Raw genomic sequence first — 72,089 nt, 5'->3', positions numbered from 1 at the left:
CTTTGTCCATTTGTCAATTGGCTTATTAATCTTTTCATTGTTGAGTTGTAAGAGTTCTTTATATAATCTGGGTACAAGTCTCTTATCAGATATGCGATTTGTAAATATTTCCCCACATTTTGTGGGTTGTCTTCACTTTCTTGCTCATGTTCTTTGAAGCACAAAAATATTTAATTTTGATGAAGTCCAATTCATCCATTTTTCTTCTGTTGTTTGTGCTTTTGGTGTCATATTTAAGAAGGCTTTGTCTAACCTAACATCATGAAGATTTACTCCTCTGTTTTCTTCTAAGGGTTTTATAGTTTTATCTTTCATAATTAGGTCCATGATCCCATTTAGTTAATTTTGTGCATGGCGTGAGGAAGGGGTCCAGCTTCATTCTTTTGCACGTGGATATCCAGTTGACCCAGCACCATTTATTGAAAAAAAAAACATTTCTTTCCCCCTACCTTGAATTGTCTTAGCACCCTTGTTGAAAATCAACAGACCATAAATGTAACAATTTATTTCTGGACTCTCCAATCTCTTCTACTGGTATGTCTATTCTTATGCCAGTACTGCATGTCTTGATTTCTGTAGCCACTTATTATTTTTAAATGAAGTTTTCATTATAAAGACCATATATTACCATTATAGAACATTAGAGGGAAAGAGGAAGAGGAAGGAAAAATTGCCCATGATTCCAATACCGCAAGAGAACCCTGCTAATGGGTTAGTATACTTTATCCCTTCTTTGTTTCCATGTTTTTGGATTTTATTTTTTAACCCATCTGAGGTTATAATGTATATACAATTAGTATTTTGCTCTTTTTACTTAACAGCGCAATAGAAGCATTTCCCCATGTTGCTAGAAACTTTACAAAACATCTTTTCTAATGGCTGAATTAATGTTCTGCTGTGGGAATATACTGAAACTTATTTAACCAATCTCTTCTCTTTTGACGTTTGTTTCCATTTTTTTCCCATTTTGAGTCTTCTAAATAACACTGCATCTTTGTGAGTAAATTTTTGTGTCTATTTTGAATGATTTTCTTGGGATAATTGAACGGGGACAGAATTGATACACATCACTAGGTGGTTCCTCTAAAAGTAGTATCAATCGATGCTACCACTAGCAGAGCATAGGAAGAGCCAACGCACTGCTTGCCAGCCAGCTCTAGATATTCTTCTTCTTCTTTTTCTTTTCTTTTTTTAACTTTGCAAGTTTGATAGATAAAAAATGGGTAACTGGTTTTTTAAATTTGCATTTCTTTTGTTATTAGTGAACTTGAACATTTTCCCACGTGTCTTTTAGCCCTGTATATTTCCTCTTTTGTGAACGGTTCAAGTTCATTTATTTTTCAGTGGGGTTCTTGACTGCTTCTGACTGATTACTCTGGATTCTGCTTTCCTATCAGTGACCAACTCTTAACACACCTGGGTCATTTGTTCAGAACAGCCAGAAAGGGGCTTTCTGAATAAAGAGGATATTAAAGAATATATAGATATCTGGAAAGAGGCTCTTCTTCAGAAAGTGGAAGGATGAAAAAATGGGATCAGAGTAAAAAATATCCCATTTCTGAAAGGGATATTAGCCTTCTCCGATCAGCTCTAATGGCCAGAAAAGTTGACAGATGTAGCCCTAAGCAAATCACTAAGGTCTTGAGAATTTTCATACTTGAAAATCTCCAAATTTAAGGGGTGCCTGGCTGGCTCAGCTGGTGGAGCATGCGGCTCTTGATCTCAGGGTTGTGAGTTCAAGCCCCACGTTGGGTGTAGAGATGGCTTAAATAAATAAACTTTAAAAAAATCTCCAGGTTTAGGTTCCCAGTGTGTTATACATACTCTGAGCTTAAGCTTCTCAGGGCGGTGATAAAGATCTAAGTGGTCTTAAATGTGAAAAAATCTTCAAGAGGATGAGGGAGGGACATTGCAAAAGTGATGGGAAGCCATTATCTATTTATGCCCAACCCAGGAAGACAAAGTCTAAACTTAAACTGCCTTAGGACGGCTGTGGGGTAGTATCAATAAGGACTAGCCAACTGTCAGAGGTGGGAGTCTGGGCAACAGATGATTATAAAAAATCTGTACATGCCTCTTTGGTTACTTTGTAGGAAGAACTTGATAATGCCCTGATAGCTCTTTGTCTGTAATAGGCGTGTCCCAAAAGAGAATGAGACGGGCTAAATGATGTGAATTCCAGCTGGTCCACGGAAGGTGACGTAAGGTGCAAATGTCTGCTCTCACGGGGCCTTGACATCATCACATCATCCAGCCATTTCTGAATTAGACAAGCCCATTAACATGCAGGGATTCTGGGTATGAGTGGGAATCCCATAAAAGTCACACTACAAGGCTGAAGGTAAGTGGGGGAATACCAGACCGGAACCTGACATTTCATATTGCATCCCTGGCAGGACCTTTTCAAAGAAACAAGAACCGAAATGTAGCTTGAACTGGCATGCAAAGCAGGCCGCTATTTCAGTCTGAATCATGAGCCGGGGCCATAGTGGACCATCTGAAACTGAGTGGCAAAAGAAAACTGAACACCAAGGCAAGAGGTGCATATAATAAAGAATTGAAACTGTCCAGGCAACTGCACAGTTCCAAGCATTAGTTAGCCTGGGAATTGGGCCAGGAAGCAGAATTTTATAGCATTTTCTTCCTGGCTAGAGCCATGAAACAGTGATATTCTACCCCTCCCACCCCACCCCTGTCCTGGGATTCCTGCAGTCCCCTGGCCTGTCGCAGGACTGCAGGACAATGGGTCTCCTAGTGCGGCTTTGCGGTATACTGCAGTATTTTCACGTCACCTGCTGCTCTGAGGGCCCCCCACCCCCAGCCCAGGGTCACAGCAGCCCGCAATGCTGCCAAGGAGCTAGCATTGCCCAGACCCAGAGGGCAGGACTGTGGCGGAGGTGGCCAGCCACGTCATCTGTAACCCAGAGTGTTTATGTTCTCTGCAGTCCCGCGATGCAAGGACCTGCCAATGATCCTCAAGTTTGTTCTGCTTTCTTTGGCCTTCCAGAAGTGAATAGCTGTCATGAAAACAAAGCAAAGAAAGCTCTGATGGGAAAATATTTTCAGGCTTCCTTCTCTCCTGCTTTTTTTTTTTTTCCCCCCTTCTAGGTCATCTTCCTCCCGTCCATCATACTCCTGTGTATCTTCCTTCTGGAAAGTCTTCCTGAACTCTAAGACCCACTCCTTCGGGCTCCGGCTCATCTCAGCTATGATCACCAAACAAGAATTTTCATTCAGGGCCCAACTTTCTCCTAACCAGGGAAGCTGAAGGAGTGTTTAGAGAAAGTAAATAGAATTTAATATTAGCTTAAGTCACACACAGCTCTTCTGTACATAGCAGGCACCAAATGTATTTAACTTAATTGAAATCACATGCAAAACACCACTGCACTTGAGAGCCAAGGCAACTTTAATTTTTAAATGTCTATGCACACATAATCATTAAAATCTCAGGATCTTGATTTAGACAGACCTAAGTGAAATCTAGGCTTTACCACTTACTAATTGTAACCATGGCCAACTCACCCACATTTCTTTGAACTGCCTCATTTTCTAAAATGAAGACATGAATAACAGGCCCCATAGGGCTTTCGAGAGGATTAAATGTGATGCTCTATGTAAATGAGCCCCTTGTTCATGCTCCTGAACAGTTAAGTGATAGCAGCATCATTCTGTGTGTGTGTATTCTTTCATGTGCTCACTCTCTCTGCACCTCTGCTTTTTGACCATGAGCTCTATGAGGGTGGGGCCAGGATGTAACACCTGAGGGAGTGTAGTTGTCCAGCTGACTGATCCTACATGTATAATCCCAAGAGAGCTCAGATACAGTCTTATGGTATTTGGGACAGACTTGGGAAAAGGGCCTGGATCGTTGAATTTGAGACAGAGGACGAGTATCTGTATAATGAACCAAGCATGCTACATCACGCCATGATGCCTAGTTGTGAAGTTTTAGGAAACTTGTTCATTTATTTGTTGATTTACCCTGACATTTATTGAACCTCTATTATGTCTGAGGCTACAGTGATGAAAGACGTGCAAGGTCTCTTACCACCTAAGCTTACAGCTTAATGATTTAACCTAAAAGAAAGAATGAGGCAATTTAATTAGTATTCATTGAAGAGCCATTCAATTCAACTATGTAAAGGAACACTGTTTTATTCAGCAGAACCAGAACCTCCAAAGCTTAGCTCTTGGAAGAGAAAATCTGGAGAGGGAGAACTGGCCCACCAGAGTCCTGCATCTGTCTCAGGACCCCTTCCCCTCAAGGTTCCTCTCTTTGTTGTTCTCTCGCTAATCCTCTAGGCCAAATGTAGATTTTAAAACTTTTGTTTGTGGATGAAATGGGTTGGAGTCCTCCACAAAAGATTTTACTACATAATAAGGGAGACCAAAAGGACATCACTGGAAGCAGTGTGAAGCAATGGTATGACTTGGGAAATTGACAGTACCTACTAGAGCTGATCACAATCATATGTATGTGTGATGACCCAGCGATGCAGTCCCAGGAACACGCCCAACGTGCAGTTTTCTGTGTATGTCTGCTCACTAAAACCATATGCTAGGGTGTTAATAACAGAACTATCTGTACTAGCCAAATATTAGAAACAACCTAAATGGCCACGTGTAATGAAATTGACAGATTAGGGTATCCTCACGCAATGGAACACTTAACACACAGCACAAAAATGGGCAAACCACAACTACATGCAACAAATGGGTGGACCTCAGCAAGACACTGTTAAGCCAGGAAAACCAGACACGGAAGGAGTTATACTGTGGGATTCTACTCATCAAAAGTTCCAAAACAGGCGACACTAATCTATGGTGTTTGAAGTCAAGATAATGATAACTGTCTTTGGGGCTAGTGGCTAGAAGGGGCTCAGAGACTCCTGGGGCACTGGTATAATATTCTATTTCTTTGCTTTGGATGCAGGTTACATTAATTCATCCAGGTATACACTTACGATTTGTGCATTTTTCTATATGTACACTATACTTCAACAAAATGGTTTTTTTTTTTAGAAAATAGTATAGAAAGCTCTGCCCTCCTGATTGTCCTATAGCTAACTCACTCAGGAGCTTGGTTTGAATCATCTATAGCCCATTCTCGGACTGGACAAATGCCCAAGCCCTTTGCATGCATTCCTGTTTTCCCAAGCCCTTGAACACATATTAGGAGCAGATGTGGTCTTATTTCCCACCACAGAAGAGCTAAAGTCTAGACAATTTTGTTCCCTTGGTGGCTTAGCTTACCATCTCCCTGGGCCTCCCAGCCAGTTCTTGAGTCCCAACTGAAAGATATTCCAGACCCCAGAAGATTGGTAGGACTATGGTAAATTATTCAGTGAACAGACACATCTTTTGTGTGAGATCCTAACCTCTACATCTAAAAGTGGCTATGCTCCCAATAATAAAATAATACTTTAACAAAACAGGGCACCTGGGTGGCTCAGTCGGTTAAGTGTCTGCCTTTGGCTCGGGTCATGATCCCAGGGTCCTGGGATCGAGTCCCACATCGGGCTCCCTGCTCAGCGGGGAGCCTGCTCCTCCCTCTCCCTCTGACCTTCCCACCTGCTCTTGCGTTCTCTCTCTCTCAAATAAATAAAGTCTTTAAAAAAAAGAAATATTAAAAGATGTTCTTCAGCTTTAAAAAAATAAATATTTTTAAAAGATTTTTTTATTTATTCATTTGAGACACAGAGATACAGAGAGATAGAGAGACAGAGAGAGAGAGAGAGAGAGAGCATGAGCAGGGAGAGAGGCAGAGGGAGAAGCAGGCTCCCTGCTGAGCCAGGAGCCTGAGGTGGGGCTCCATCCCAGGACCCTGGGATCATGACCTGAGCTGAAGGCAGACGCTTAACCATCTGAGCCACCCAGGCGCCCCATAAATAATATTTTAACAAAAGAATAATTATTGCATTCATTCCATAAGTCCCCCCCCCCTTAGGATATAAGCTCCACGAGAGCAGGGATTTAGTTTTATTCATTGCTTTATTTTATTTTACTCGTGGCTGCTGTAGTCCCAGCACCTAGAACAGTCCCTGGCTCATAATAGGCACTCAATAAATATTTCTTGAATGAAATAACTGTTTACCAAAAACAGCCACAGAGCACAGAGGATAAGGGTGTGTGCTCTAGAATGAGATTGCTTAGGTTCAAATCCCAGCTCCGCCACTTACTAGCTAGGAGATGTTGGACAAACTACTTAATCTCTCCATGCCTCAGTTTACTCATCTGTAAAATGTAAATAATGTTAGTATCTTCCTCTTAGGGTTACTGTGATGTTTAAAGAACACACGTAAAGGTAACGTATGGAATGGCTTGGGGAACATTATGCTGGAAGTGGGCCTATCCTATCTACACAGGAAAATTGAAGTCTTCTGACTATTTTTGGTGACATACGGTAGAATAAGTAATAAAAAAGAAACATTTTTTAAAAGATTTTATTTATTTATTTACTTATTTGAGAGAGAGAGAGAGAGAGAGACAGCAAAGAGAGTATGAGCAGGGGGAGGGGCAGACGGAGAGGACAGAAGCAGACTGCTTGCTGAGCAGAGAGCCCCCTGCGGGGCTTGACCCCGGGACCCTGGGATCATGACCTGAGCCAAAGGCAGACGCTTAACCGACTGAGCCACCCAGGCGCCCCATAAGAAGAAACATTAATAAAAACAAAATAAATTAAATGAAGAAAACCTTAACAATTATTTTTTTTAATATTTTGTTTTTAAGTAATCTCTACATCCAGTGTGAGGCTTGAACTCGTGACCCCAAGATCAAGACTCGTGTGCTCCATTAACTGAGCCAGCCAGGCACCCCGAAAACTTTTAAAATTATTAAAATTTAGGATCTCAGAAAGACGTTTTGTAGGTATAGACAAGCTTATTCTAAAATTATTTGAAAAGGCAAAGGAGTTAGAATACCTCAAAAAGATTTTGAAGAGGAAGAATCAAGTGGGAGGAATCACTCTATGTCATGTCAAAGCTTGGAGTATTGCTATGGCTTCACTTCAGAGCTACAAGAGTCAACACAGTGCGGGCTGACAGACACGGATCCGTGGAACAGACCAGGGTACCCAGGCGGAGACTCCCACAAATAAGCCCATCTGCATTTTCACAAAGAGACAAAAGCAATTTAAAAGAGGAATGGTGGTCTTTTCAACAAACGGCACTGGAGAAATTGGACATCCATATGCAAAAGAGGAAAACAAAACCTCGCATCGTATACAAAAGTTAACTCAAAATGGATCATGAATTTCTATGTAAAATGTGAGAAAAGTCAACCACTGAATGATGCCATTTGCATGACATTCTCAAAATGACAAAACTATAGAGACGGAGAAGTTATCAGTGGTGTTAGAGGACAGACACTGTGTGTGTGTGTGTGTGTGAGTGTGTGTGTGTGTGTGTGTGTGTGTGTTGCTCACAAACACAAAAGGATAGGGGGCACCTGGGTGGCTCAGTCCATTAAGTTTCTGACTTTTGATTTTGGGTCAAGTCATGCTCTCAGGGTCATGGGATTGAGCCCCACGTTGGGCTCCACGCTCGCGAGCGCAGAGTCTGCTTCAGAGATTCTCCCTCTCCCTTTCCCACTGCCCCTCTCCCTCTCATGCATGCTCTCTCACTCTTTCCGAAAATTAATTAATTAATTAAAATGTAAAGGGATAGCACAAGGAAGTTCTGTTGTGATAGCACAGTTCTTGATCCTGATTGTGGTAGTGGTTCCACAAATCTGTACACAATTTAAAATTGCATGGGACCTCGCACGTACAGATGAACGCATATAAAAAAATGGCAACACCTGAATACGGTCTGTAGTCTAGTTAACAATACTGTTCCAATCAACGTCCTCGCATTCATATTGCATTCAATTATATAAGATGTTACCATTAGGGGAGGTTGGGTGAAGGGCAAACCCGACTCTGTGTACTGTTGTTTCAGTTTTTTTGTGGTGTAACTCTTTCAAAATAAAAAGTTTTTAAAAACGTATAACATTTCTTACAGCACTTGATACATAGTAAGTGCTCAAGAAACATTAACCATTTTTCTCTTTTTAATTGTTGTCTTTACTTTCTTTTTGTAAAGATTTTATTTATTTATTCATGAAAGAGAGAGAGAGAGAGAGAGAGAGAGAGGCAGAGGGAGAAGCAGGCTCCCAAGGAGCAGGGAGCCCGATGCGGGACTCGATCCCAGGACCCTGGGATCATGACCTGAGCCGAAGGCAGACGCTCAACCATCTGAGCACTTTACAATTATTAAAACAGGAAAATGACTCATTTATACCCTGCCTGGAATAGAGTAAACAATTAATCAATATGTGTTGAATGGATGGGGGAATGATAGGTACAGGGAAAAGATGATGGAGTGATAGATTCAAAAACCGGTCACACAGAAAGCAGCCTTCGTGGGACTTCCATTCTAATGGAGGAAACGGGCACGTAAGCAACTAAATGTAAGGCCCCAGAGAAGCAGTGGCTTTGAGCTGAGGCTTTGAGGATAAGTAGGTGGAGAAGGATAAAGAATATCATGGGAAATGAGAATATAAAGATACAGTGAGGAGGGTTCTAGATGCGTTTAAAGAGTTTGGTCGCTTATTCTGTAGGTAATAGAATGTCATTAAAATTTTGTGTAAGATAATTTTGGTGACCAGTGAGAAGGACGGATGGTCACGGAGAAAAATATCCAGTCTGTGATGAGGAGATTAATAATTTAAATCTGAGTTGACAGAGATGTATTTGTATGAACATGTCAGCAGTAACGTCTCTGTGACCAACTTTCCTCTTATCTGGATAAACTTTTTAGAGGAGGTGAATCCTGACCTGTTACAAAAAGGAAATTAGAAAGATGAAGGGTGTTTCAAGCATTTCCACTTGGCGTTATATCTATTTTCCAGAATCTAAGACTGGGTAGAAATGAAGTCACAATACAGACCCCTTCCTTCAGAAATGGCTCTTAACGTGCCCAGACAAAAAGACACCTTGTGGGGGGGGGGGTGGGGGGATAAGATTCTTAACATTAAAATTAAAAACAAGTGATTTCTATAAAGCTAATTCAAAGAAACTCTGTAGCCAGCCCTCCGAAAGTCCAGTTAAGGATGCTATAATTTAGGGATTTGCACTTCCCATTATTTCTCCACCTGGCCTATTTCCTGTTTCTAAGGTACTTTGGTTACCATGGAGACATAAACAAATACAACTAGTTTCCTCTTGCTGGCCTGCTGAATTCACCCTGGGCCCTACCTCTCTGGTTTCTCTCACGGCCACTCCCCACTACACAGCCGTTAGCCATTGCCTTTTGCCACTCGCCTGCTCACTCCCCACACCTCCAACTTTCTCTCCCAATCTCTCTCTCTCCTGGTGTGGTAGCACACTTGAATGTGTGCATAACTGTGGGTACTGGCCTCCCAATTTATAAATTCTGTGTGCAAACTTACCTCTCACCGGTGGGAATCTTTGACTCCTGCAAAGACTCTTTTCTTATGGAGTTATATTGATTGGTCAGTATATTGATAGATGATAGATAGATATTGATATATATTGGTTGATGGAATTAGGAATACCTTGAGTATTGACATTTTGTTTTCTATTAAATAGCTGTATAAGGAAATGGTAATAAATTTTTATGAGTAGGAATATAAATGGCCCAGAGCATCAAGGAAATAGTAAGATGTATACAAGCTGGTACAAAATGATGATTCAGAACAATAATGATCCATAAAATTAAGAATTAGGTTACTCTGGGGGTGCCTGGGTGGCACAGTCGATTAAGCTCCAGCTCTTAGTTTCAGCTCAGGTAGTGATCTCGGGGTCGTGAGATCCAGCCCCGCCTTGAGCCCTGCATCGAGCCCCGTGTTGGGCTCCACACTCTGCAGAGTTTGCTTAAGACTCTCTTTCCCTCTCCCCCTGCCTGCTCCCTACCCCGCTCTAAAGTTAAATAAACCTTTGAAAAAAATAATTAGGTTACTCTGCAGCCCAAACACAAAGGGAATAGATTGAGGGGAACAGTCATAATCTGGAAAGCTCATAAACGAACTATGTATTAACCATTCCTTCTCTTTCCTTCTCCTCTCTCTTCAACCTAATACAGTCATAACCTGGGGCAATAGGTGATCACACACACTGCATGAAGTGTGACATTCCTATTAGGGTGCAATATAAGATCAGCTGGGGAGGAGATTTCCATCTCTGAATAGAAGCTCCTGGAATGTCCTGAAGCAACAGGTAGATCTAATATCAGAGCCATTTGTGAGATGGGAAAATGGGTAAAACATTTCATCAACTGTGATAAGCACTATCCGCATGAAAATCCATGTGTTAAGCACCTGCTTCTGCCTGGTGCTGCCAGGAGCAAGTTCCACCAACAGGTACCCTAATAATGATGAGACTAACAGAAAAGAACTCAAAAGATTAAGCACAGATCGGCAGTGAGAGGTGTTTACATCCTATATGTAGGTAGAGTGAGTATATTTTTAGGGTAGCAAGTTCTGGCCAAATGAGCTTAACATGAAAACACGAGTATTGCCCTACTTCAATAGACCCACCCAATTTAATATTCTGTCTTTGAGACTGGAACCAAAAACTTAATGATTATGTAGAGCTTTCATACAAATGACTAATTTAGTTCTCATTGTATACTGTGTTGTAATAAATCTACACCATCCTCCCTACTAGATTAACTTTCCACTAGGACAGAGTCCCTGTTAAGTCACCAGCCATCTGGGAACTTTGAGAAAAGTCATATTGGAAAGACAAGTTAAACACTTAGGCAAGCACTAATTTTTTTAAGTATATAGAATTTTTCTAAACTGGTAACATTGGGGTATAATGAAGTTTGTAAAACTATTTGTATGCTAAATGTCTCAGAATGCTGCACTTCTGAAGTTTTTATGTAAGATTTTTACAATTTTTCCTGTTACCTTCCCTCTTATCAGCTCCCACTTCTCTTTGCTCTTAGGGTAGAGTTTACTTAGCACAGAGCCTCTTTCCTTTTAATAGTTTCTAATTGGCTACGGGCAGATGATAAGTGTTACTTACACTGGCACCACTCTTCACCAATTATAAAGTGTTCATCGGACCTTTGCAGTTGACATCACGGTCTGTCAGTCATAGCCCAAGGCCTGGCCTGACCAACCAGAATATTCCATCTCCTTCCACCAATGACTGGTTTGGGGGAATGGGCACACGACCCAAGCTGGGCCTATCAGTACCTGTCCTGGGACTTTTGGCAAAGTGCTCAGGAAAGCAGTTCTTCTGAGGTTTAGCTTAATGCTATAAAAAAAAAAAAAAGATGAACCTGGAGCTGCCCAAGGCCATCTCACTGCCCCATGAAAAGGGTCTAACATGCAGGAAAACAGCTGAGAGATAAAGAGAGACAGATCTGAAGATGTCATTTGAATATCTGAAAACTGGATTAGACAGCTTGCATAGGCTCCCACACCCATCCCAGCACATACATCAATTCTTTGTTTATATTTTTGCTGTGTTTAAAGTAGTTTCAGGGGGCGCCTGGCTGGCTCAGTCGGTGGAGCGTGTGACTCTTGATCTTGGGGTTGTGAGTTTGAGCCCCACGTTGGGTGTAAACATTACTTAAAAAAAAAACAAAAACTAGTTTCAGTTGAATTTCTGTCATTATAACCAAAAGAGCTCTGACCAATATAAACTTCATATCAGCACTTTGAGATAATAGGAATATATCCTGGTTTTTCAGGTTGAGAAACTAATGACTTACTACATAAACAAATATACTTCATTGTATACAGGAAAAGAACTTCAACCCAGGTCTCATGTTTCTTAATCTCGAGCTTATTTGGCTATAATCCATTGCTTTTCAAATAACCAAAAGTGTTAAAATTGCATGTAGAGCAAGAGAAAGTGTGCTTTGAGAGAGGGCCCACAGGTAAAAACATCACAAAGTCTAAATATTTAGTGCTTCATGAGCACTTGGGGAACAGATTTGCTGAGGTCACACTCCACCCTCTGCACCCCACAGCATGCCAGAAACTTCCAACATTCAACAAAAGATTCTAGCCAGTAGGGGCCCCAGGACTGCTGGCGGGGGGGGGGACACAGATTTTCTAAAACAAAGTCCTTCAAAACAAGTATTCAAAGGAGTTTCAATTTGAACATTTTGTTCCCAGTGGGTAAAGATTTGTTCTTCTGGCCTTCTGTCCTTCCTTCCCTCTTTCCTTCCTTCCTTCTTTCTTTTTTTTTCTACAAAAACCAAAAATAGTAGTCTCTTGTTTCCTCCACCCCACTTTACTTCCTCATTTTGTACTCTTTTATTCGATTCCTTTCTATTTTCCAGCAGATCTTGAAAACACAGTTATACCACTACTTACTAACGTTTCTGTTTCAGATACCATCGATTGGCTTCTCCATTATGGAAGATGAACATGTATCTCTCCTTCCCACACATCACCACCACCACCACCACACATTTACCTGTCCCATCTCCCTTGCCTTAATTTTGGTTATTTAGTCTTATGAAGGTCATTAAGTCCTTAAGACTATGTAAATGCTTTTCCATTCTTGGAGAACTTTCAGCTTCCCCAAAGTTAATACTTACCCTTTTTGTTTGTTTGTTTGTTTGAATGCTTTGTTTTCTGTGTACTGATTAATTCAGCCCCAAACCCTCCTCCAGCCCTGAAATCCTCACTCAGTGCACTAGATGCTTTGGGTGTCCTCATGCTTTCATTCTGGAGGCGTCTCTCCAGGTGCCGCCCGTCCCACTCCGCTCTGGACCGGCAGCTCTGGCCCTGATGCACAGCGGTCTTCCCAGGACCTCCTTTCAACTTCTCGCCCAGATTCCCCCCCCCTTTCTCTGTATTGCACCCTTTCATCCTGTGTTCTCCTCCTGGGTCTACTTCTTCATCTCTGGTGAAGTATGTCCCTCAGCAGCTTCCTGACAAAATATAGTGGGGAAAGAAATTTTTGGAGAACTTACATGCTCGAAAATGTCTTTGCTTTCTTCTTCTTTTCTTTTAAGATTTCATTTTTAAGTAATCGCTACACCCAACGTAGGGCTCAAACTCACACCCCAAGATCAAGAGTCCTACGCTCCACCGACTGAGCCAGCCAGGTGCCCCGAAAATGTCTTTGCTTTCATACTTCATTGACAGCTTAGCTGTATTTGGGATTCTAGGTTGTAAATAAATCTCCATCTGAATCTTAAAGGTGTCCCTCATTGTCTTGTAGCTTCCAGTGTGGCTGAAGTCGTTTTGATTCTTAAATCTCTCTGTGTGGCCTATTTTATTTTATTTAAACTCAATTAATTAACATACAATGTATTAGTAGTTTCAGAGGTAGAATTCAGTGATTCATCAGTTGCATGTAACACCCAGTGCTCATTACATCACATGCCCTCCTCAATGCCCTTCACCCAGTTACCCCATCCCCCCACCCCCCCACTCCAGCCACCCTAACTTTGTTGCCTAGAGTTAAGAGTCTCATGGTTTGTCTCCCTCTCCAATTTTGTCTTATTTTATTTTTCCCTCCCTGCCCCTGTGCTCCTGTTTTGTTTCTTAAATTCCTATGTGGCCTATTTTATTTTATTTTAAAGATTTTATTTATTTATTTGAGAGAGAGAATGAGAGATAGAGAGCACGAGAGGGAAGAGGGTCAGAGGGAGAAGCAGACTCCCTGCTGAGCAGGGAGCCCGATGCGGGACTCGATCCCAGGACTCCAGGATCATGACCTGAGCCGAAGGCAGTCGCTTAACCAACTGAGCCACCCAGGCGCCCCTTATGTGGCCTATTTTAGATCAGTTTTGTTTTTTTTCCTTTCCAGACCTCTTCTCTTTACAAATTTTCTTCCTTGTTGATGCACCTTGTTGGGGGTCTGTTTTCATTCACTGTGTTGGCCCTAGGTGGGATGTTTCAATCCAGAAATTCACATCCTTTCATTCTAGGTAATGTTCTTTAAGTATTCCTTTGGTGATTTTCTCCCCTCTGATTTTTCTGTTCTCCTTTTCTTGAGTACCTTTTATTTACATGCTGGATCTCCTGGTCTAATCTAATTATCTTAGGCCTTATTTTGTTTTGTTTTGTTTTCCCCCCTCTGTTTTCTTTCTTTCTTTCTTTCTTTCTTTCTTTCTTTTTTTTTTTTTAAGATTTTATTTATTTGACAGAGAGAGACACAGTGAGAGAGGGAACACAAGCAGCGGAAGAGGGAGAGGGAGAAGCAGGCTTCCCTCCGAGCAGGGAGCCCGATGCGGGGCTCGATCCCAGGACCCTGGGACCATGACCTGAGCCGAAGGCAGACACTGAACGACTGAGCCACCCAGGTGCCCCTCCCCTCTATTTTCTATCTTTGTCTTCTCTGTAAGAGTTCCTCAATTTTATCTTGCAAACTTTCTCTTGAGTATTTTTTTTCCAAGGTCTTCCCCACTGGGAGAGAACCCTCCCTCCATATCCCTACTCAAGGCTCAGCCCCCAATGCCCCACAGCTTGGCCTCCTGCAGGCTCCTGGTGGGGCAGTGCGGGGGGCTGGAGATGTCTTCTAATCTACAGCAGCTTGGGCATCTCCAAAGGGCTTGGCCTCAGGAGCAGGTTGGGGGGTACGGGTGTCAGGAATGCCATTTCCTACTGGTGGCTGTCCCTCTCTTGCTGGTAACTCCTCTGCTCCCACATGGCTTGTTCTAACAGGTGTAGATTCATTCTTTCCACACAAGTCAGCCTTCACCACGGAGCCTCCGTCCTTCTGGTGCTCAAGCTCCCCAAGGACAAGGTACAGGAAGTCCCCCACCCCCTGCCCCCAGGCAAGATGGCTGCAGTCTCTTGAGTATTTTTTTGAAATCCCTATCATGTTTTTTTGTTCTTAGAGAGAAAGAGAGCATGGGGGGGAGGGGCAGAGAGAAAGGGAGAAAGAGAGGTTTTTTTAAAAAAAATATTTTATTTATTTGAGAGAGACAGAGATAGCGAGAGAGCACAAGTGGGAAGGAGAGAGAGAAGCAGACTCCCTGCTGAGCAAGGAGCCTGGTGCAGGACTCGATCCCAGGAGAGAGAGAGAGAGAGAGAGGAGAGAGAGAGAGAGAGAGTTCTTTCTTGTTTGTGAATATTTCTTTTTATAGTGCACTCTTCCTGTTTCACTCATTTGATAGCTTCTCTTATTTCTCTGGAGATATTAGTGATAGATTTTTCATTTAAGTTTTCTTTTTATTATGAAAGAAGTTTAAATTTCCAAAAGATTGCAAGGATAGTTTAAAGAAATTTTTTCCTGAATCATTTGAAAGTAAATTGCCAACATGATACCCATCATCTCCAGTACAAGTGTGTATTTTCTCAAACAAGGACATTCTTCTACCTAATAAAACCACTGAAATCGACAAATTAATATTGACACATGACCCCATCTAACCCACAGACCCCAATTATATTTCTCCAATTGTCCCAGTACTGTCCTTTATAATAACAGGATCCAATCCAAGACCATACTTTGCATTGATTGTCATGTCTCTTTAGTCTCTTTCACTCTGGAACAATTATTCCTGTGTTTCTTTGACCTTCATGACCTTGACAATGTTTTTTCAGGACAATTATTTTGTAGAATATCCCTTAGTTTGAGTTTCCTCATGATTGAATTCGAGGTTATGCATTTTGGGGGCAGGAATAGCATAGAAGTGATGCTGTGTGTTTTTTATTGCCTCCTATCAGATGGTAACTGATTTCAATTTGTCTCATTATTGAGTATGTTAACTTTAATTACTTGATTAAAGTGGTGCTTGCTAGGTTTCTCCATTGTGAAATTACTCTTTTGCCCTCTGTAATTAGTAAGAATTTTGCGGGGAGGTAATTTTGAGACTATGCATATATCCTGTTCCTCATCAAACTTTTACTCATTACTTGGAGTTTTTCGGCTGATGGTTGCCAAAAGGGTGACTTTCCACTTTCATTATTCCTTCTAAATGTATTAGTTGTCTTTCTATCATAAGGAAAAATTTGTCTCTTCTCCCCATTTATTTGCTTATTCATTTATTTATATCATTATGGACATATAAATTCCTGTTTTATTCCAGGACTATCATTTCTTTTGATGCTCAGATCTGATTGGTGGTTAACCCGTTTCACATCCTTTTGACATGTCTCGACCATTCTTTAAGCACGTCTTTACTTTCCTGCACAGAAAGATGGTCCAGATTTATGTTGTACTTTGCCCATACCAGCCCTGGAATCAATCATTTCTCCAAGGATCCCTCGTTTCTCTTGCAGAGAATGGAACTTAGAGACCAAGTTTTGGGCACTAGGGGTGTTCATCGCTGTTGGAGTATTGCTGTTTCCAAACCCTTTCAGTGGATAAAGCTAGGGAATATGTGTACATGTGCATAGTATACATAGAAGTGTGCACACACACTTCCATCTATGTTTATTTCTTTATCTACCCAACACCATGGTTTTTTGCCTTTCCATGTTGGCAAATTTCTTCTTATTCAGTGAAAAACCTACCTCCCATCATCCTTAACATATGTTTTTATTTGACTAACTCCCTATATATAATCAATCTCCTGCTTTTGTTGCTTCAGCCTGGCTCCAGAGTAATGACTGCCTCACTTCACTAAGTTCCAAAACCCCATTTGTGGACATTTGCCTCCCCTCCACCTCAGTCACTTTCCTCATTCTATTTAGGCACCCACAACCTGTTTTGGGCCAGTGCCACATATAGCCTACACACACACACACACACACACACACAGATGTCATCTTCCCTCCACTTGGGCTCCAACACACCATGTTAACAGTGGGGATGACTCCTCACTCTCCCAAAGCTGTATGGCTGCCTCGGCCTGCTCCCTGCTCTGCTCAAGCTCTGACATCAGGCCTGGGGCTATTGCCATCCACCCCTCAATGTTCGATGTCCTCTTTGACTCACGTGGCCCCTCATTCCCCGCCAGGCTGGCATCCCCATCCCCTCTGCATGTATTCTCTTTACCCCATTTACCTCAATACCTGTGCGGATTCCTTGGCACCCTCCTTATGCTGCAACACCTCACACCTGGGTCACACCGGAGTCACCACCCCCTATTCTCATCACACCAAAGTCCTGCTCACCCTGCTCTGATACCTGCCCCCCCATCAACCCCTACACAGATATCTACCTTGCTCATGGCTTTGGGACTAAATTAGTCAAGGGGAAGGGAAGGGAGGAAGGAAGACAGGAACTAGGTTTTCTACCCAGTCTGTTTTCTTTAAGTAATTTTTTCCTGTTTATTTTGGTCTCTCCTTCATGTAAGAGGAATTCCTCATTTACCTAATGATTCTTGGATGTTTATATGTGTGTGTGTGGGGGGGTGGAGGGAAGGTGTTGGCTTACCATTTGGGCACTTTACTGATCTGGCTAGGCTGTTTCACGGAGGAACACCCAAAGGTAGTATCTTCAGGTCTCGCCTGTTTTACCTGCTTTCTGCTTCTAGCTTCCTGCTGGGATGAGGGACAAGGGGTGAGCAGGTCCAGAGAGCAGGTCTGGGTACCTATCTGCATGTTAAGAGATTGAACCAATCTCTTATATGTAGTCCCTCTGCCCCACGACTGTGGGGTTCCTGTGCCCTCAGTTCCTGAGCCTTGGGGAGTTCTGTGGGGCAAATCGAGTTGCTTCTTTGTTTTTTTCTCCGATAGTTTGGGATACAGGTTCCCTGGTTCCACTAACACGTTACCATTCATTCCCTCTCCTGTTCTCTTTGTCCTTTTCCTGTCATTTCAGTGAAGTTTTGAAAGGGTGGGGAATTTTTAAATGAGTGCTTAATCTGGCATCTTACTGGAAACTCCAATGTGAACTTTCAGGCTTCCAATGGCCTCCATGACTCGGCATCCAGGGTCAGAGACCCAAATGCCATTCTTTTGAGTCACATATTCTTTTAATTCCTCATCCTTTCACTTCTTTGTGGTTCCTTCCATTTGGCTCTTCTCCCCATTGACCTCTGTGTCATCTCTTTCACTTGTGTCCTATAGAATCCTCATTGCAATAACAGCAGTAACGATCATAATAAAGGAATCTTGGCTTCTCCTTTAGCCTCACATCAAATTTATGCCCAAGGCCTATTGATTCTTCCTCCTGAACATCTCTAGAATCTTCCATTTCTTTCACTCCACATTGATCCTAGCTCACAGCTTCACTTCTCATCTGGATCACCTTCTGGTCTTCCTGCTTCTAATCTAGCTCCATTCCATGCACACCAGCTTCTTTTTCTAAAATACAAATGTGATTGGGACGCCTGGGTGGCTCAGTCCGTTAAGCGTCTGCCTTCAGCTCAGGTCATGATCCCAGGGTCCTGGGATCGAGCTCCACATCGGGCTCCTGGGTCAGCAGGGAGCCTGCTTCTCCCCCTGCTCCTGCTCTCTTTCTCTGTATCTGTCTCGAATGAATAAAAAAAAAAAATAATAATAATAATATACAAACATGATCATGACACTCTACTGCATAAAATCCTTTCCTAAGTTCACAGGTTTTAAAATGCTTTCAGGTGAGCTTGTGCTCTTGAAGTCTTTGCAGGCCCCACTACACCCTCCTGTGTCACAATCATTTAGGTCACCTGCCTTTTCCTGAAGGCATCTGAACTTTTGACCCCTGTTTTCGTGACTTCCACTGCTCTGGGGTAAAGTACAAACTCTTTAGTTGGCCTAGAAGACCCTTCACGATCTGGCCCCTGCTCACCTCTCTCCATCCTCTATTCTCCAGCCAACTGGAACTACTTTTACTTCAAATTTGCCAAACTCCACCTTGCCTCAGGGGTTTTTGTACATTGTGATCATTCTCTCCCTTCCATTCATCTGGCTAATTCTTTTCTTTTTTTTTTAAGATTTTATTTTTTTCCTTTTTTTTGTTTTAAATGTTTTATTTATTTATTCATGAGAGTTAGAGAGAGAGAGAGAGAGAGAGAGAGGCAGAGGGAGAAGCAGGCTCCCCGCCTAGCAGGGAGCCCGATGCGGGACTCGATCCCAGGACCCCGAGATCATGAGCTGAGCTGAAGGCAGATGCTAAACGACTGAGCCACCCAGGTGCCTCTCATCTGGCTAATTCTGACTACGGTCTCAATTTAGGCATAATTGCCTTTGGGAAGCCATGCCAGTTATGTGCCCCTCCTGCTGGCTTTCCTTGGGTACTCTGTCTACTTCCTCTGTAATAGCACTTATCATACAATATTATCATTACCTAGTTATTGTTTTATTATTGTATCCCCAGAATGTATCTCAGTGTTTGACACATACAGACCTTCAATCAAATATTCTTGAATTAATAAATGCATTTATTAGGTAGCTTAGGATGGGTCAGGCCCTGGGGTAAGTTTTTTGTTGTTGTTTTTTTTAAGATTTGTTTATTCATTTTAGAGTGGGGGAGGAGCAGAAGGAAAGGGAGAGACAGTCTCAAGCAGGCTTTGCGTTTGAGCACAGAGCCCAACGTGGGGCTTGATCTCACAACCCTGAGATCGTGACCTGAGTGGAAACTAAGAGTCAGACGCTTAACTGACTGTGCCACCAACGTGCCCCTCGGGTAAGTTTCTGTATATATATAATCTCTTTTTGTCTTCACAATAACTTTAGACATGGTACTATTATTCTAATACTAATTTTCTATGTGAGGAATCAAGTCTCAGAAATATAAAGCAGGGGCACCTGGCTGGCTCAGTCGATAGAGCATGCAACTCTTGATCTCAGGGTCATGAGTTCGAATGCCACATTGAGTGTGGAGCCTACATAAAAAGGATAAATAAATTTTAAAAAATTTTAAAGAAATATAAAGCAACTTGCCTCAAGTCATATAGCTATTAAATGATCCAGGTCAAAAACGGGTCTGTCTGACCCTAAAACCTGTGCTCCCCCCTAGGTAGGTTACTGCTACTTTAATCTAGTTCAGGGAGCAATGCATCCTGTCCTTCCGGACTGATACCTGGCCTGCCCCAGGCACTTGCTCTCTCATGGCGCCCATGCAAGACCACTCATTCTTTTTTTTTTTTTTTTTTTAATTTTAAGTAGGCTCCATGCCCACATGGGGCTTGAACTCATGAACCTGAGATTGAGTTGCATGCTCTACCAACTGAGCCAGACAGGTGTCTCCCAGACCATTCATTCTTTCATGCCCAGTTGTGCACAAGGTCCGGAGGCTGGGCAGCATTGTGGAACCCCACAGCTTCTCCCAGGTAGGATTGTCAGATTTAGCAAATAAAAATACAGGAAGCCAGTTAAATTTGAATTTCAGGTAAACAACAAATTATTTTTTGTACAAATATGTCTCAGTGCAATATTTGAGACATGTTTATACTAAAAAATTATTCTTGGGGCACCTGGGTGGCTCAGTCAGTTGAGCATCCGACTCTTGGTTTTGGCTTGGGTTGTGATCTCGGGGTCGTGGGATCAAGCCCTGTATCCGGCTCTGTGCTGGGCATGAAACCTGCTTGGGATTCTCTCGCCTTCTCCCTCTGCCCCTCCCCACCCTGCTTGCATGTGCCTAGTCTCTCTCTCGAATGAATGAATGAGTGAATGAATGAATGAATGAATGAATAAATAAATAAAATCTAAAAAAAATTATTCTTTGTTTATCTGAAATCCTAATTTAACTGTGCATCCTGTATTTTTATCTGGCAACGCTGCACCATGGCCATTCCACTTCCTCTGAGAGCCCCTCTACTTTCAAACCATCCTACTCACTGTCATCTGTTGATCCATTCATTCAACACACACTGAAGAGCCCGGTACTAAGTATGTGCTGCAGTACAACACATTCCCTACAGGAAAGGCAGAGAAATGACTTCCTTATGAGTTGTTAGTCCTCTTACTATTTTTTTTTTAAGATTTTATTTATTTATTTGACAGAGAGAGACACAGCGAGAGAGGGAACACAAGCAGGGCGAGTGGGAGAGGGAGAAGCAGGCTTCCCGCCCACCAGGGAGCCCGATGCGGGGCTCGATCCCAGGACCCTGGGATCATGACCTGAGCCGAAGGCAGACGCTTAACGGCTGAGCCACCCAGGCGCCCCCCTCTTACTATTTTTTAATACATAGTCTGAGCACATAAGCATGCTCTAGCTTTCCATGCCTTTAAAGTAATTGTCAACCCTGCGCTCCCTTCTCCAAATCACCCTATTTTTCTCCTCTTCTCAGCCAAGATTCTTAAAAGAGTATGTCTCCAGTCCCTCATTTTCCATTCATTTGAAAGATAGGATAAAGAATAGTGACTAAGAGTATAGATTTTGTTGTCAGAATACTTGGGTTTACAAACCAACTCTTGCCATTAGTAACCCAAAGTGTTTCCTTTCTTTAAGCATCAATTTCCTTGCCTGTGAGAAGAGAGAACTGCCTGCCTCACTTCAGAGGGTTGCTGTGAGCAGTAAATGAGCTCATTCACATAAAACATTTAGCACATGCCTGGCACATAAAAAGCGTTCAATAAACATTAGTCTTATGCCACTAAAATCTACATTCTGCCCAGTACACTGCCGAAAATGCTCTGGCCAAGGTGAGCAACGGTCTTGAAGTTGCCACACCCAAGGCTAGTATTCAGTCCTCCTCTCACGGGACTCTGTGACTCTTGACACTACTTCTTCCTTGGAGTTCCCTCTCTCCTTGGCTGCTGGATCCCCACTTTCTCCTTGCTGTCCTGAACCTGTCTCTTCTAGGCTTTCTCTGCCACATCCTCTTCCTCTGCCTGCCCCCCCCCCCACAATGTGCTCTTCCTTGAGTTTATCCTTTCTCCTCCTGCCTCAGTTCCAGTCACCTTTCCTGGGACGTCCACTCCTGTCATTTAACTGTCATCCTTGTGGAGAATACATCTTTCCTATCTCACTTTTGACCTCTCCCCCTGACCTCCAGTTCCATATCTCCAGGTGGATGCCTACAATATACTGAATGTTTGTGTCTCCCCAAAATTATATGTTGAAACTCTACTCCCAATGTGGTGGTCTTTGGAGGTGGAGTCTTTGGGAAATCTTTAGGTTATGAGGGTAGAGCCTCATGAGTAGGATTAGTGCCCTAAAGATGCCAGGGAGCTAGCTGGCTTTCTTTCCTGCCATGTGAGGATACAATGAGAAGTCAACTGTTGTCCCAGCCCAGAGGAGAGCTGTCACCAGAACCTGACTATGCTGGCACCCTGATCTCAGACTTCTGGTCTCTAGACTTGTGAGAATTAAATGTCTATTGTTGGTGAGTCACCCGGCCTATGGCATTTTGTATTATAGCAGCCTGAACTGATTAAGACAATGCCCAAGGGGCATCTCAAACTCGGCACTCAATTTACCATCTCTTGAAGTATTACTTACCATCTCCGCCTTGAAAACTGATCTGCCTTTTAGATTCTAACAGTGGGTGTTGCCTCCAACCTCATCAAGTCCAAAGACCTAGAAACCTAGACATCATTCTTTCTCCCTTCTTCACCCTTCTTTTCCAACTCCAACCCATCCTCATGTTTTGTCATTTAACTTACTATTGGTCTTTCAAATCTGCTTTCTCTTCCTCAGCACTCATGCTGGGTAGAGGATGGATCAGAGGGATCAAGGAGCCCAGTTAGAGGTGTTTTCAACAGTCTAAGTGAGAGATGATGAGAGCCCTCCTAACTGATCTCCTTGGCCCCTCTAAAATCCATCTCTATTCAGCTGCCAGAGTAATAGTCCTAATCTCCCATTAAGTCACCCCCATCTTCAAAATCTTCAGTGGTTCCCCTTCACCTATAGGATAATGTGCAAACTTTAATGCCTAACATATAGGTTGTTTATAGAGTGACTCCTGACTGGCTCTCCAGCCTCAGCTATTGCCACTTGTCTCCCGAACACACGTGTACCCACCTAAGCTACTCGGGCGGCCCCACTCCCCATCCTAGTCCACTTGTTATTGACTGTGCCAGTGACGCTCTTCCATCCTGGCCCCTCTGACCAATCCCTACTCAACCTTCAAAATCCTGCTCAGAATTTCATCTTGAAACCTTCCCTGAAACACCACACTCCTGCCCGCTCGCAGAATTAATTATTCCCTCCTCAGGAATCCTTCCAGCCTTAGTACATTCCTTCTCCTCCTGCTTCTCCTCCTCCTCCTCCTTCTCAGAAGCTTAGTACATATTTTCATTAGCATGCATCATTACGTTATTTTGTTCACATGTCTATCTTTGCTACTACTAGAGTGTGAACTCCTTGAGGTCAGCTCTCTGCTCTCATTCATATTCACTCCCCAGAATCAGGTATATCTCCTGGCACATGGTGGATGTCCAGCTAATGTTTATTAAACGGAGCTGCAGTTCTGCACAGGTGAGGCACAAAGGAGGAGGAAGAGAGGGTATTGAGAGAAGGAGCTAAGTTTGGAGAGGTTGGGAGAAGAAGGTACCTTGTATGCCAATCTATGAAGTTTGGATTTCACCCTATGAAAAACTGGAAGTAGTAGGGTCTTCAAGCTGGAGAGTGATTTGGACTAATTTGTCTTAAGAAGCAAGTTCTGGGGCACATGGGTGGCTCAGTCATTTGGGTGTCCAACTCTTTATTTTGGCTCAGGTCATGATCTCAGGGTTGTGGGATTAAGCCCCATGTGGGGCACCATGCTCAGCACGGAGCCTGCTTGTCCCTCTCCCTCTGCTTCTCTCCTGCGTATGTGCTCACTCCCTCTCTCTCTTTCACAAATAAATAAATAAAATCTTAAAAAAAGAAGAAGCCGGTTCTAAGAGCAGGATTTAGATGGGGAAAAGACTGGATCTGAGAGGACATTCTGAGGACTGTTGCAGTAATGTAGGCAATAGATAACAAACGTGCACATCAAGATAATGGTAGTGAGTATAGACCAAAGAGCTAAGTTGTAAACAGTATTTCTTTCTGCTTTTTTCTTTTAAGATTCCATATATATCTATTTGAGAGAGCGAGAGAGAGAATGAAGGAGAGCAGCAGAGGGAGAAAAAGACTTCCTGCTGAGCAGGGAGCCCGACTTGAGGCTCGATCCCTGGACCCTGGGATCATGACCTGAGCTGAAGGTAGACGCTTAACCCACTGAGCCATCCAGGTGCCCAACAGTATTTCTGAAATAAAGATGATCGATTTAATTCAGAGGAGTAAGATAATGGGAAGAATGAAGGATAAGACCTCTAAGTTTCTGGCTTAGATGGCTGGTGATACCATTAAACAAGACACACAAGACAACAGGGGCAGGACGGTTGCGGCGCTCAGACACGGTCAGAAGGAAGAGCTGGTGAGACAGCCAGAATAGTACAAAATCACTAGATGGGGACGCAAGGCTGGGGGCTATGTATCTGAGTGCTTGTCCACACACTAATGCCTGGTGACCTCATGATTATGGGTGAGATCATCTTAAAAGGAAGAAAGAGAATGAGGAAAAGTAGAGTCCTGCGAGCCAAGAAAGGAAAATATGGAGAAGCATTGGGTAACAATATCCAATGCTGGAGAGCAACATGTGCTAATGGGTGTTTCATGAAATCCCTCAGGAGGTCTGGTGGTATCCTGTGAGGAGCGAGAGAACAGAGAGAGCTATGGGCAATCCAGCCTGAAAAATCCTGTGCTAAACACATTTGAACATATTTCTTTCATTCAGGATTTTACATTTAATATATTAATCCACATTGTACATTTCCCAAAGGGAAACATATTCATTCATTCATTTCGGTAAAAATTAAACATCTTTTTTGTGCTGGAATTATGGGGCTAATGCAGTAACAGAACAGACAGGATTCCTGTCCTCAAGAACTTACATTCCCCAGGAAAGTCAGACATTAAAGAATTAAACAAATTAATTAACTGGCATTGTGCTAAGTGCTACAGACTAAGTGCAGCGTAGTACAAAAGTGTATAATAGGACTATGAGACACTTTTTCACCAGAGCAGTTCAAGGGACTAGTGTTTTGTGGAACAAAATTGAGGAAATGTGGCTGCGGAAGGGTCAAGTAGGCTGAGAACTAGAGCATATGTCCTTGGATTTAATGATAAAGGAGTCATTGAAGATACTAGTGAGAGCCATTTCATCGAGTGGGAGTTGATGAAGGCTAGACAGACAATCTACTCTTTGGCAGCCTAAGAGAAGAAACAGGGCAGCAGCTGCAGGGGGAAGACGAAGTCTAGGGTAGGCTGTCTTTAGTCTGGGGACTCTTACACTAATTTGCAAGTTGAAAGACAGGAATCGGAAGAACTAGACAGTTTGCAATTAAAGATAATGAGGGTACTCATTCGTGGATTCCCTTGCAAATTTTGCTTGTTGTATTCTCTGCTCTAGGGACTGTACTAGGCACTTGGTGTACAACGGGGAACAAAATATTACTTGGTCCCTGTGCTCCTGAAGCTTATACTCTAACAGGGAAGAAGACCAGTAAACAAGTCAGCCCATGAAGAAATAATAATCAGAGCTATGATAAGGATTGTGAAGAAAAGAAATCAGGCCCTGTGATGGAGGGTGGGGTGTGTGTAAGGGGGCGGAGGTCTTTAAGGAATGACATTTACTTGGAGATAGGAAGAATAAGAAGGAGCCAACTGTGTGAGGAGGTGCGGGGAGAGCTTTAGATAGAGAAAATGGTGGGTACAAACGTCTTGAGGTAGGAAAGAGGTTTAGGTGATCCAAGAACCCCCAAGGGCCACCGTGGCTGCAGCAGTATGGGCTGAAGTAGGAGGGGTAGGCGGGATTCAGATCATGTAAGTTCCTGCCAACCAGGGCTGGGAATGTGGAGCACACTCAGCTCACTGGGAAGCTATTGAAAATTGATGGTAGGGATGCTCTCACTTATATGAAAAAATGTATCTGTGTGGAAAACAGATTAGGATAAGGCAAGGGGAGGGTAAAGATGGGGCCCAGGTTAGGCACTGCAACAGTCAACGGGCCAATGAAAGGCAACTCTGCAGATGAGGATGGAGGCACTGGGGTAATAAGGAGGAGACTGAGGCAGGAAACATTTTAGAGGTTGAACCCAGAGGCCTTGGTGATGGATTGGAAATGGGAGATGAGGGGAAGATCTCGGATGAGGAAGCAGAGATTGAGATAATATGTCGGCCTTTTGGCCGGGTTACTTTTGAGGAGGAGACAAAAAGGGAAGGTGCCGCTGTGTCAAGCGCCCATTTAATAACCATTTACTGAGCGCCTCCCAAATGCCAGGCCGTGTGCTAGGTGTTGGGCACACGGAGGAGAATGAGGCACAGGTACATACCGTCCCTGTGAAAGGCAAATCTACAACCAAATTAATTCTGATATCGACTGATTTGCACAGTAATAGAAATTTGCACAGTGGTGGCACAGAGGTGGGAAAGCTTCATACCGTCTGGGGTACTGGAGGGAAAAGATATCAGGGTAGAAAGTAAGGTTAGGTTCTGTGGATGATGAGTCTAGAGGTGGGAAAGGGAAACTGAGGAACACTGAGCTCTATGACCTTGATTTTTTTTCCCATGAAGAATGAGGCAATCATTGGCTGTGCATAGGTAGCAGAGGACTTGAAGGAATGCTATATATTCTTGCTGTCCTGGCTCTAGTCACAGGACATTTTATCATCCAGAGATAATCATCCATGGCCTGGGCATATCCCTGCCTACCAAATCATTTTAAATTATATTTTATTTATTTATTTGAGAGAGAGTGAGAGTGTATGAGTGAGAGGGAGAGGGAGAGGGAATCTGAAGTGGACTCTGCACTAAGCATAGATCCCGATGTGGGGCTTGATCCCACAACCCTGAGATCATGACCTGAGCCAAAATCAAGAGTCGGATGCTTAACTGACTGAGCTACTCAGGCACCCCTCCGCCCCCCAAATCATAATTTCCCCAAAGTTACTTATTATTACTCTATTGTTGATTAAACAGCACTTAATAAGCATTTACTGTGTATCTGGAATAGAATAAACGAATGAATAATGAGTAAATCGACAAAAGAATAAATGGTTGAATGAATAGACAAGAATTATAGTTTGTCGTTGACATTAGAAACAAGGTTTAACTGAAAATTTGATAACGGTTATACTTTTAGCCACCCTACCTTTAGCATCAAAACAGACTAGACTGCGCACTATAAAAATAAATAGCATTTGCAATGAGTCAGGCGCTATGCTAAGCATTCTACATATGTTTCTTCTTTACTCTTCTTACAATCACCCCAGAGGCAGATGTATCATCCTGATTTTACAGATGAGAAAACAGGTTCCGGGAGGCTAAATGGCTTAGGAATTCAAACCCAGGTCTAATTATTCCAAAGCCAGATCTCAACACTATATATATTCATTCTTCCCCACTTCCAAAACACACTATGCTTTTGCATAAACATTACTTGATCATTTAAACCCATGCCCTTCTAATTACTGAAGATGTTAGGAATGGAGGAATCTGGAGCTCCTACTTTTGCTGGCTGGAAGAAGAGGCAAGCATCTACAAGTAGGGACAGTGATCTTTGATTCTAGGCCCACCGACTGTGGACACCCAAACTGATATTTTCTTCCATTGTTATTTCACTCTTTCCTGCAAATTAACGCACTGATAAGTACTGGGCATGTCAATATCAAGCAGTTTTACAGAAGAACTGGTTCTGCTATAAGACGTGATACTTGTCTTCAAAGAGCTTCCAATCTAGCAGAAAGAAATAAGACCTCAAAAAAAATCAAAGCAAACTAGCCAGAGTGTGCTTGGGGACTAAACTGCATGGCACAGTCTATAAACAAAGAGGTTGGAAGACATGACATTTGGCGTCATCTGGGGAAAGGAAAATAAGATCAATTGATTGAATCCTTTTTCCAACCTAACACACTATGTGTTAGATATTGTGCTAGACTCTTCACATACATGATCTCATTTTCAGGTATCATCCAATCCGTTTCAACAAACACTTCTGTGCTTCTACTATATTTATACAAAATGCCTCACTGAGTGTTATTGGTGAAAGAAATATGAACATGACTTTGTTCCTGTCCTCAACGAGTTTAGAAATTAGACACGTATACAAATGGCTATGATTCAGGGCTATAAATATAGTGGTTATATAACTTATTGTCCACATTGTGATACTTTTGAGAAGCAACAAGAGCACCATTAATAATTACTGAGGACAAACCCAGGCATAAACCCAAACTGTTCTGAACAAACCAGGTCATATCACCTTAGCAGTGAAAGAGCTTGAAGTGGTGGGAACACAAAGGAACAGTTGGGATGAATCAGGCAAACCCCGGGGTCGAAGTGGATTTGAGTTGGGCTTGCTGCAAGGGAGGGCACAGGCAATAAGCATGTAAACAAGATGATTTCAGGTAGCTTAGTGGGGTCAAGAGTGAAGGGGGGCGGGGGGACTACTTTAAAAAAGCATGGTCAGTGGAAGGCATCTTAAAGGAAGTAACATTACGCCGAAACTGGAATGATAAGAAGGACATCGAAATTCAAAGACAAAAGAAAAAAAATCACAAGAATAGTCTTACCCCAGCAGTGATCTGAAGGTCAGTAGGGCCAACCTCCCACTCATGGAGTTTGGGTTGAAGTAATAGTGGAGAAGCAGAAATGGAAGCAATACCTCAGAGCAGGAATGGATGCCACCCAGCATAATGCCTGTCTCGAGGAGGCCCTCAGTGAATGCTAACTAATTCCTCCCTCCTCTCCCACTCAGCAGGTAATGGGAGTTAGTGGAGATTGTTTTTGTTTGTTGTTTAGAATGGAGAAAAAGTTGGGCATGAATCCAGGTTAAGGGGAAGAACCAGCCAAGAGGGAGATATTAAAATGTAAGGGAAAAGTGGTAACCGATGGAACATTTTATTTAAAAAAGGATAGATGTCAGGGCCAGGTTAACTTGAGATAGGAGGTGTGGTACTTCATTCTCTAAGATGGGAATAATCAGAAGTCTGCACGAGGGAGGTGGAAAGTTAACGAAGCTTCTTTGGTAAGGCTTTGATTTGAAGGTGGGCTATGGATAGAAGAGATCTGGAATTTGCTGCTGTGGGGAAAAAAAATGTCCTTTAAGAACAGTGGTTCTCGTCGTTGGCTGCACATTAGGATCTTTTGGGGAGCCTTAGAACAAAAAATGATGCTCAATCCCCCGCCCCAAGGATTCTGATTTAATTCCTCTGGGATGGGGCCCCAGCACCAGTGTTTTCTAAAGTGCCTGTGTAGACACTAATGAGCAGCCAGGATTGGGAACCACCAGTAAGAGGCTTGCAGAGCTGCAGAAAGGGCTCAGCTGAGGTGTGGGAACAGGAATTTGTTGTGGAGCCAATCAGCTTGGTAACACGCCTCTCTCCAGCACCAACAATCCCTGGAGAAGAAGCTGTGAAATTAGAGCATGGCACTTGTTTATCTGAGATGGGTAAGGCACTAAGCTGAAGAAGTAAGTGAGAATAGAGGCTGGGGAAAAAGAATTGAACTGGCCTACCAGAGGCTCTAGTCTGATAGACTAAGAATAGATGCCGACAAAATCTAAAAAAATAATAATAGCAATACCAAGTAATTTTTTAAGTGCTATCTCTACCAACTACTAAAATAAGGGATTTATACAAATTCTCATTTACTCTTACATAGCTCTAGGTCCTATTATCCCCATCTTATAAATGGGGAAGATGAAGCTTAGAAGTTCAGAAAAGTTTTCCGGGGAACCTGGCTGGCTCAGGCAGAGGAGCATGTGATTCTTGATCTGGGAGTTGTGAGTTGGAGCCCCGTGTTGGGTGCAGAGATTACTTAAATAAATAAATAAATAAATATTAAAAAAAAAAAAAAGGTTCCCAAGTTTATGGGGTTAATAAGTGACAGAACTGGGATTTGAACCCATATCTGACTGACTCTGGAACCTGAGCTCTGGTTGGGCAGGAGCAAGGGAGTGGGAAGGTTGGAAGGTAAGAGCTTGTGGCAACCTACTGGGTTTTGAATGGGATTTAGATAGGCCCAGAGGAAAGAAAATGAGGGAGTTTCTCAAGGGAAACAATGGAAGGTGAGGGGATGGGTCTCCTATCAAGAGACCAGAGCCCCAAATGTATTGGCGGAAGAGTGGGAAATCAAATTGGGTGGGCACATTTGCAGTCCCAATCTGTCAATGGAGTACACACTCCAGGTGGAAAAAGAAACTAGGAGACATTAAAGGGTTATGTAGGGGGTGCTTGACACGATAAAGAGTAACGTTTAAACTTCATCAAGCAGATAAAGGGCTAGAAGTTCACTGGGGAGATCACCACACTGAAATACTGTTTTCTCCCCATGTTCCCTGTCTCGTCCTGGTAGCCACAGATGGTACTTAATCCAACGTTGGCACTCGGGACTGAAGAGACTGTCCACTCTTTAGCTATAAGGTAGCTTCCCAGAGCTCATACCGAAGATCACAGTCTATTTTCAAAGGCCAATAAAAAGTCCTGCAAATTGACTAGTGGCAGGAAATCAGGGCGGGACACTTGTCATGATTGTTGCTACCCCTGCAAGAGAAGGTTATTCAGGGGCACCTGGGTGGTGCAGTCAGTTGGGCATCTGGCACAGTTCATGATCTCATAGGTCATGGAATCAAGCCTGTATTGGGCTCTGCGCTCAGCAGGGAGTCGGCTTGAGGACTCTGTCCCTCTGCCCCTCCCACTCCCACACGTGCAAGCTCTAACTCTAAAATAAATAGACAAATTTAAAAAAGAGAGAGAGAGAGAGAGAGAAGCTTATTCAGAAACAATTTTGTTACAAGGTCCTGGGTACCAGGGAGACATAGTACACATACCAATACCATGACAAGTCCACAAGTTTGCTATGGACCCCCATCGGTATTACCTGTCAGCAACCAGCCCTGAACTAATTCAGAAAGCACCCAAGGGGACCAAGGCATCATAGATGGAATGGTGGAAGTTCTTTCTTGATCTGAGTAGACCAAATTACATTTGTACCTAAAGAACTGGTCTTCAGATTTCAGTGTCTTCCTAGCCACACATTATTTTCAAATTAATGAGTAAGTTAAAATTGTTGGGGCACCGTAATTTTAGGAGAACCGAAGAGGCAAAATGAATAGCTAGGATTCTCTGGGTGATGACCAGAACAATGCTGGAACCTAATGAGACCAAAAGAAACCTGGAGAGCTGAGCTAGCTGGTGGCAGTACCCTAGGAATGGAGACATTTTTTTTCTATCAAAGGGAATGTAAATTCTGCAGCTAAAGCTGGCAGTTTGGGGAAAATGTGTTTAGCCCACCCACTTCCCTCTCTGTTTGTAATATTGCTTTCCTACTTTTCAACTTAAGTTTATTCTGGAACTGGAACATTTATTCCAACAAAATGTGCCTGGTGTGGTCTCTCAGTGATTAAAGACATCTGCTTAGTATGCATTAACTTCTGTGTAGTACTTGTACCTCTCTGAGGATCGCTTTGCTTAGCGCTCAGTAGGCTGATGCTGCTTCATTTTCTTCAGGTGTATAAATTAAAGCGGCAATTTTTAGCTGCAATGGGTCCAAAGAAAATGGTACTTAGCATCTTGGGCTCATTAGCCTTTAGTCTGGGTTAGCAACTACCAGATGTTGCTTTGAGCATATTTGCAGAAGAACTTTATCAGTTGAACCTTCTTTTGGAAAATCAAAATATTATCCTGCAAACCATGAAAGAGAGAAATGCTGTACTATAAAGCTTAGGCAGGTGTGAAATAATCATGTTATTGAGGATATGGTATGGGCAAATCTTTTTTATTCTAAGTAATGAAGTAGTTTGAATTTTAAAAAACCCAACTATCATGTTTCCTTAAAAAAAAAAACACTCATAGAAAGCTAAAAGCGTGAAATCCATTTTAGCATGTTGAAAACATTTGGGGTTTTTAAGATAGTATCACAGATGTATATATTCCAGGTTGAAATTACTTGGAATTCTAGATTCTAAATATTTTAAACTGCAGTTTAAATGAAATCAAGTATAAATTAACCTGTGTTTTTTTTCCTTCTAGTTATTTTTAGGTAAGTAAATGAGGACAGGACATGAGACTGGCAAACAATATTTGCTGGGAGGACCCATTACTGTGATCAAATTCCAAGTAGCATTTTCTAGTCGCAGGTCATGACTTACAAAAAAAAAAAAAGAATTCTGTTGTATTTTATTAATTTCTTTTTATTTTTTTTAAAGATTTTATTCATTTATTTGACAGAGAGTGACACAGCGAGAGAAGGAACACAAGCCGGGCGAGTGGGAGAGGGAGAAGCAGGCTCCCTGCGGACCAGGGAGCCCGATGTGGGGCTCGATCCCAGGACCTCGGGATCATGACCTGAGCCGAAGGCAGATGCTTAACTGACTGAGCCACCCAGGCATCCCAAGAATTCTGTTGTATTTTAAACAGAGATAGTGAAAACCTCAATTCTATGTATGACTCTTTTTTCTTTTTAAAAATATCTTTCCTACAGACCAGTTCTCTAGGAGCCGGCCAGCAATGCAGGCCTAACAGGTTAGCTAACAGCTTCATAGTTCAAAACCCAGTAAGTAGGGAATCAGGGAAGAGTGGGTGACAAAAACAAAATGGAAATGACCAATATATCTTGGGAAGCACTTTACTACAATTAATAGGTGACCTCACTGGGGACAACACAGCTTCCAGAAGCCGTATTTACCACAGATCACCCAAACTATTATATTCAATATTAGCTAAAAAGCCAAAGAATTGGAATCATGTGATTTTTTTTTTTTAGAGGTGGGGCACAGAGCAGGCGGTGGGCAGGGGGGCAGAGGGAGAGGGAGAATCCTAAGCAGGCTCCACACCCAGCACAGAGCCCAATGCAGGGCTCCATCTCACAACCCCGAGATCACGACCTAAGCCAAAATCAAGAGTCGGCGCCCCTGTGTGATATTTTTAAATATAATTCATAAAGATACTGTGTACATTATCAAATAATTCATCTGTATTCCTAAAGTGTCATATTCTCTATGATTCTCATGAATCTGCTTGAACCAAGAAGAAAAAACATGTATTGAGATACTGGGATTGGACCTACCAACCATTGAAATCGAACCCAGAAGAAAGATGTGACGATTCATAGCTTAATTCTGCACCATCTATGCTTCTCACCAGAAACTGCAAAGAGCTAAGTTGTAAGGATATCTGAGTGTCTCGCAAGAACATTATGCAGGATCATTAAAGGTTTTAGCCCTGGCAGGATTCCTAGGTGAGAATGGGGACCTCTATTTCATATTCCCTCCTCACTTTTGCTTCTGGTCATGACTCAGCCAGGCCCCTTTTGAAGGTATTCACTTATTTGTGAACGCAAACCCCTTTTCTCTGCCTAGTCTCATTTCTTGAGTGGCCTAGGCAAAGAAACCCACCACCAGGCAGTGGCCCATTTTAAATCCTCAGGCTCCTCTCCCTCCCACTAACTTCCTACCCTCCTTCCCCTTACATTCCCGCTACTTGGAAAGACAGTGAGGCAAACAAGGCCTCACATTTTAACATTTTATTAACAACTTACCCATCCTCTCTCTAGGATGGGCACAAGGTGCAGGGTTAGTCCCTTACATGAGTGGTGGTGTAAATAAATCTGGGAGATGACATGCTACAAATTTAGAATTTAAAAAATTGTAAGGGGAACCTTCTTCATAATCTCAGGAACAGGCTTTTCGCACTTCTCTACCACCTTTCCATTGGCTGTGTGGAAATAAACAAAGACGACCAAACGAGAACAGGCTATTTATCCAGAGCTTGCTAAGCATGGGAGCAGGCCACCTTCACTTAGTTCGGTGGAGACTCCAAGGCACGCTTTGATTGGAGGTTGTGGGCATGAGGAAACAGGAGGCAGGCTAACTAGAAGCGGGGCGTGTGATGGGATTGGTTTGGGGAACATATCTGGCTTTCTCTGATTGGCCCCGAGTTAGAAGCAGGGGCAAAAATTGGGGAAGCTGGCAGTCAATGACCAGAGTGCCGCTCATTCTGGGCCGACCCGGGCCGGTTGCTGCAGAGAGTGGGGGTCGGAGTTGTGTTGTCACACACGGTCTGGCCATTGTCCTATGCAGTCCATCTCTCAGCTGGGTGAAACCCAGGTTTTTCTTTTCCCTCTACCGGGCCAGCTTCCTAGCTTCACATTTTTTGTTTTACTTGGGACCAAATAGCGCTCCCGATATTTCTGTTAAGGATAAGCGGAGACATTAGGACATGACCAGTACTTATGGGGACAGATACAGATACACAGAAGTAGCTTTCTAGTGAGAGTCAGGCCGGGGAAAGACTCGCTCTCGGCCGCCTTCTGGTTCCTATTTCCAGGAGAAGTGACTCCTTAGCAGCTTTCCCTTCCTGTCGAGGAGGCCGGCTCCCCGCGCCGCGTCTGGGAGGCTGGCCCTCCGGGGCCGGGAGGGTCGCAGTCCCGGGCCGTCGCCCCCCCTTCCGGCCCCCACCCCCCGGCGCGCGCCGGCGCCTCCGGACCACTCGTTCGGCGCGTTCCTGGACCGAGGCGCACCCGGCGGGGCTCGTCCGCGCCCCCTCGCCGCCCCCCGGGCCTGCGGCCGCCTCCGCGGCCCGCGCGGGACGTCAGGTCAGCTCTCTCGTCCCCGAGTCGCGACTCGGACGCCTCGTTCTCGGAACGCGTCCTTGCTCGGGAACAAGCAGCTCCTCCTCTGGTCACAACCCCCGCTTTCCACTTGCGGGGGGCGAAGGCAGGGCGGACTCTTCCCGGCCACCATTCCCCACTCATTTCTCCTCGGCTGTGAAAAAGCTAGCCCTCCTTCCCACTCAGAAAGGAACCCGTATTTCCCCTCCAAGTCTCCGTCACCGGGGCCCCCAGTCGGTGTGAGAGCACAGCCGTCCATTTTCTCCTCAGGGAGGCTCCCCGGCCCACATTCCTCCGGCCGCGAAGCCGGTGAAGCCGTGACAGCGCGGCGGCGCCGGCAGCGGCGGAGCTCCCGCCATCTTGCGTGGAGGAGGAGCCGCGGCCGCCGCCATGCGGACAGGCAGGGGGAGGGGGAGAGGAGGGGGGAGGGGGCGGCGGGCGAGCGGGGGAGGGGCAGAGCAGCCGAGTTAGCTCAGCCCGGGCGGCGACTCCGGCGGCGCCATGAGAGCGGGCAGCGGCGGAGGTAGGGCCGGGCGGCCGGGAGAGCCGGCGGGCGCGGGCGGCCCTGCGGTGCGGCCCCCGGAGCGGGGCGGGGGCGGGAGGAGGAGGCAGAAGCGAGGGGCCGGGTGGGGGCGGGTGGAGGTTTCCGAGGAGGAAGGAGCCGCCGCCATTTTGGGAGCTTCGAGTCAACAATAAAGGACCGAGGGTGCCGAGCGGGAGTGGCCTCGGTGGTAGGACTCGGGCCCCAGCTGCGGGGAGTGGGGTGAGGTGGTGGGGTCGAGGTCAGCGGTGCGGTCGGGGCCGCGGGAAGCCCCTCGGCCAGGGGGGGGGGGGGGGGCGCTTTGAGGCGGAGGCCTGAGGCCTGGCCGGGCCCCTGGGAGGAAGGAGGGCGGCGGGCGGCAGCCGTGTGAGGTGGGGGCGCCTGAGAAGAGTCGAATCTGGGAATGTCGTGCGCGGAGGGGTCCGGAGAAGGAGCGGGCGAAGTACTCAGAGGAGCTTAGTGGAAGACGAGGGGATGTGGGACCACAGAGGCGGCAAGGACTTAGGGGGATGGTGGAGGTTATAGGGTACGAGGCGGCCCTATAGGGGGCGGCAGGGATTTGCAGTGTCGGAGGGCTCGTTTTGGAAGAGGACCCGCTGCTGCTTGCTTGGAATAAGGCCTCGTAGGTCGGTAACAAGAGGGTGATTATGGAGCCCCCGAGTCGTGAAGGAAAAGTGGGGGCTTTCTGACTTAAGGGTTTCTCTTTGGGGCCTTATAGGGGGAGTCCCTATTGTTTCCTGCCCGCGGAGTTGGTTCCCTGCTCTTGTGGCGCAGCTGCGATTATAGGGCACCATCCCTTTTGTTTATGGTCACAGGGGGCTGGCTAGGAGTGGGGGGGGGGGGGGGGTGCGTTTGGGGGGGGCAAGAAATTATTGCCCCAGAGTTACGGGGCTCAAATCATTGGCTTGTTTCTTTACCTCATCGCTCACTCCCTTTTCTCTACCACAGTCCCTTTTTCCCTTCAGAATAAAACAGTCCCTCCAACTTGCAGACCAAGCTTAAGAGAAACTGCGCTGCATTTGCAAACAAAAGCTCTTGTCTGACATGACGATAGTGTTTTGGGTGTGAAACTGTCACTTGCTAACTACAATCTGGGAAGTGCTGTAATTAACTCCGCAAGGGGCTCCTCCCAACTAGTCTACGTTTCGTTAGTATTTTTGAAAATGTAGAATGTAACTTGCAAGTCTAAATTGGGAAGGGGTAGGAGGAATATTTCCTTCTCTGAGACATAAAGCTGCAGTGCAGGTTTCGGTTCAAGTAAGAAGGGAGTAATAGACACATTTTGGATCTAGGGAGATAGGAAGTCTTATATTAACAGCTCAAGGGACAATAATGATATCTTTTAATCTTTAGAGGTTACCCTCTTCATCCTTAGTGGTTGGCAACAAACAAGTCTTGTGTGAACTCCGTGATATTGTTGATCATAATACAAACCTGTCAATACAGGAAACCATTTACCACCTTGAACTAAAATTAGGTGGCTGTTAACCACGGTCTGCGTAAGACATCATATTCTAAGGGACTTAGAAATAATACAGCTTTGTGTATGTGATAATTAGGATTTGCTTCTGAGCAACTTTATTTTCAGTTTTTAAAAAAGACATAACCAGTTGTCTTTTAGAAAAGATTTATTGCTTTGGAATCCTTGGTGTTTGGCAAAAAGAGAAAAAAATCACCATTAATAAACTAGTGTATTTTTTGGTAAGAAATATAAAGGAGTTGAAAAAGAACAAACCCAGCAGAGGAATAGTAGTCCCTTATTTTCTGGCCTTTGTAAATTGTTTTTATTTACTGCATTTCAAAATAATTCGATTTTGGGGATAATTGAAAATGGCAGAGATTGGCCAATTCTTTTTTAAAACAACTATTAGTACTCTGGGTTTTTTGGAAAGTTTGGTTAAAGTTACTAGTGTCTTTTAGTCTTTCACAGATTTTTAAACAGGCAATTTCCTTTTTGTGTCTTTATAGATATTTTTAATAACAGCAAATATTTTAAGTTAGGATACACTTTTTGAAAAGTTACTGAAATGTATGTAGCTAATAGTTTTTTAATATTCAGATTTTATAAAGGGAGCTGAAGATTTTCTTGACTTTCTCAAGCAAAAGATTTTGACACGTAGACATGTGTTATCTCTTAACTGCTTCAGTTGTTTTAAGGGGCAAAATTTAAGAGAGAAAATAATTTATTTTTCTTCATAAAATTGAACCTCCATGGTTGAAATTCATAAAGGCACAAATGTGGTTTTTTTCCTGAAAGCATAAAGTTAAGTCAAAAGCTTACTTAATTTCAAGAATTCTCAGTTGCTGTCAGAAATAGGAAAAAAAAAATTGTCTTGCCTTGTTCCAAGGTATGTAGATTTACGTTAATAAAATTGTGTGATACTTCATTGAGTTGTAATGCAATTAAGTGTAATGAATCATTGACTTTTAGAGGTGGCAGGGACTTTTAGAGAATTCATCAGGGAGGAAACTGAAAGGAAGAGATTGCCATTTGACAGCTAATGCTAATTTAATCACAGTATCTTTCTACCTCATCTTCTCTGGGTTACTTTGAACTGACAATTTAAAATGTTTGAGATTGGTCTCAGTTGGCTTGGGGTTTTTTTTGTTTTGTTTTGTTCTTTTTGAAGCAGTTCATCTTTTTGTGTCTCTTCCTAGCCTGGCTAGGGTTTTAGTCTAAGTACATCTGTATTCTTATTTCTTAAATAGAGTGATTTCCTCTAAAAGGGTTCTTTTAAAAGGGAAAGTTTTTTTTACTCTCCTGTATTTGCTAATTAAGCTTTCTCTTTGTTTCAGATTGAAGTGAGTGAATTCAGATATATAACAACCTTGTTAGAGGGCTTTTTAAAAAATAAAAAGTTGATTCGGTGCATGAGAGCAAGTTACTGCTGCTTACCGTTCAGAGACTTACAGGTGCTTGCCTGCATTGCAATAAAGGACTCATATATTGAGCAAGACTTATATTTATCTCTTCGTTTTGGAGAGCCTAATAAACTGTTATTACAGTTTCTCTACTGACTTTCAAAAGTTTTGAAGTTTGAAAGAGACATCTTTACGATTAATACAGCATGAGCACGGCCAGAACAGAGAACCCTGTTATAATGGGTCTATCCAGTCAAAATGGTCAGCTGAGGGGCCCTGTGAAGCCCAGTGGTGGCCCCGGAGGAGGGGGCACACAGACACAGCAACAAATGAACCAGCTGAAAAATACCAACACAATCAATAACGGCACTCAGCAGCAAGCACAGAGTATGACCACCACTATTAAGTAAGTGTTAGAATAAATAATAAACACTTGGGAGACCAAGGAGATACCTTTTTGCTACTTTGTTGACTACTTTAAACCTTATTTTAACCATTTTGTTTGCAAAGAAAAGACATTGTTTTATGGTGGGTGGGTATTTGCAATTGAATAATGTATTTTTGTCATAGTTCAGGTTCATTAACAGATACAGATGATATATATTATCTTTGTATATATTACTTTTTGAAACATTTCTGGCTTTCATAATTAGCTCAGATTCATCCTTTTTTTTTGGCCAGTATGGCTTTTTCTAGTGTTATAACGGTACCTTACCCTAGTTTAAATGGCAGTTAAAGCCAATTTCAGGTTTTTGAATTTAAAGACTGGCCCAGCCTTCTGAATTCAAACATACTCACTGATAGAAAATTTATCCATGACTTTTTTTTTTTATTTAAGATTATGGAACTTTAGTTTTCTACTTTAAAAAATATATATATTTCTCCTTTTACACGCACACAAAATTATAAGCTGTTACATATCAGGGTTTTCAAGATCTGAAATCTTGGAAATGCATGGAACGGAATAGTCCCGAGTCCCTTTGACTCTAAAAACTTAAGAGCCTCATCTTACTACAGAATATTTTTTCTTGTAAATATGCTGTTTGTCATCTAAGTGTACACTTTAAATTATTACTGATAACTATCACTCTATAAAGATTCAGTTAATAGAAAATTAACATTGAAGATTCTTGACCCCATTTCACATTTTGACTTCATTGTTAAAATCTAGCCATAGAGATTGATTTATTCTCTTGAAATCTTCATATGAAATCTCTCATTAGAATAGTGATGCTAAGAATTCCCATTCTCTCTGGGTCACTGAACTAAAGTGTGTATTATAGTAAACCTAGGTCTTTTCCATGCCTAAAAAGCACTTCCTAAAGAAAAGTAGCACTTAAAAACTACCAGAATAACATAGACATAGTTACTTGAATGTGGTTTGCTAGTGACCTCTAAATTAATTTCTATTGGAATTGGTTTGGTCATTGTGAGAATTGGTATTAATGCGTATTCTGTTATTTTTTTGCATATTTTAAAGCTTTAATTAGTATAGAAATCAAGAATATTCTCTAAATTGTAGTTTGTCTTGACAAAATACGAGTAGGCTAGCAAAATTCAGGCTATTTTTAAACATAAAGCTGTGTTACTCATTATTTTCTACTTAAATTCTGATTTCAGGCAATAGGATTTTGCTTTTGCTTTTTTGGTCTGCCTGGGATTAATGGGTTCTTTTTCATTCTGTGGGTTCTTTAAATCTCAGTTGTTTTTTTTTTTAATCTGTCATCTCTTCCATGAAGGCTTCTAGATTGCGTCACTGTCTTCAGAACTCTTCTAATACTTAATCTCTATCATGTATTTTCTCATTTTAAATAGTTGGGGTCTTTTAACTCCTAAGGTTATAAATTCCTTGTGGTAAGATTTTCCGTTGTATTTCTGTATTTTTATTCACTTTATATTGAATTTGACAATGGCAAGCTGGCATACTAGGATATTCAACTGACATTTTTGCTCAGAAACTTTGGTGTGTTAATTATAGGCAGAGGTGAAAGGCTTTGATACCCGTGGAATTGGTAGCAAATAGTTATCTGTGTTAGAGTATCTTAAATTATATGGGACCTAGCTTTAAGTAAAGTAAGTGCTTCTCTTTCTAAATCGAGACTCTTAAGATGTTTTGGGGGCTCTGATTATGTAAGAGTCGCTGTAATGAAATCAGTGAAAACTTCTATTAAAGATGACATTGACCATTTTTTTCCCATTAGATGCTTTGAGTATTATTTGAGGTTTTTACCTGACCAAAAAGAGATTTGGTTTCAGCATTCTCAGTAAAAAAAAGACAGAGATAGTCATTAACAGCTAAAACTGAGTTCTTTTTTTTTTTTTAAGATTTTATTTACTTGAGGGGGGGTGGTGCTGAGGAGAGAGCCCGATGTAGGGCTCAGTCCAGGACCCTGAGACCATAACCAGAGCCAAAATCAGATGGTTGACCAGCTGAGCTACTCAGGCACCCCCTGAGTTCTTATTTTGCCAGGAACTATGCCTAGTGCTTTATGTAAATTATTTGATATAATTCTCAACCCCCTTTATGTATGAGAGAATTGGAGGCTTAGAAAAGTAACTGCTGCAAAGTCACAAAAATAATAAGTAGTTAGAGCCTGACCTCAGGTTTGAAACTTTAGAGCCCTTGGTTTTAATTAGTCACCAAAAGTTAGAAACTCAGATGTTTACAGGAGACTGTGCCACATGGGAAGGTACTTGCTTTATCTAAAGGAGTCTGCTGCTTGATTTAAGCTCCCAGTTATTGGGGCGCCTGGGTGGCTCAGTCGTTAAGCGTCTGCCTTCAGCTCAGGTCACGATCCCAGGGTCCTGGGAACGAGCTCTGCATCAGGCTCCCTGCTCAGCGGGAAGCCTGCTTCTCCCTCTCCCACTGCCCCTGCTTGTGTTCCTGCTCTCGCTGTCTCTCTCTGTCACATAAATAAATTAAAATCTTTTTAAAAAAAAAAAAGCTCCCAGTTACAAACTGTTGATATGCAGATGTTTGGAACTTGCTAAAGCTTCCTTTTTTTTTTTTTTTATTTCCAAGAAAAGCCAGAATCTGGACTTTTATATGAAATCTCCTCATTTTTAACTGTTGGCAACTAATTTAAATTAAAACACACTAATGTCAAACAAAACACAGGGGTTACCAGTTTGGACAACAGTTGCACTATATACTACACTGCTTCTCTTAAGAGGATGGATGCGTTATTCCCTTCTATTCTTGATTTTTTTTTTTTTAATCCTCTAGATTGTTCTTTTGTGAGAATAGTTTTTCTAATGCTGTTTATTTCTGTTAACTATATTCCAAAGTATATGGCAATATATTAAACTTGCTGTGCTTTTTAGAACTTAATTGTAATTGTGGTGAATCATCTTTGTATTATTAGAATAGTGATGCTAAGAATTCTCATGCTTCAATTTTACTATATTCTCTGTAGACCTGGTGATGACTGGAAAAAGACTTTAAAACTCCCTCCAAAGGATCTAAGAATCAAAACTTCGGTAAGTTGATTGTAAAATTCAAGGGGCAAAATGGTGTGGAAACCAAAAGTGAAGTAGTTACTTAATAACAGGCACTGTGTGTTTAACTCTTCTGTTGAAGTGGTTGACATTGTATGGATCATATATGATGAACTGCCAAAATTTTTCACTGTTTGGAGTATTATATTAATACAGTAACGTGTGTCTGTATTTTAAATACTGTATTTATACATCTGTATATTTTATCTGACTTTGATGGAGTATTTTCATTGTTTGCAAAGCATTTTCTCAAAATTCTCTTATGCTCCCAGCAATTACAGTAAGATTCAGGTTAGGTATTATCCTTGTTTTGTGGATGAGGACAAGGAAGTTGAGAAATTCGTTCTCTTAGCCCAGTGTTCCCAACTAGGGGTGATTTTTGTCCCTTAGTGGGCATTTAGCAGTAGCTAGAGACATTTTTGATTATCACAGCTTGTTAAACTCCATGAGGGGGATGCTACAGGATGGCCCCTTACCACAGAGAATTTTCTGGCCTAGTGTCAGTAGTGCTAAGTCTGAGAAATCACAATTATTTACAATAGGATATTTGCAGGCAGTGAGTGGTGGAGCTGCAGTTTGACTTCACATCTTGTGATTTGTAATTCACAGCATGATGCTTTACATAGAAATAATAGTATTCAACCAGTCTTCAGGAGAATATGACCACAGGGTGGCCTTTCCCTAAAACATTTTTTAAGTGGGCCTGTGTGTGTTAAAGAGTGGTTATTCCTTAGGAATACTTGAAATATAGACCAAGACAGAGAACTCATTTGCATATATTTATATTTTAAATGGGGTAGAGGAAGAATAAGTCTCAAACTTTCTTAAGCATAGTAACTACGAAAGGAACACAGTTGTACTTTATTATTTTGTTGTCTTATTTGCTTTGTTTGACTAGGATGTGACCTCCACAAAAGGAAATGAGTTTGAAGATTATTGTTTGAAACGGGAGTTACTGATGGGAATTTTTGAAATGGGCTGGGAAAAACCATCTCCTATTCAGGTATGTTTTCCCTTTTCATCCACATGTGATGTTATGAGTTAAACATTCCATACTTTTTGATCTGTGTGAATGATATAATTAGCATTTTTCTCGTGTATACAAGTGCACATACACACTTTCTCTGAATCATTTAAAGATAAGTCACAAAATCATGGCCCATTACTTCTAAATATTTCAGTGTGTATTTCCTAAGAAACAGGACTTTTTCTTTTTGAGTAAGCTCTGTGCCCAACGTGGGGCTTGAACTCACGACCCTGAGATCAAGAGTTGTATGCTGTACCAACTGAGCCAGCCAGGCGCCCCTGGGGATGTTTTCTTGTGTAACCATAGTACAGTTATCTTTGGTCAATTTAACATTAATACAGTATTTTTGTCTTTTCTGTCATTTGTATTCTAATTTTTAAATGACCCCAAAATGTCCTTTAGAACATTATTTTTTTCTTTTCTGTACAGGATGCCTCCTTAGATCAGGTATTGCATTAGTTAGGTCTCTAACCTCTTTTAGTTGTGAGCATTTCCCTAGTCTTTTTTTGGTCTTTTATGACATTGACATTAAAAATACAGCCCGGGTCACCTGGGTGGCTCCGACGGCTGAGCGTCTGCCTTCGGCTCAGGTCATGATCTCAGGGTCCTGGGATCGAGCCCCACATCTGGCTCCCTGTTCATGGGGAGCCTGCTTCTCCCTCTCCTTTCCATTCATGCTCTCTCTCAAGTAAATAAAATCTTTAGAAGAAAAAAAAATAGAGCCCTTTTTTTCTAATAGAATATTCCTCATTTTGGGTTTGTGTCATGTCTCCATGCGATTAGCCTCAAGTTATGCATTCTTAGCCAAACTGCTGTAGAAGTTACGTTATGGCCATCTCAAGCCACCACATTTGGAGGTATACACAGTGTCCATCTATTTCTCATTGGTGAATTTAATTTTGATTATCATCTGAAGGTGGTATCTGATTTTTCTACTGTATAATTGCTTTTCTCCCCCTTCCCTTGAAACTAATAAGCAGTCTGTGGGAAGCACTTTTAAGACCATGCAGGTATCTTACTCTTCCATCAAAATTTCTCCCTAGTCTTAGCATCCATTGGTGATTCTTGCATGATTTGATCTTTACTCTGATAGATTATGATGCATTTCCAATGCTAGCACTCCTTCCACATTTGGCCTTATAAAGAAGAGCCTTCCCTGGGGCACCTGGGTGGCTCAGTTGGTTAAGTGACTACCTTCAGCTCAGGTCATGATCCTGGAGTCCCGGGATCGAGTCCCACATTGGGCTCCCTGCTCAGCGGGAAGTCTGCTTCTCCTTCTGACCCTCTCCCCTCTTGTGCTTTCTCTCTCTCAAATAAAGAAATAAGGTCTTAAATTTAAAAAAAAAAAAGCCTTCCTTATCCTTTCATGTATTTGTATATTATCAGTGTGGACTCACAAATTCCCCCCCAGTGGTATTTTTATGGTCAAATTGTCCCATTTTTGGCCATTGTGAGTTCCTTCAGGCTGGTCCCTGTGTTTTTATAATGTACACGCACCTGCTTTTTTTCTGATAGACTATTTTTTTAGAGCAATATTAAGTTCACAGCAGTTGTAGAGATTTCCCATAAACCCTGGTCCCCACTCATGGATAACCTTCTCCATTATCAACATCCCTCACAAGAATGGTGCATTTATTACAACTAAGGAACCTCTATTAACATCATCCAGAGTTTGTTATTTATATTAAGGCCCACTTTTGGCGTTGTACATTCTGTGGGTTTGAACAAATATGACATGTACTCATCATTGTGGTATAGACAGAATCGTTTCACTGCCCTAAAAACCCTCTGTGCTCTGCCTATTCACTCCTCACCTCCCCCACCCCCTTTATTTTTCTTGAGTACTTCCTTTTTTTGGTATATCATGATGCTGAGCTTATCTATACCTATCTTGTCCTAGCCTTGGAATCAGCCGTTTCTCCGAGGAGCCCTGCTTAGTGGGATAGTAGTATTAGAAACTTAAATCTGCATAGTGCATACACTCTTTGCTCTTCAGCCCTTTCAGTGAAAAGAAAAGGAAATATATGTATGTATTATATACGTAATGTATATATGTATGTAGACATATGTATATGTATCTACATACACGTGGGCATAAACACACATTAATTAAAACTGTTAAACCGAAGCTGTAATAAGAACAAACCCTGTGACATCATTGAGTATTTTTTCATTGAGCAAACATGTACTGAGTAACCTAGAAAATGTTAGAGACTGGAGATGTTTTTATGAACAAGACAGGGTTCCTGCCCTCACAGTAGGTAGATAAGACAGCTAGTCGTACAGATGATTTCAGTGTGCCCCTTTGTAGTTGAAATTGCATATATATGTAGCCATTAGAAGAAGTGATCCATATTCCAAGCAGAGAACACTGGGGTAGTGGTTGCCTAGGGGTTTTCACCTTTGTTTGCCTTTGTGGACAAACTAAAGAAGTTTATTATGGCTGAGAAAGTATCGAGATAAGGTTATACATCACCAGATAGGCAATTTGAGTGCATATATGAAAACATTTTGTAATTTACTTTTCTGTAATGTAGTTCATGTTAATCCATTTTATTTACAGGGATGAAAAGTTTCATGAGAGCCTTCTACTGTAGGGACTATATCATTCAACTTTATATCTCCAGTACTTAGCAAGGTGGATGGCGGGAAATGGGCCCTCAGACGTTCAGTGGTATTTAGAATGCTTTGGTGAAATTATGGTTGACATGTCTGCAGGTTAACTTGGTCTATAGAACTATTGAAGAACTAGTCTTGCAGTCAGACTGCCCACATTGAATCCCAGCTCCACTCCTTTATAAGTTGATTATTTGAGTTATCTCTCTAAGCCTCAGTTTCCTGGCCTATAAAATTGATATAATAGTATATATCATAGAGGAGTTGTGAAGATTAAGTGAGGTAATTCATTTTAGTATGCTTGGTATAGTGCCTAGTAGATGATAAATGCTCTATAATAGTTATGGGTTATTACTCCATATGGTAGTTTTATCAAAAAAGGCGATGGGGAGGCAAGAAGGAATAAATGCCCCTGCTTTCCCCAAAAAAAGAAAAGAAAAAAAAAAGATTGGTTCACTTAGCAAACTTAATTCATTTTCTTTTTTTAAGATTTTATTTGGCGGGGGTGAGGGGCAGAGGGAGAAAGAGAAACCCAAGCAGACTCTGCGCTGAGCACAGAGCCCAACGTGGGGCTTGATCCCATGACCCCAAGATCACGACCCAAGCCGAAACCAAGTTGGATGCTCAACCGACTGTGTCACCCAGATGCCCCTAGCTGACTTAATTCTTTTTTTTCTTTTTTTTTTTTTTAAGATTTTACTTATTTATTCATGAGAGACAGAGAGAGCGAGAGGGAGGCAGAGGGAGAAGCAGGCTCCCAAGGAGCAGGGAGCCCGATGCGGGACTCGATCCGAGGACCCTGGGATCATGACCTGAGCCGAAGGCAGACGCTTAACCATCTGAGCCACCCAGGCGCCCATGTATTAAAATTTTAAAATTGACTTTGTTATTTGCACTTTCAGTATTAGTATAACATATAGGCAGTTATCTTTCCAGCCACTTTACCAGTCTTATATTTAGCTTTTTCAGTAAAGTAGAAATAAGTAATCTCCCTCACAGGGTTTTTGTGAGGAGTAAATGTAACATGTAAACAAAATGTTTTGAAATAGCAAAGCAGTGTGCGAACATAAAGTATTATTTTAGGTCTTTAAGACCACCATTCACATTGTCTTTTTCTTCCTTTTGTTTTGCCCAAAATCTGTGAAAAACACAAGATGTTCCTTAGAATTATTCAGTGTAATAAACTGTAAATATTAGGATTTTAGAACCAAAAAGAAACGAAATCCTATAGTAAAATCTAACCTCATGACTGGCCGCCTTCTGTTCATTCTGTTCTTAACTACTTTCCTTGTTTTCCTGTTGTTTTTAAGGTATTATCTTCCATAGTTCTTAGTTTACAGTTCTACCCAGGCATTTTTTTTCCCAAATACAGAAGCCTTCTTGATCAGATGGGTGTCCTCTGCATTTGAGTCTTTTTTAGGAGATGGTGAAATTTTATTGGCTGTAAGATTATTGGACAATGAGGCACTTAAAATTATATCCTCCAAAAAGAATATTTTACACTGACAGGCTGGAACCAGATATACTACAGCTTGCCCCCACACATCTTTCTTTGGTGTAGCCATCTGTGACTCTAGTTCTGGTTCTGAATGCTGTGCTCCATAGCTAGCATAACTTTGCCACCCTAAAGGCATACCCTTATATGAGCGCAGACTTCTTTGGCCTAAGAACCTGTTTTATTCTGCTTAACATTATGAAACCTTACAGAGTTGGCCCTTGAACAACTAGGGTTTGAACTGCAGATTTTTTCTATGGTATGTAAATGTATCTTCCTTATAACTTTCTTAATATTTTTTTCTCTAACTTATTTACATATATAAAATGTGTTATTTTGTATGTTAATTTACATTAATGTAAATATATGACTATTTATGTTATCAGTAAGGCTTCCAGTCAGCAGTAGGCTATTAGTAGTTAAGTTTTAGAGGAGTCAAAAGTTACATGTGGATTCTCGATTGTGTGGGGTATCAGTGCCCCTAACCCCCACGTTCAGGGCTCAACTGTATTAATTTTGCAGTGATTGACAACTCTTACTGTTTCCAGACCCTAGGCGCAACTTTTGAAGACTTTGTAGATAAGATAATGATGAAATGGCAGGTAGTCCATTATTGAGGGAAACATGGGAGTTCGTATTGTTGGCAACAAAATTTCACATCATGGTCAAGAATCTCAACTATTTTGAGAAATTATTTTGTCAACCAGGTTTAATAAGAATTAATAGTTTATTGTTGATAGGAATTACAGCATTCTTAATCCTTTGTAAATCATTTCTCTGGCTAACATGGATTTCTTATTATAGGAGTTGTTTTCCTAAGTTTGCAAAAAAAAAAAAGTCTTTAAATGCATTTCCTCATTAGTTATTGTGGTAAAATTGGGGTGTGTTCCTTAAGTTAGAGATATTTTTGAAATTAATTATCTTCCATATCCTTTTTTCTGGGCAGCAGTAGATAGATACCTGTGACAACCATTGCTATCTCTTCCACCATACTCATACTATTTTTTCCCCCTGAAATTAAGATTCGTAAGGTCACCTGGCCCGAGGAGGTAAAAAGAAACTACTGCCCTAAATAGGGACCCCTGGGTGGCTCAGTCATTAAGTGTCTGCCTTCAGCTCGGGTCATGGTCCTGGGGTCCTAGGATTGAGCCCTGCACTGGGCTCCCTACTCCGTGGGAAGCCTGCTTCTCCCCCTCCCACTCCCCCTGCTTGTGTTCCCTCTCTCTCTGTCAAATAAATACTGAAAAAAAAAAAAAAAACAAAAACAGCTAATGGGGCAATTTTCAGCTTTTTTAGGTACCACACTTCTGTCAGATGCTTCTCAGTACTAAGAAATTGGAAGGTATACTGTGCTTTCGTTGTAAGCAACAAACCAACTTGGGCTAACTTTAGCAAAGGGAAATTTATTGAATGTCAGAGGAGTTCACAAGAGTGAGAAAAGTCACACTTGGAATTGACCAAGGACTGAGGCAGCTCTGAAGGGCTTTCTAGGAAGCTACAGATTGTTACAGGATGTACTATAACAATTTAAATTCTTAGAAGGGAGCATGGAGCTGGCCTGGCTTCAGTTGAAGTCTCCCATTTAGCTGGGGAGGTTGCCTAGACTATCCAGTGGGTGGGGGACATGTAATTCCTCAGAAGAAAGTTAGGGTGCTATTAGGAAAGGGAAAATGGATCCTAGGGTAGCCAAAACACAACAAATACTTAGTGGGTCATTTCCACCTTACAGTGGAACATGGCCTTGGAGAGGCAAGGTGGCGGAATCAGACCTCAGGATTGTGGTGGGGTTGTCATGGGTTTGGTAACTTGACCATGATAAAAATCACATATCACACAATTTCCACATTTAAAGTGGCTCAGTCGTTAAGCGTCTGCCTTAGGCTCGGGTCATGATCCCAGGGTCCTGGGATCGAGCCCCACATCGGGCTCTCTGCTCAGCGGGAAGCCTGCCTCTCCCTCTCCCACTCCCCCTGCTTGTGTTCCCTCTCTCTCTGTGTCTCTGTCTGTCAAATAAATAAAGTCTTTAAAAAAATAAAAATAAAAAAAAGTATACAATTAAGTGGTTTTTAGTATATTCACAGTTGTGCAAATCAATTTTAGAACACTTTCACTAAAAAGAAACTGCTTTAGCAGTCTCCCCCCTCATTTTCCCCTAGCCCTAACCAACCACTAAGCTACTTTCTGTCTCTATGGATTTGCCTTTTCTGGACATTTCATATAAATGGAGTCATATATGGTTTTTTTGTGAGTGACTTCTTTGACTTAGCATTTTTTAGGGTTCATCCATGTTGTAGCATGTATTAGTACTTCTTGTCTTTGTATTGCTGAATAATAATTCCATTGTATGGCTATACTACATTTGGTTTATCAGTTGATAGGGTTGTTTCTACTGCTAGCTGTTTTGAATAGTGCTATGAACATTCACATACAAGTTTTTGTGTGGGAATGTTTTTATTATAAAACAAAAATACCTAACTTGAAAGGATATAAATAACAAAGTATCTGAATCAGCACACAGTTTTTAGTTTTTAGCTTCCTACCTTCTTTCTTTTCTCCCTGGTAGCTCCCATGATTTCCTCTTGGGTTTCACAGTTGTCTGAGCCTGACTTGAATTCTCTTTCATCATATTACATAATCTTCCTAGCAAACAGTGGTAAGAGACAGTGTGGATGTGTTGAATTCCCTGACTGCTCACCATATGGGGCAAAATATCAGTGTATCTTAACTTAGAGACTAGCTTTACTTACTTTTTTTTTTTTAAAGAAACCTTATCTTTAAACAGTTTCTATAGAGCATAAACCCTATCAGAGAGTGCAAGGGAATAGAAGTTAGTGGTCTTAATCTAAGAAGGTGAACCCAAAATGGGAATTAGGATACCCTTAAGCTAGTTCTAACCTGCCTCACTTCATTCAAAAGTTTTATTTTTTTTTTTTAAGATTTTATTTATTTGAGAGAGAGAGAATGAGAGAGAGAGAAAGCACATGAGGGGGGGAGGGTCAGAGGGAGAAGCAGACTCCCTGCTGAGCAGGGAGCCTGATGCGGGACTCGATCCCGGGACTCCAGGATCATGACCTGAGCCGAAGGCAGTCGCTTAACCAACTGAGCCACCCAGGCGCCCAAAAGTTTTATTCTTTTAAAGAACCTGACTTGAGAAGTCATTGGGAGGCCCTTGGAGACCACCTAGCCTTTTATTCTGCTATAGAACTGAGTAGTGTGCAAGTAGCCTATTTAAAAACCATGGAAGAAAATGAACCCATGGGGGTAATAAGCCCCCAGAGCAACTGTAGATTAACAGTCGACTCAAAGTAGGAAGGAAGAGATTAAGACCCAAAGGGGCAAAGCCAAGGATTTTTTCGTTTGGCCTGCTTTATTATAATCAGACTGTTTAATGCTGGTTATAGGAACAGAAGGTAACAAGAGTATTGTCATTGGACCATTTTTACAATTCTGGGAGCTGTGTTTCTTTTTCTGATCATGTGGAACCCTTCTGACCCCTGTGATGGGTTCTAGGTAGGATGAGTATTATGGTGGAAAATGCAAGTCATGATGCTTATTAGATGTTGCTGTAATAACGATTTTAAAGTGTTAGAGATAGTTCTTTTGGTCATTAGCTTAAGTATAGAAATGATGTTACAGTGATTATGAATCTCATTCCTAATTTACTTTCATAATTCTTTGGTTTTAGAAATTAAAATTAAAAATTCTAGTTTTAGAAATGGAAATGTTCTTATTCCTCCCTCTTTATATCTCTTCTGCCTATATATGTGTATGTGTATATGTGTATTTAATTAACAGTGATTTGGGAGAATCCTTTGCTATTGCTTAGGTAGCTTGTCCTAGTAGGAAATATTACCTTTGCAAAACACACATGACAAAGAAAGCTAAATGTGAAAATGAAAAGTCACGCTCTGATGTGACCGTGGATTAAGATAACTGGAATAGAATTGAGCCTCCAATTGAGGACATTTCAGGACAGAGAAGTTGGATGTGAGCCATTGACATTGTGAGCTTATATGATACAATAAGTCAGATAGGACCTGAAGTTAAACTTTTCCAGTTGATTCCTATTTTTTGCGATGATGAGTTGTCAAAGCTGCAGTTTTTCATTGTGGTTAAATTGGCTTACTTGTCTCAAAACGTACAGTCTTCCTTTGTATTGTTCGTGCCATTTTTTTCTCCCACTTTTTCATTATGAAATGTCCTTCACTTTTTTTTCCTGTTTATTCAAATCCTATTTGTGTTAGCCCAGGTTCCTCTTCTTTGTTTTCTTTGCTGTACGTGCCCAGCTTCCTTAGACCTACACATTCTCACACATACAAATCCATATAGTTTTTATTACATTGGGATACAGTTTAATAATACACTATGAGCAGTTTCATAAATACTGGTTGATAATGATGGTGATGTTGACTGATGATTTACTTGGTCTCTGCCTAGTCTTATAAAATGCAAATGTGGGACACTTGAAAGCTGTACCAAAGAGGTATACCTCCAGTATATTTTAGAGAATAATTTGCTTATGTACTGTTTTTATTCACAAGTAATTTGCATCTTCTTGTCTCTTAGGAGGAGAGCATTCCCATTGCTTTATCTGGTAGGGATATCTTAGCTAGAGCAAAAAATGGAACAGGCAAGAGCGGTGCCTACCTCATTCCCTTACTTGAACGGCTAGACCTGAAGAAGGACAATATACAAGGTTAGTTTGTTTAAACTAAAAATGGCTGTTTTACTTTGGAGTTGTGTGGAAGATATTATCATTTCTTTTTATAATTTACATAATCTGGGGTTAGTATTTGGCCCAACTGTCTTATAAAGTACCCAGCTTTTGGGCGCCTGGGTGGCTCAGTCGTTAAGCATCTGCCTTCGGCTCAGGTCATGATCCCAGGGTCCTGGGATCGAGTCCCACTTCGGGCTCCCTGCTCGGCGGGAAGCCTGCTTCTCCCTCTCCCACTCCCCCTGCCTGTGTTCCCTCTCTCGCTCTCTCTCTATTATTTATAAATAAATAAAATCTTTAAAGAAAAAAGAAAGTACCCAGCTTTTTAAAAAGATTTCTATTTTCAGAGGAGTTTTACATATTACACAGTTTTGATAGTATTCCCGTGAAATAGGCAAAATAAGTATTGCCTTATAGATAGGAAAGCAAAGATCATGAAGTTGTCCGACTTTGCTACTTACAAGGTGTGGAACTGAATTGTTTCTTGGGGCACCTGCATGTCTGCAAGAGCTCATGAACGTTTTCCTGTATAAAAGCCTTGTGGTTCTGGAATTTTTAAGAGCTTAGTAGGGAAGAAACAAGTTTCCATAGTTGTATGCAAAGTAAGCTTATAGTTAAATTTTGACCTCTAAAGCTTTTTCTGAAATTTTCATAAATTGATCTTGATCTGTAATCATTTCTCCCATTTTCCGTTTACCTATATTCATGTGATGTAAATGGAACCTGGGCAGCAGGAGTTTCCTATTCAGGTGTTTAGTGAATCCCTTACTGAAATATTAAATTAATAAACCTTGAGCTAATGGTTGCCAAGTCAAAGAACCCTTTAAAGGTTTGTAACTAAGGAGTACCAGGTTTATAAAGCAGTGTTGCTGAGGAAAAGTCTAAAGCTAGAACACTGTAATGGGTTCTTTTTTTTTTTTTTGTAAAGGAGATTTACTTATTTACCTTTTCACAATTAGGCTTATTATGATTCAACTTTTTAATATGTCCTGAGCATCTAGATTGCAAGGGGCAGTATTTCTGTAGCTTATTACACTCTTAAAATACGTTTCTTTTTTTCTATTTTCCAGCAATGGTGATTGTTCCCACTAGAGAACTTGCTCTACAGGTCAGTCAAATTTGCATCCAGGTCAGCAAGCACATGGGAGGGGCCAAAGTGATGGCAACCACAGGAGGAACCAATTTACGGGATGACATAATGAGGCTTGATGACACAGGTAGGAAATGATTAAATGTGGCCTAGCTCTCCAAGTGTAATTACAGACAGGGGCGTTTCCTGAACTTACTAAAAGTTGTTTTTAAGAATTAAGGACCAGGGGCGGCAGCTGGGTGGCTCAGTCAGTTAAGCATTTGCCTTTGGCTTAGGTCATGATCCCTGGGTCCTGGGATCCAGCCCTGCGTTGGGCTCCCTGCTCAGTGGGAGCCTGCTTCTCCCTCTCCCTCTGCCTGCCTGCTTGTGCTCTCTGTCAAATAAATAAATAAAATCTTAAAAAAAAAAAAAAAAGACTTAACGATCAGAAACACTGCCGTAGAAAAATGAATAAAGGAAATGACCATTCAAAAAAAAAATTTGATAGTAATTGAAAGGATATTCAACCTTGTTGGTAATTTTTTTAATGTAAATAAAAATAGATTGATATTGTATCTGTCCGATTGGCAAGGCTAAAAAAATATTAGTAACCAATAATAACTTTGAGAAGAAATAGGCTGTCTTGCAGTGTGAGGGTATAAATTGATAGGATCTTTATGGTGGGCAGTTTGGCGTTGTGTTTTGAAATTATAAATGTGTATTTTCAATAATCTTTTCCTGAAGAAATACTAGGCAAATAAAGGGTTACTGCAGTGTGGTTTGTAGTACTGAAAAATTGGAATATCCTAAATGTCAGAGGGTTAAATACGTTGGGGTATAGTCTGAGTGGAATTCCACAAAGCTCTTAAACAGTGAAGCTGATCTGTATTTATTTTCATTGAGTTCTCCATGATACATCATTGAGTGAAAAAAGATAAGACAAGCATGAAATCCCCTTATGTAAAATTATACATAAAGTTTGAGTTAGAATTTTATATATGGTTGTCATTTGCTAATTACTATATACTTCATATTGCACGGTTATTTAAAATTATTATCTCATTTCATCCTTATAACAATCTTCTGAAGACCATTGCTCTAGTTTAGAGGCAAGCAACTGTATGAGATGCCTGGTATATCTTTGTTATTCATTGGGGATGGTTTTAAGACAAGTATTCCCCCCTTATTTGGAGCAGGTGATTTAGGAAGCTATTAGCCTGCCCCATGTAGGAGTGAAACAAGTATTCTCTGACCAACCTAAGATGAAATGAAAATCCGTGTCTTGAAACACATCTTTGCCTGTATTATTCCTGCCTCTACAAGTTTGTGATGAAATATGTACGATAAACCTTTACTGTATCCTCTTTGCCCAAGCTAAAATGAATGAGAATATATATATATATATATTTTTTAATCTTGTGTAGTGCACGTGGTGATAGCTACCCCTGGAAGAATCCTGGATCTTATCAAGAAAGGAGTAGCAAAAGTTGATCATGTCCAGATGATAGTATTGGATGAGGTAATGTCTCTTCATTTCTTTGTTTATAACTGCCAGTGAATAAAGCAAAAGCTCTTTGTGTTCATGAACCTCTAGTAAATGCATGACTCTTGTCAATTCAAACTAAATCACTTATAAAACAAAACATGTTTGCCCTTTAAAGGCAATAGATGGTAGGCATTTTTAGGAGTAGTTCAGCCTAGTTGTCTTTTTCTTAGGGATGCCAGATTGTAAGTTTTGTTTTTATTTTTCAAGAAAAGGAGTTGTTGAATATCTCAAAGTCAAGTTCATTCTAAGTCTTTTTCCAATCAGTGATACATCTTAAAAAGCATCTAATGTCTCTAATCCCTCATTTAGTATATCCTACTTTGTATTGTTTTTTTTGTCTCTGGTGTATTTATCATCTCATTAGGTTTTAAGTGCCTTTTAAGAACTTACTGGACTCTACAGTTATTGGATCTGGCAGTGTTTTTATACATACACTGTATCAGTGTTAATGTTTTGAAATAAAGTTATTTTTCTCTTTGGTTTGTGTTTTAGATAACTAGATCAGGTCGATCATAGTCTAATTCAGACAGGTTTTTTATCTTTGAGTAAGGAGCGAGAATGTTTATTAGTCACTATGTGCTAGCACATGTTTTTTCATTTGCTTTTCACAACCACCCTGTAAGGTAGCAGTAATTTTAAAGTTGTGGAAACTGAAGTATTGGGTGGTTAAATAACTGAAGTGTATTGGGTGGTTAAATAATGTGCCAACATAGTTAATAAGTGAAGGAGGCAGGATTTCAACCCAGGTAGTTTGACTCTGCAGATTGTACTCTAAACCACGTACTGCCTCTAATGGAAATCACATTAAAATTTTGTTAGGGGAACAAGGACTGTTATCTGTCTAGGGTTTTCTCTTCCCTCTAGAATACGGTATTATAGATTTTCCCCCTTTTGAATCACTGCAAATGTGTTTTGGTGCCTTTGGAGTAGGGAGTGTCATAGAGTATGGGTTACAGCCAGGAATATTCCCTGAATGCCCCTGCGGGGTAATGCCTTATTAACCTTGAACACGGATTGTTTTTGAAATTGTCTTTCCTTTGTACTGCAGGCAGATAAGTTGCTGTCACAGGATTTTGTGCAGATAATGGAGGATATTATTCTCACGCTACCTAAAAACAGACAGATTTTATTATATTCTGCTACTTTCCCTCTTAGTGTACAGAAGTTCATGGTGAGTATAAATCTGTACTTGGAAGCAGTGCCATTCATTCTGTTGCCCACGAGTATACCTTTATTCATAATTACATCTTGTTATCAGTTTATGCTGATTATTTCACATTTTTGGCTTTCCTGCCAGCTGATCAATTAAGGTTTCTTGTGCATAATTTAACTGTTTTTTTTTTTTAAACAGTAATTTGATCAAATTCTTTATTCACTTAGCCTTTGGTGTCAGGCCGACATACAGCCATTGATATACTGGATAAATTGATTACATTGTAATTCTGTATACAAAGTACAAAATAGGAATTTAGCTACATATCTGAATGTTAGATTTTCTTTTATATGGTAACTTATTTCTTCTGTCTAGATTAGATTATTTATACTCTGCGTGCCTTTTAAGCAAGAGTTGATCAGAAATGTATGGGGGATATATTTCAAGTTTAAGAGATATGCTCTGCTTTTTTAATTATATGACTTTTCTTTTTTTTCAGAATTCCCATTTGCAGAAACCCTATGAGATTAACCTGATGGAGGAACTAACTTTGAAGGGAGTAACCCAGTACTACGCCTATGTAACTGAGCGCCAAAAAGTACACTGCCTCAACACACTTTTCTCCAGGGTAAGTAATAGGCTTCAGTTGCTGAATATTACCCATTACTTAACCCCCAGAAAACAGCTGTGTCTGTTTTCCCACCATTTTCAATGTAAAAATAGTCCATTGCTTTTCCTAAAAGGTAGTTCTGGTTGTTGATCTGAAGTCGATACTGTATGATTGACATCAAAGACATTTTTAATTTAATTATAAGATAATTTGACCTTAATTATAGTCGATCCTCATTATTTGCATATTATGTATTTGCAAATTCGGCTACATGCCAAAATTTGTAACCCTACAATCAATACTCAAGTGCTTTCGAAGTCATTTGTGGATACTAGTAACACAATAGAAAATACCAGGTACTCATATTCCCAGCTGAGATTGAACAGAGTGACACATTGCCTTGTTTCAGCTCTCATAAATGTCTTTTTCACAGTCTGTGCCACATTAATGCCACATTTTTTGCATTTTTGTGTTTTTGTTTTGTTTTGTTTTTTATTTCATGGTTTAAAATGGCTCCAAAGCTTAGTGCTAAAGTGCTGTTCATTGCTTCTAAGCACAAGAAGACTGATGTGCTTTGCAGAGAAAAGGTGTTTTAGATAAATTTTGTACAGACAGGAATTACAGTGTTGTTGGCCATGAGTAAATAAGGTGTCTTTAAACAGCAACACATAAAACAAGGTTATCTGTTGATTAATTGATGAGAAGTTGTGACTTAGAGGCTCTCAGGAACCTTCCCCTGTATCTCCTTAAAAGCAGTGGTTCTATATTCATGTTTTCAGTGTTTGTAGCAACTTTATAGAACAGAATTATTGCAAATGATGAGAATTGAATGTGTTTCAATCATGTTGGCAATTATGTGGCTCTTATTAAGCATACTCTTCTACAATAAAATTTATAATTTATCTGCAACTATTAAATGAGTAGTATTTACAATATTTACAGTTTTGCATCTCTTGTATCATGAGATTCTAAGTCTTAGATCATGTTTTTTAGCATTTGTCAGTATTTTCAAGATTTGGCAAAGTAAATGAATGTTTTTGTTTTTCTTTCTCACATATCCCCCCCGTCCCCCGCCCCCCGCTCAGCTTCAGATAAACCAGTCGATCATTTTTTGTAACTCCTCTCAGCGAGTTGAATTGCTAGCCAAGAAGATTTCTCAACTGGGTTATTCTTGCTTCTATATCCATGCTAAAATGAGGCAGGTGAGTATAGAACTAGAACTCGTATGTGGATTTTAAAAATCTTTTAAGTATTTCTTGGATTTTTGTTTTGTTTCAGTGCTTCTCTATATGCCCTAAGTTTAAGAATAAATTATTCCTTAGTAGGCAAGGGACCTTTCATTTTAACCGCTGGGGTTCAGCTTTCTAACTATAAAACACATACTCTTAAGCTCACAAGATTGTTAGGAAGATTGACATAATGTATAAAATCAGTACTTTGTCAAGCATGATACAAATATGTGATTTTTATTCCCTTCTTTCCCAAGTAATGTAGATTTGCACTGTTTAATACAGTAACCACTGGTCTCATGTGGCAATTTAAGTGAGTTAAAATTAAATAAAATTTAAAATTTAGTTCCTCTGTTACACTAACCACATTTCAAGTGCCATGTTACATGTGACTAGCAGCTACAGTTTTGGAAAGTACAGATATAGAACATTTCTATCATTGCAGAAGGCTCTATTGGACAACACTCCTAAAATTTTAATTTATGTACCTCTTCAGCCCATATTTTTTTCTTTATTTGCCTTTAGGATGCAATCTCTCTAAATTTCAGAACTTGATTTAACAGTTTAAATAATAAAAAAAAAACAGTTTAAATAAATTCAGAACCATAAAAACAACATTTGTGTTGTGTGTGGTAGTTAAACATTGAAATTTTGTGAAAATGGTTTCTGAAGACTAACAGATTAAGAATTTGAGTTAATCAGCTCAACTTTGGTTTTCAGAGAAGCTTGATAATGGATCAGATACCACCACGTAGACCCTAGTATTAGAAATTGTCACAGGAAATTAATGTGTTAAGCTGCAGAGAATATTTCAGACTGGAAGAACGTTGCTTTGAAAGGAAAGACCAGTTTGCCAGATGCTAGATTTGTCACTTGTGTCAGAGTCCGTTATGCATGTGTTTTCATTTTTTTTTAATTGAAAAGTAAATTTTTGGGGCACCGGGTGGCTCAGTTGGTTAAGCATCTCTTGATATTGGCTCAGGTCATGATCTCAGGGTGGTGAGATCGAGCCCCATGCTTGGTGGGGAGAGTCTGCTTGAGATTCCCTCTATCTGCCCTGCGTGCTCACTCACAAATTTAAAAAAAAGGAAAGTAAATTTTTGTTTTTGCATACATTAACTAAAATAGTCAATGATTTGGTCAAGCCAAATTTTTGCCATCTTCTGTTTGAAACATTTTAAAAATGGATACACAAAAATATGGTGAAATTTGTCACTTTAATTAAAATTCATTTCAGCAAAAAGGATAATATCCTTAACAGTTAAGATAAATGCTGAATAGGGGCACCTGGGTGGCTCAGTCAGTTAAGTGTCTGCCTTCGGCTCAGGTCATGATCCTGGGGTCCTGGGATCAAGCCCCACATTGGGCTCCCTGCTCAGCGGGAAACCTGCTTCTCCCTCTCCCACTCCCCCTGCTTGTGTTCCTGTTCTCGCTATCCTGTTTGTCAAATAAATAAATAAAATCCTTAAAAGAGAGAAATGCTAAATAAAGGTATGGGTAGGTATTTTTGTTTTGTTTTTTAAAGATCTTATTTATTTATTAGAGCACGAGCAGGAAGGAGAGGGGAGAAGCAGGCTCCCCACTGAGCAGGTAGCCTGACATGGGGCTCGATCACAGGACCCCAGGATCATGACCTGAGCTGAAAGCAGACGCCTAACCAACTGAGCCACCCAGGCACCCCTTGTTTTGTTTTATAGGTAGGCTCCATACCCAGCGTATAGCCCGAGTGAGATCAAGACTCAGATGCTTGGGGCGCCTGGGTGGCTCAGTCGTTAAGCATATGCCTTCGGCTCAGGTCATGATCCCAGGGTCCTGGGATTGAGCCCCACATGGGGCTCCGTGCTCGGTGGGAAGCCTGCTTCTTCTTCTCCCACTCTCCCTGCTTGTGTTCCTTCTCTCACTGTGTCTCTCTCTGTCAAATAGATAAATAAAGTCTTTAAAAAAAAAAAAGACTCAGATGCTTAACTAACTGAACCACCCAGGCGCCCCCATGGATGTTTTCATTGCTTATTAATTCCCATGGGAAACTAATTTATGATTGACTTTTTTTGTTTTTAACTTATGGGTATTCATTCATCTCTCATTTGTATAAATTTGGGGTATGCAAAACTTTGGATTGGAGAAATTAGTGATGAGAAATTTAGGACTGTGCATATATGAGTTTTTAAAGAAATCAAATGCATTGCTTTGTTCCTAGGAACATCGAAATCGTGTATTTCATGATTTCCGAAATGGCTTATGCCGCAATCTTGTTTGCACTGGTAAGTATTTCCTTTACCCGTGTTTTTCTCCCTGGTTCAGCTCTCCTTTTTCTGTCCATATCTCCCAACAGAGTCTTTGACAAGAGTTCAGCTCACCCTAAAGCCATTTCTGGAATTTCTGAAGTTGAGAATGAGCTATAGTTAATTCCTGAAATTAGTTTCCATATCTGAAACTGCAGAATACTTGTTACTGGCACTCATACCTCATCTGTCTTTTAAACTAGTGGAATTTATGTGTTTTCTGAATAATTTTAGCATACAGGAATGAGTTATATGTACCGTGTGCAAAATAAATTACATTAAGAAACTATATTTTGCAAGTTATTTATTGTGGTCTTTTAATTTTTTTTGGCAGAAACAGACTAGTCTGTATTTTGGTGTATTTCAGTACATGAAGAACAAATTGGGGGGGGGGCAGGTGGACAGTCAGATCAGACAAAGCAAATGGATTGAGTATCCTCCCATCTCTACACTGGAAATACAATCTTAGTATTGGTATGAGATTAATCATCTAAACTAGGCTTCTGGGTGGAGAGAAGAGCCTGGATTTTTTTTTTTTTTTTTTTGAGGTATACACAAAAATAGAGTAATTATAAGGATATTCAGTGAATTTTTGCACACATACACACCCATATTACTAGCACCCAGATCAAAATTTTAGAATACTATACAATTTGGATTTTTAAGAATACTGCTGTAGGGGCGCCTGGGTGGCTCAGTCATTAAGCGTCTGCCTTCGGCTCAGGTCATGATCCCAGGGTCCTGGGATCGAGCCCCGCATCAGGGTTCCTGCTCCGCGGAAGCCTGCTTCTCCCTCTCCCACTCCCCCTGCTTGTGTTCCCTCTCTCACTGTGTGTGTCTCTGTCAAATAAATAAATAAAATCTTTAAAAAAAAAAAAAAGAATACTGCTATAGAAATAAACTCCAAATTTATACTAGCAGAATATTGAATTTGCTAATTTATAAGAACCAAAACAGGGCTTTCCGATATCCTGAGTGTTTCCAGTTTATCTTGTTTCTCTGCTTTATATCTAAAAGGACATTTAATACAGCTGTGAATTAAGGTATGTTTATCAGTACTTTTTTTTTTTAAAGATTTTATTTATTTGATAGAGATGACAAGTAGGCAGACAGGCAGAGGGAGAGGGAGAAGCAGGCTTCCCGATGAGGGGCTTGATCCCAGGACACTGGGATCATGACCTGAGCTTAAGGCAGATGCTTAACCAACTGATCCACCAAGGCACCCCACTTTATCAGCACTTCTAAATTTTGTATTGAAGTACTCAAATATAAAGTAATCTGATTTGGTGGAAAGGATACTAGACTAGAATTTGAATATTGGGGCTCAGGTCCTACCGTTTTTACTTGTAATCATCAAATCATTCTCTTATGCCTTTTTTTATTTGTAAGATGGGAATGCCTTAAAGTGAATTCACAAATATCTGTTGTTTATTCATTCAAAAATAGTTTTTGATATTCAACATATATTTATTTACTCTTTGCCAGGTATATAGCTTGGTGCTAAAAAAAATACATGTTACTCCTCAGTTTTATATCATGTATATTTTACCACAATTAAAAATTTTTAAATATATACACACTTTCTGCACTTAGGGAGCCTGTAGAAGAGGAACCTAGTTCATTGGTGAAATGTTGAGTTAAGCAAATTCAGAATGTGCAAACAGAACAGTATTTAGTATGTCATTAAATAAGTACTGAATAACATAGGTCTATAAAGTGTATAAATAAATACATGCGAAGTATCACCGTTTACTTAGAGGAGCAGTGGTTTATTTTTTTTATTTTTTTATTTTTTAAATTTATTTATTAGAGAATGAGAGATAGCACGAGAGGGAAGAGGGTCAAAGGGAGAAGCAGACTCCCTGCTGAGCAGGGAGCCCGATGTGGGACTCGATCCCGTGACTCAGGATCATGACTCAAGCCGAAGGCAGTCACTTAACCAACTGAGCCACCCGGACACCCAAGGAGCAGTGGTTTAATCAGATAAAAAAGATAACATTAAGAGTCTAAGATAGGCCCTGCAACCTTTTTCTTTAAAGTGCCAGATAGTAGATACCATTTGGTCTCTTGTTACAAATTTCTCAGCTCTGCCATTCCAGCTCAAAAGCACACTTAAACAGTACATGAACAAATGGGCATGGTCCTGTGACAGTAAAACTGGATTTACAGAAACAGGCTTTAGGCTGGATCTACAAGGGAATAAAAGTAATTTGCAAATGTGAGGTACGTGTAGTAAGTAATCCTAAATTTTCATAGGAAAGGAAATTAACGTGATCTGAGACGAGGTGGAATTGTAATTGGCTCTATTAACTAGATAAGTTTTAGACTTGCAGAAGGAGTTTTAAGTTAGGGGACTGGCATCAAATGTGATCCATAGAGGGCTTCAAGAAGGTAACAGTTAAGGAAGGATGAGTAGATGAATTTCATGGAGAGTAAGGTTTGAGGAAGAGATGTGTTAGAGAACTGTGTTAGGACCAAAGTATAGAGTGGAGGACCTTGTATGTCAATTTTAATTTTATCCAGAGGCAATTTAAAAGGATAAGTTATAAATTGAAAGCAGTATTTTAGAAATAGTGGTCACCATCATGGATTATTTTGGAGTATGGAGCTGATAGAAGCCTTGAAACCTAGTTGTTAGTCTGTTGTAATTGTCTTTACTTGTAGTTTTCTGAGCCTAAATTGGCATATAGTTACTGTGGGACTAGAAAAGAGAAGTGGTGACCTTGTGCTTGCCTCAGACTTGTAAATCATGTTGTAGAATGAAATGAATGAATTCAAAAAGTATAAATTACTACGAGTGGATTGCCTCTTTTTGAGATATTTTGGTTACACAAAGTTTTTAATCTATTTTAATCTTGGATTACATGCTAAAAAATAGATGAAAAGAAAATTACTCCTGAGACTCATTTATGAGCTTAGAATTTACCAGTCATTCTGACCTCTTGTATTTACAGTTATCTTAAACCATTTTTAAAAACTTTATGGGACTAGGAAAGGTAACTTGCTAGCGGAAAGTTATTTATGATAATGTGCATGAAAGGTAATGCTAGTAATTTGCAAGTGCATTTGAATTACTGAATGAAGTGACTAAAACTTAGGTTGCACTAGAAATACATGTTAAAGAGTATTACGGTACCAAGAAACATGCTTAAATTGAAAGATATGATGGAGATTCTTTCTTTCTCTTTTAAGATTTGTTTACCCGAGGTATTGATATACAAGCTGTGAATGTGGTAATTAACTTTGACTTCCCAAAGCTGGCAGAGACCTATCTCCATCGTATTGGAAGATCAGGTGAGGAAAAGGAAGATGTTCTTTCAAGACTGATTTCTAATTCTTGTAGAGCATTTAAGAAAAGTTAAAATAACTTTACTGTATGCTTAAATTGAGATAAAATTCACAGATGAGATCCTTAGTTTTCTCATTAGGTGGTTCAGTCTGTAACTACTGTTTAGTGTATGTATTTTGGCAACTTTTGACACAAATGAGTGTCTGTTTTGTCATTGGAAAAACGTAAAATAGGGTACTACTTTGGGCTTTGATACCTGAAGTTGTGTGTTTGAGGAGACCATAAGAAGTGGTTTTAAAAACTCAGAATGGCACTGAACAAAAACAAGCCTGTATGGTTTTGCCACTAATAAGTTGTACGTGCACATCAGTTCTATTTAACTCAAATTTTTATCAATGAAAAAATGTTTTTCATTTTTAGGTCGCTTTGGTCATCTTGGCTTAGCCATCAACTTGATCACATATGATGATCGCTTCAACCTGAAAAGTATTGAGGAGCAGCTGGGAACAGAAATTAAACCGATCCCAAGCAACATTGACAAGAGCCTGTATGTGGCAGAATACCACAGCGAGCCTGTAGAAGACGAGAAACCTTAACAAGCATGTGCGTACCTGGCAGAACCACTAAGTGAGCGTAGTGTTTAAATCAAGATCCTCTTTCCTGGAGGAAATTTGCTGTTGTACTGCATGTAATAGCAGTGATAGGGTAGAACACCTGTTGGCATAAATGACAGTAAACTGGACGTATTGCTTGAGTGAAGTTGTGGTCTCATTAGAGAATCTATAAATGCTGCTCTTGAATGAAGTTTTCCTGTATAATGTGATACATGAGCAGTACTTAAGACAAATCCAGACTTCCAAAATAATGAAAGCAAGGAATCTTTTTCAACAATTTGAATATGAAAATGTTTTTTTGTCTTTTCCTTTATCACTCAGTCATTTCTCTGTTGTTATCATCACTCTTAATTTCTGCTGGGCATCTTAATAAATCAGGTTAATTACCTGCAGTGCCTCATTGCCAAATGTGTAATCAGGTTGAGAGGGTAACTGCCTTTTTTTAAATGCCCAGTCTTGTTTCTTGCGCCACCCTCTTTCATTGTTTGGTGACTATTGGATTCTGGTAGTAATGCTCAAAAGAAGGCTCAACATAAAGAATACAGGCTTGTTTTGCAGCTTTTTCTAAGGAAAATGAAAATCTGTTTTATTTGAGAGATGGTAGCTTCCAAATTAGCAATAAGCATTTTACCTGTTACTCTTTTTTTTTTTTTTTTTAAGATTTTATTTATTTGAAAGGGCACAAGCAGGGGGACGAGCAGAGGGGAGAGGGACGGGCAGACTCCCTGCCAAGCTAGGAACCCTAGGATCCTAGGAGCTTAACCTCAGCCTAAGTCAGGTGATTAACCAACTGACCCACCCAGGCACCCCATTTATCTGTTACTCTTTCAAAGTTTCTGAGTTGCTCTTTTCACTTTAGTTTCTTTCTTTCTCCCCCCACCCCCCAAAAGGTCAAACAAAACCCTCAGACAAACATAAAAGTAGCCAATGTTTGCTGGTATCCTGGCAGACTGTCAAGTTTATGGAAGTTTAAAAAAAATTTGGGGGTGCCTGGGTCGGTCAGTTGTTAAGCGTCTGCCTTCAGCTCAGGTCATGATCCCAGGATCCTGGGATCAAGCCCCACATCAGGCTCCCTGCTCAGCAGGAAGCCTGTTTCTCCCTCGCCCACTCCCCCTGCTTGTGTTCCCTCTCTCGCTCTCTGTCAAATAAAATCTTTAAAAAAAATTTTTTTTTTAATTTTTCTTGATTTAATTGTTTTGGATATCAGAACTTTCAGGCTCTTGTTCTATCTCTGGAATGCCTAGCAGAAAATCCTTAATCCTAAATGGATTCTACAGCGGGCAAAGGCTTAGTAGAAGCCACTACAGAGAAACCATTTGGTTGGAGTTGTGAAAACCTAGGTATCCTGGTTCATATTGTTTTCACAAAAGTTAATTTTAGGTCTCTTCCTTATTTCTTTAGGCTTTGACAAACTACAGAAGGCTCGTTTGGATCTGTTGACACATCGTTTGGGGGGATGCTCTTCTCTTTGTGGGTTTTTCATCTTCTTTTTATTTTGGAACTATGAAGACTTAAAAGAGCTCAGACATTTTTTCTTTTTTTAACTGGTGAAGAGAAAAAGCTGAAAAGAAGGAATTTACCTTTTTGTTCCACTTGTTTGCACTGTGTGCTGACTGAACATTAGTTGCACTAACTGCTGGTTTTTAAAAAATGTTTTCTGGGGAAGGGGGACAAGGAAGGAGGAGAAAGAAGAGAAGGGGAGAAACCCTAAAAAGAGAAGAATCTTGATGAACACACAAGCTTGTCTACAATTTCAAAATTCTCCAACAGCTGACTCTTGAGTGCATTTCAACTTCTCCCTTATTACTCATCCGTTTTTTAAGCCTGAAGAGCTTATTACTTATTTGTGCGAAGTGCCTTATGCTATGAGACCATTCAGAATATCATCTTTTAGACACAGCCCAAGGAATCAACAATAGAAATTCTTTCTTTTTTTCTTTTCTCTTTTTTTTTTCCCCTGTCTTTTTAAATTTTTTGTCTTTTCATTTTGGTTTCAAGTTGAAGTCTCTCTCTTCCCTTTTTACCCGATACTCAAGCCCAGGGCTGGAAGATGACACATATTAGTAATGTTAAACATCATTCTATTTTTCTTTATGTGGAGGAGTTGATATGCAACTGCAGTTCATCCGCACTGTAAATACATGTATTTAAAAAAAAAAAAAACAATCCCAAGTAAAAATTTCTTCTGGGCTGAGTAGATTACAACATCATCGCTCCCAAAGGAAAGAGCAGTCTATCATTGCAGGAGCCATATGACAAGCCTTTGTGCTCTATAGCAGAACACTAAAGACTGGTTTACATACGCTTCCATTAGCAGTTATGGCACTTGATGTGTAGACATGTCAGAGCCTTGACCCTCTTTCCTCTGTGGCAAAGCGTGTCCCATAGAAAATTGGGTGTGTATACTTGTATAAACTTTGTAAATAAGTTTTTTTCTGGGTTCATATATATATATACATATATATATATTTTTTTTTTGGATGAAGGTTGCTGGGATTAAGGGGATTAGAGTGATTATGGGAGCAGCTAAAGATGAGAGGGGCTCAGTTTTCCGCAACACTAAATTCTAAAAAGTACTTTGGCCTCTTAGTGTAGAGAGCAGGCCTCTTTGGTGACCCTGTGTTGGAAGAGGAACCCAGAAGTCTGGGATTCACTGTTTGCTGCCACACTGTATCATCTAATACCTTTGGAGAACACCTGCCAGAGAGAGCAAGGAAACTTCAAAAACCTATGACTCAAGATGTTATTTTTGAGAAGCTCTCTCTGATTTTGCTTCTCCCCCTTTTAAAAAAAGTTTGAGGAACTTTTCAAGCTCAGCAAAAGGGGACAAAGATTAATCTCCCTTGCAGTGTGGGAATTCAGTTGAGTGGCAGTGTCTGAGCAGTATATGTACAAAGCATGGATTTTGCATTTCAGAATATTAGCCAGTACCAGCTTTGGTAATGTTAGCAGTTCTGGAGCTTATTTTCTGTGGATCACTTCCTGTACTGTGTTAAGTGTGTTGCCCTCTGCCCACCTTGAGACACAAACTTGCAGGAATGGGCAACTCCTGAGAGCTGTTAACTTTCATGCTACAGAAAGCTGCTTGCCATCCTTTTGCTTTGTGACAAGAATTACCTGTCATTTTGCATTGTAAATTGCTGGCAAATGCTTTACAGTCAGTAGTGTTGCTTTAAATTGTGCCCCTCCCAACATGCTTGATGTTTGGCCTGATCTCCAGGCAAAAGGAGTGAGATGAATCAAAACCAGTGAACTTTTTTTTTTAAATGTTTTTAATTCCCTTTTAACCCAGTGTACTAGGTCAATCAGGAGGCATCTAGGGTTTTTAAAAAAAAAAAAAAAGGCAAAAAATAAAATTAAAAAAATTTGATTTCCATATTCCATTTTTTCAAAACAAGGTAAGTCCTGCATATGCTTTCATGCTTAACTCACCTGGATAAAGAAAGAAATTATTCAAAGTTGCTTTTTTTTGACTCTTGCCTAGTTCTAAGCAAAACTATTTGTGACTCACCCAAAACTCCTTAGGATCAAAATCCTGCAGATGCCTCCTGATCAGACGTAGCCCTAACTCCTTAAACTGTAGCAAGAGCTGCACAGTACAAACCCCAAAAAGAATAAGTTCAATTTATTTAGTATCCAAGCTATGTTCTATCTGGCCAATGTTGGTTACTAAATACAAGCCCTAATTAAGGAATAACTTTTTTCCAGGGAGGGGTGGGGGGAGGGAATTTAGAAGGCATCAACTTTTGACCAAAAAAATCTTGCCCTTGTACTGATGCAGCTCTTTTCCCCCCACCTCTGGCGAGATAAGAGGGATCATTACAGAAGAAAAGCAAAGGCTTGTCGATGGAATTGGATATCTCGCTAGAGAGTGTGTGGGTGACAAGACAAACCGCGCAGTCTTTGCCATTCTCAGACTGTGCCTGGTGCCACATGACTGTGGGTCCCTCTTAAAGCACAGACTTAATTGAAAGTATTACTGAAGTATAGCCTCTGATGAGGAGTGGCACTTAAATGATCTGGAACACCACTATTGGACACAGTCCTGTAGAGGCAGCTGTCCAGTTTTGGTGCTTGACTCTTGAATAGGAATTGCTAAATGGAAAGATGCTCTAAGGACTAGGTCAAAGCCTAGTCTCTTTTTTTTTTTTTTTTTTTTAATCTCCCTCACTATAAGGAGCACTGTTACTGGAAATTGTTTTTGTGTTCTTTCCACTGTTGGGTGTCTGTTTTAAGTAATGGTAATATTTTTTCCAGTGGTTCGTTTGGATGAAACTTCCCTATTTTTAATATTTAAATTATGTCCAACTCATGGTTTTGCCTATGGTTGTAGTTGTGTAATGGGTTATGGACTGTTACACACCTTGCTGCCTCTGGGCCTCTTGTTTTTCTCTTCCCATAGATTCCAATGGAGAAACTTTCTTGGCTTTCCCTTGGGAATAGAATAAACTTATTCTAAAATGATCTTCCATGGGAAGAAGTAAGGGAGAAGCAAATCTAAATATATCTCTCAATTATTTTCCAGTTGGTCTCAGCATCGTAATATGGGTGGGTCCCAATGGCTGGGGGGAGGGGGGAGGCAATTGGTTATCAATATCTCTTTTCAGAATGAGATGGGAGCATCTTTCCTTCGCTGTGTGCTTTGTGTTTGATACCATCAGGCTTGAGTTAGAACCAGCACAAAGCCTTGAGTGTAAATTTGTTGGAATCAAAACATCTCATTCTGATCACTTGGTTTAGTTTTTTTTTGTTGTTTTTTTGTTTGTTTTTTTTTTAATAGGGGTGGGAGGGAGGTTACTATGCCCCAAAAGGGAGGGTGTCTGCACTAAGGATTTAGAAACACTTTGGAAGTTCATAACCTCATCAGAAATGGCCTTTAGCCACACTCCTGACCCTATAGATGAGTAACAAAAAGATGAAATAATTTTTGGGGAATTAAGCCATGTTATTTTAATTTGCTACTTTTCTCAGCGTTCTGTGTATCTTAAAAATTGTTACTGTGGAATCATTTTCTGACAAAATACCTTTGTCAGGCAAAATTTTTGGCTTCATGGGAGCTGAAGTCAACTTTTTGTGAAATTAAGTGGACTTTTGTGAGCTTGTAGTTATGCTTTATATCCTTAAAGACAGTTTTCTTAAACTCCCAAAGAAAATCTCTGGTCTTAAAAACTCATCTTTGGGGTAGAGAGTTAAGTGTCCAAAGGCTATTTAACAGTGTATGAGGTTAGAGGGAGCTAGCCTGGCACCTGGACTCTGCCCCTCCACAGCTGACAGATTCCAGCAGAAGTGTGTTTAAATTCTCCAGTAGACAATACTGGGCAGGGCAAGGGAGGGGGTAGGGCTGGGTTATTAAGATACAGGCTACTGTATTTTAACCAATGGTTGTGGGGGAGGGGTGCCTGGAGAAAACAAAGTCACTTCCCTTTTTTGAAACAAAACTAAAACTTGAAAAAATGTATTTTCAGTAAAAATGGGATAGAATTCCAGTGTCCCTAGCCACAAGGGACGAGTACCACTGAGAAGTGAACAGTTGGGACTCAAAATTTTGAAAACATTTGGGGAAAGGGAAAATTGGCTTTCTGTTAATTGGCAAATGTTCCAGTGGGACTCTGTTTTTGTTGGGATGTGTTACGTTGTATGTACACATATATGGACCAGAGTCTGCTGCGTTTATAAGGTTCAGAAAAAATGGTTGATAAAATCTTGGTTTTTGTTAATTTATCTCAATAAAAGCCCACTGGAACTCCAAATGTGTGTGTGGTATGTCCTTAGCAGGCTGTGCTACTTAGGAATTCTTGCATATGAGAACATTTGACTAAAGTAATTCACATGGTGAGACAGTAGGACATCTCAGCACTACTTCTCTAAGCCCAGTTGAGGAAAATCTGAGATGGCTCATCTCAGCACCCTCATCCAGTGTAGATACTGTCCTACCGTCCTCATTTCACTTTTTCGATTTTCATTGCCTGAACAGAGAACTGAGCTAATCATTTGGAGAGATGTTAGTCTGTGATACATGGAAGTGGGTTATAAGTAATCCCCTCCCAGAACTGTTCAGATGTTTCAGTAAACTGAACATGCCCACAAAGTTTACTTAGGAATGAATTTAACAATATGAACAATTTGTGTGCTAAAGGGATGCCTGGGTGATTCAGTCCGTTAAGCGGCTGGCTGCCTTTGGCCCCGGGTCATGATCCCAGGGTCCTGTGATCAAGTCCCACATTGGGCTCCTTGCTCAGCAGGGAGCCTGCTCCCTCTCCCTCTGCTTGTGCTCTCTCAAAATCTTAAAAAAATTTGCTAAGAAGTACAAAATACTAATGAAAAATCAAACGACCTAAGTGAGAAATTCAGACGCTTAAAGCTAAACACAGCCCCCTTTGCTCTAACCCAAAAGAAACACTTGGGTACAACTAGCAAAGTGTGCACAACTTAGTATTACTGAAAGCTGCAAAATAACACTGTTGAGAGAAATTGAGAGGTGCCACGTTCATGGATTGCAATGCCACAACAATTTTGAAAAAATTGAAGGGCTTATTAACCTGATTGCAAGACTAAACTACAGCAAAGTTGTAAACAGTTCTTTCACTACAGTACATTTGAAGAAACATGGGACTGGCCTCAACTTTTCGATCTAAAGAGCAGAGGAGATTGCAGAGACGTGCCTCTGACAGACTCGAAAGATGAAACATTGGTGGTTCTTACCATATCATTCAACACACACATACTTGGTTTGTGCAGAAGACAAATGGATTATAAAGAATGATAGTGGATTATCATAAACTTAACCAGGTGATGACTTCCATTGCAACTGCTGTTCCAGATACATGTGTGTTTGCTGGGAAAAAAAATTTATCTGCCACCTGGAATGCAGCTACTGATGTAGTGAATGCTCCCCCCACACACACCCCAGACCTCATAGTAATGACAAACCATTTGCTATTGGCTGTCAGGACTGACAGTACAACTTCATTGTTTTATGTCAAGGCTCTATTACCCTTCTAGCCAGTCTGGAGAGACTGATCACCTCTGAATTCTACAGGGTATCATGCTGGCCCACAATATTAGGACATGGTGAGCAGGATATAGCATCAACCTGGATACTTTGGTAAAACTCAGGCACGCTAGAGGATAGGAAATCGATCTCACAAAATCACGGACCTCCTTCAATGAAATTCTAGGGATCCAAAGGACTGGGGCATGTTGCAATACCCCTTTCTAGGTGAAGGACAAATTGCTAAATCTGGCTTCTCTTATCACTAAGAAAGAGACATAATGCCTAGTGGGCCTCTTTGGATTTTGAAGGCAATACATACTTCGGGTGTGTCACTCATTTGCTGAGAAATCAGAATTGTTGCCATTTTCAAGGGTGGCCCAGAACAAGAGAAGGCTCTGCAACAGGTCCAAGCTGCAGTACAGGCTGCTCGGCCACTTAGGCCTTAAGATCTAGCAGATCTAATGATCTTGGAGTTATCTGTGGCAGGTAGGGATGCTTGTATAGAGCCTTTGGCAGGTTCCTTTCAGTGAATGACAGCAGAGTCCTTTAGGATTTTGAAGAAAAGCTATGCCATCCTCTGCAGAAAAAGTATTCCTCCTTTTGACAAAGTTTCTAGCTTGCTATTGGGCCCTAGGAAGGACTGAATGCTTGACCACCAAGCATTACCAAATTACCTGAATTGCCCATCATGAATTGGATGTTGCCTGACTCATCAAGTCATAAGGCAACTTTGGGTTCTGCTGGTCCAGCGGTCTTAGTTCCCAGGAAAGGCATGCCTCCTCCAGAGAACTCAGCAGAAGTTCCATTAAACTGGAAACTGAGGTTGCCACATTGGGCTTCTCATGATAATGAACCAGTGGGCTGCTTTCCGGTGACTGATCCAGATTTGAAAGGGGAAATTGGGTTTTGATCACACACAGAGGGTTAAGAGTCAATATGTCTGGAATGCAGCAGATCTCCTGGGGCTACTCTTAATTTTACCATATAATGTGATAAAGGCTAGTGGAAAACTACAACTCAGTGCAGACTGGACTAGTAAGATCCGAGACCCTTCAGGAAAGAAGGTCTGGGTCATTCCACCAGGCAAGCAATCAGGACTATCCAAGGCACTTGAACAGGGCAAAGGAAATACGGAATGGGTGGTGGAAGAAGGAAGGAAGAAGTTATAGACACCATTTATGACCACATGACCAATTGTAGAAATGAGTTAATAGTTACGAATTTTTCTTATTATAAACCTATTAGGTATGTATCAACTAATTCTTTTTCTCTCTTCCTTCTACCATCTAAGAAGTATTAATAGAGATCAGAGGGGACTTTGACCTACTTTAGAAAAGGCTTGAACATCACCTGAAGATAATGTGAACTAAGAATTTGTATTCTCTTTGGGGGAGAGGGTTAGCATGTTCTTGATCTTTTTTTCTTTTTTTTTTTTTGTAGGCTCCATGCCCAACATGGGGCTTGAACTCATTACTTCGATATCGAGAGTTGCATGCTCTACCAACTTAGCCAACCAGATGCCCCTGGTTTTGATTTTTTTGATGAACCATGAATTATGTTAATCAGAAGCAAGACTTTGCTGTTTATTTGGAAGTTAAATATGGTTAAAAGAGGTGTGACCAAATGTCAGGTTAACGTAGAATGGAACTTTGTGGTTTTGTAATTTGTCTATAGAGCTAATCTAGACCTACATTTCCCAGAATCCCCTTCCCTGTTTGGGTAGGGATCAGAGTTGGCCCAAAGAAAATTTGCACAAAATTTGGGAGGTAGGATTAAAGCAGCTTGCATTAACAATCTGAAGGTCATCATGGTCAGAGGTGACAGAAATGTGCCAGAAATTTCCAGTTTCCTCTTGCTCTTTTTCCTTGTGCATCTTTGTTCTTGCTCCATGCCCAGCTCTTTTTCCTGATTGTTGATCTGCTGAACAACAGCAACCCCAGACCTATGGCCAGACCACTTGGCTATGAATTCACAGACTGTAGCTATGAAGAGACAACAGCCTTCAATCATCTACTCCAGTCCCCTCTGTGATCCTATTCCAGCAGCTATGTGCCTCACTCCCAGATTTCCCTCAAAGCACTAACTTGTTCACCCCTGGTAGTGTTTAAGTGATTTTTCCCCTGCTTTTCCAACACCTTCATTTGGACCATTACTTCCCCAGTCTCTCCTCCAGTTATG

At 40.9% G+C, this 72,089-nt stretch overlaps 1 protein-coding gene across 3 annotated transcripts; it reads left to right on the top strand.

Moving 5' to 3' along the window:
• Window positions 1-34,793: 34,793 nt before the first annotated feature.
• Window positions 34,794-68,667, top strand: DDX6 (DEAD-box helicase 6). 3 transcript variants are annotated; one of them, XM_025893352.2, is made up of 14 exons: window positions 34,794-34,895; window positions 37,710-38,181; window positions 41,192-41,255; window positions 42,172-42,276; window positions 50,978-51,107; window positions 52,196-52,342; window positions 53,619-53,713; window positions 54,789-54,911; window positions 55,393-55,521; window positions 56,589-56,705; window positions 58,930-58,993; window positions 62,207-62,308; window positions 62,724-62,906; window positions 64,319-68,667. In XM_025893352.2, the coding sequence occupies exons 2-13, from the start codon at window positions 37,982-37,984 to the stop codon at window positions 62,897-62,899; spliced, it is 1,452 nt and encodes a 483-aa protein (XP_025749137.1). In that variant the 5' UTR covers window positions 34,794-34,895; window positions 37,710-37,981; the 3' UTR covers window positions 62,900-62,906; window positions 64,319-68,667. The 3 variants fall into 3 exon arrangements, with proteins under 3 accessions (XP_025749137.1, XP_025749138.1, XP_025749139.1); XM_025893353.2 differs by lacking the exon at window positions 34,794-34,895 and adding an exon at window positions 35,011-35,103; XM_025893354.2 differs by lacking the exon at window positions 34,794-34,895 and adding an exon at window positions 35,250-35,539.
• Window positions 68,668-72,089: the final 3,422 nt, after the last annotated feature.

The sequence above is a fragment of the Callorhinus ursinus genome, unplaced genomic scaffold (assembly GCF_003265705.2).
Source record: "Callorhinus ursinus isolate GAN/ISIS: 27379988/994484 unplaced genomic scaffold, GSC_fseal_2.0 scaffold19, whole genome shotgun sequence".
Lineage (NCBI taxonomy): Eukaryota > Metazoa > Chordata > Mammalia > Carnivora > Otariidae > Callorhinus > Callorhinus ursinus.
Note: the sequence above shows the minus strand (reverse complement) of the source record. Positions and strands in the feature narration are given on the sequence as shown.

Excerpts from the sequence above, each read along its gene's own strand:
- DDX6 (XM_025893352.2), top strand. The coding sequence starts at position 37,982 with ATGAGCACGGCCAGAACAGAGAACCCTGTTATAATGGGTCTATCCAGT. Across the intron at positions 41,256-42,171 it reads ATCTAAGAATCAAAACTTCG|GATGTGACCTCCACAAAAGG; the intron begins GTAAGTTGATTG and ends TTGTTTGACTAG. Across the intron at positions 58,994-62,206 it reads CCGCAATCTTGTTTGCACTG|ATTTGTTTACCCGAGGTATT; the intron begins GTAAGTATTTCC and ends TTCTCTTTTAAG.